At 65.4% G+C, this 61,844-nt stretch overlaps 6 protein-coding genes across 23 annotated transcripts in view; 4 read left to right on the top strand and 2 right to left on the bottom strand.

Annotated features, from left to right (window-relative positions):
* Positions 1–5,469, bottom strand: part of SEZ6L2 (seizure related 6 homolog like 2) — a 15,858-nt gene extending 10,389 nt beyond the window's left edge. Inside the window, 7 exon segments of the mRNA XM_065590965.1 lie at positions 4–167; positions 532–717; positions 1,342–1,534; positions 1,794–1,927; positions 2,107–2,419; positions 2,812–3,003; positions 5,145–5,469. Coding sequence (XP_065447037.1) covers positions 4–167; positions 532–717; positions 1,342–1,534; positions 1,794–1,927; positions 2,107–2,344 — 915 coding nt within the window. The 5' untranslated portion in view covers positions 2,345–2,419; positions 2,812–3,003; positions 5,145–5,469.
* A 6,254-nt stretch (positions 5,470–11,723) lies between these two features.
* On the top strand, positions 11,724–14,475 carry ASPHD1 (aspartate beta-hydroxylase domain containing 1). Its single transcript, XM_005315634.5, has 3 exons — positions 11,724–12,441; positions 12,628–12,741; positions 13,347–14,475. The coding sequence occupies exons 1-3, from the start codon at positions 11,751–11,753 to the stop codon at positions 13,454–13,456; spliced, it is 915 nt and encodes a 304-aa protein (XP_005315691.2). The 5' UTR covers positions 11,724–11,750; the 3' UTR covers positions 13,457–14,475.
* Positions 14,090–18,711, bottom strand: KCTD13 (potassium channel tetramerization domain containing 13). 4 transcript variants are annotated; one of them, XM_005290184.5, is made up of 7 exons: positions 18,555–18,711; positions 17,617–17,878; positions 17,309–17,478; positions 17,060–17,149; positions 16,844–16,896; positions 16,323–16,518; positions 14,090–15,777 (listed from the first exon to the last, which is right to left on the bottom strand). In XM_005290184.5, the coding sequence occupies exons 2-7, from the start codon at positions 17,870–17,872 to the stop codon at positions 15,538–15,540; spliced, it is 1,005 nt and encodes a 334-aa protein (XP_005290241.1). In that variant the 5' UTR covers positions 17,873–17,878; positions 18,555–18,711; the 3' UTR covers positions 14,090–15,537. The 4 variants fall into 4 exon arrangements, with proteins under 4 accessions (XP_005290241.1, XP_042703561.1, XP_008174873.1 ...); XM_042847627.2 differs by lacking the exon at positions 18,555–18,711 and adding an exon at positions 18,270–18,293; XM_008176651.4 differs by lacking the exon at positions 18,555–18,711 and adding an exon at positions 18,035–18,263.
* A 5,894-nt stretch (positions 18,712–24,605) lies between these two features.
* LOC122173326 (uncharacterized) lies at positions 24,606–29,195 on the top strand. Its single transcript, XM_065591103.1, has 4 exons — positions 24,606–24,897; positions 26,887–27,582; positions 28,512–28,544; positions 28,832–29,195. Exons 1-4 carry the CDS (start codon positions 24,768–24,770, stop codon positions 28,879–28,881), a joined length of 909 nt encoding a protein of 302 aa, XP_065447175.1. The 5' UTR covers positions 24,606–24,767; the 3' UTR covers positions 28,882–29,195.
* A 3,473-nt stretch (positions 29,196–32,668) lies between these two features.
* On the top strand, positions 32,669–37,458 carry TMEM219 (transmembrane protein 219). Of its 8 annotated transcripts, none has more exons than XM_065591105.1 (6): positions 32,669–33,052; positions 34,164–34,330; positions 34,557–34,788; positions 35,356–35,473; positions 35,556–35,670; positions 37,130–37,458. In XM_065591105.1, the coding sequence occupies exons 1-6, from the start codon at positions 33,040–33,042 to the stop codon at positions 37,232–37,234; spliced, it is 750 nt and encodes a 249-aa protein (XP_065447177.1). In that variant the 5' UTR covers positions 32,669–33,039; the 3' UTR covers positions 37,235–37,458. The 8 variants fall into 8 exon arrangements, with proteins under 8 accessions (XP_065447177.1, XP_065447183.1, XP_065447176.1 ...); XM_065591111.1 differs by having other exon boundaries at positions 32,674–33,052; positions 37,033–37,458; XM_065591104.1 differs by lacking the exon at positions 37,130–37,458 and adding an exon at positions 36,165–36,560 and having other exon boundaries at positions 32,810–33,052.
* A 6,285-nt stretch (positions 37,459–43,743) lies between these two features.
* Positions 43,744–59,485, top strand: TAOK2 (TAO kinase 2). Of its 8 annotated transcripts, XR_010600331.1 has the most exons (18): positions 43,751–44,707; positions 45,798–45,969; positions 46,423–46,494; positions 46,941–47,042; positions 47,118–47,163; positions 47,249–47,345; positions 47,904–48,017; positions 49,429–49,520; positions 49,592–49,685; positions 50,205–50,286; positions 50,388–50,558; positions 50,799–51,011; positions 51,334–51,462; positions 53,535–53,771; positions 53,873–54,001; positions 54,108–54,311; positions 54,839–56,897; positions 56,988–59,485. XR_010600331.1 is itself a non-coding variant. In XM_065591094.1 (17 exons), the coding sequence occupies exons 2-17, from the start codon at positions 45,838–45,840 to the stop codon at positions 56,603–56,605; spliced, it is 3,681 nt and encodes a 1,226-aa protein (XP_065447166.1). In that variant the 5' UTR covers positions 43,751–44,707; positions 45,798–45,837; the 3' UTR covers positions 56,606–59,485. The 8 variants fall into 8 exon arrangements, 7 of the variants coding, with proteins under 7 accessions (XP_065447168.1, XP_065447166.1, XP_065447167.1 ...); XM_065591094.1 differs by having other exon boundaries at positions 54,839–59,485; XM_065591095.1 differs by having other exon boundaries at positions 43,753–44,707; positions 50,391–50,558; positions 54,839–59,485.
* Positions 59,486–61,844: the final 2,359 nt, after the last annotated feature.

The raw sequence follows: 61,844 nt of genomic DNA, 5'->3' as shown, positions 1-61,844 counted from the left end.
GTCATTGTCCTCGTCCAGCGCCAGGCGCTCGAAGTGCAGGTGGAGCCGCTGCCCGTCCGGTGCCTCCAGGAGCCAGCGGCAGGTCAGGTTGGCGCCGCGTCCTCCCGGCCCCTCGGGGGCCACAATGCGCCCGTGGGAGGCGTTTCGCACGGCCCCCCCGCAGGCCGCTGAGGGGAGGAGCAGGGAGTGAGGGACAGAGACGGGGCCCCCCTTGCACCCCAATTTCACCCCCCACAGGGCCTTCCCTTCCCCCCGGCTCCCAGCCCCCTTCCTGCACCCCGTGCCCCTCGGCCCCCCCACGCCCAGACCCCGCCCCTCCCCCGGCGGGGTTCACCCCTGCAAACCCCCCCCGCCCAGCCCCCTGCCCCCGCCCCGGCGGGGTTCACCCCTGCAGGCCCCCCCCCGCCCAGCCCCCCGCCCCTGCCCCGGCGGGGTTCACCCCTGCAGGCCCCCCAGCCCCCCGCCCCTGCCCCGGCGGGGTTCACCCCTGCAGGCCCCCCAGCCCCCCGCCCCTGCCCCGGCGGGGCTCACCCCCACAGGCCGGGCTGGCCCCGCTCCAGCGGGGGCGGCTGACGTTGAGGCAGACCAGCGTCTCCTCCCCCCGCAGGCGGAAGCCCGGCTCGCACTTAAAGGTGGCGGCGCCGCCCGGGTGCAGGTCGGTGACGCTCACGTCCCCGTTCTCTGGCCGGCCGGGGAAGCCGCAGCTCAGCAGAAAGGCTGGGGAGGGAGAGACACGGGTGAGGAGAAGAAAACCATTTCCGTCTGGAGGGAGGACAAAAACCGAAATAAAATAACTGTCTGGGGGACAAAAAAAATTTTGTTTTACTCTGGAGCTGCCTATTAAAGGGGAACTCCCCAGCTGCTTGGCGTCTTAAAGGGATGGTGCCGTTGGAGGGGAAGAGGAACATTTGTTGCATTTGGCCCCCGTTAAAGGGACGGTGGGAGTCATCTCCCTGTTTGCTCTTAAAGGGACACCACGATTCGCTCCTCCCCTTTAAGGGAACATACATTTGTTCCTCCTCCCCTCCCTCTCTTAAAGGGACGGGGGACTTGCACCGGAGGACGGTGGGACTCACCTGCGTCTGCCTCTTTGCTGGGAGGAGTCATCCCCTTTAAGACGAGGGGGGTCTTTCAACCATTCGCTTCTTAAAGGGGCGGCAGCCAATGTAGACCCCCACCCCCTTGCTCAAGGGGCAGAGGAAACGATCCAATGCCCACCCCTTAAAGGGGCAGGGAAGCATCTACTCCCCCTCTTAAAGGGGAGAGGGCAAATGTCCGCTCCCACTGTTAAAGGGGTGGTGGAAACAGTCCCCTCCACCCCTTAAAGGGGCGGTCCCTTACCCTGGTAGTGGAACTTGAAGACGCTGGGGGGGGTGGCGTGGTAGCTCTGGAAGTGAATCAGCACCTGATTGGTCGGGCTGCGGATCACCTGACCCTCCACCATCAGGGACTCGTTGGCCAGGACGGCCGGCGTCTCGCCGCCCAGCCCCTCCACGGTGAGGGAGTCGTCCTTGGACAGGTTCAGGGTCTGCACCTGGGGGGGAGCAGGGTCAGAACCAGGATCCCGATGCCACCTGGAGCCCCCCTCACCCCCAACGTCCCCCAACCGCCTCCTGCCCCAACCTCCCCAGCCCAGCCCCCCGGACTGGCCCCTCCTGCCCCCCAATTGTCTCCCTCCAGTCCAGCCCCCACCAGTCCCTTCCCCCCATCCTGCCCTCCCACAGCCCTGGCCCAGCCCCCCAACATCACTTCCCGCCAAACTCCCAGCCCCCTCTCCTCCCTGCGACCCTTACCTGCACCTCAACCCCGTAGCCCATGTAGACTCGGATGCTGTAGGTACAGTCCAGCCCCCCGTCGAACGCGGCCCCCACGTAGTCCGGGGACTCCACGTAACCCTCCACCTCCGAGATGTTGTTATTGCAAAGGACTATGGGAAGGGGAAACTAAGTCAGATAAACCTGGATTTTTTTCCCCCACCCCCCGAGCCAGCCAATCCCTGCCCTCGGGCTGGAGCCGGCTCCCCCAAGAGCGGAAAAGCCCCTGCTCCATCCACTGCCCCACCCCAGCCAGTCCCTGAAGCCCCTTGAGGACCAGGGCCCCCCTCACCAGGCGCGTGCACCGTGGTGATGGTCGTCGTAGTGATGAGCGTTGTCGTGGTTTCCTCATCGCCCTCTGGGACGTAGGTTGTCATGGCGACATGGCCCCCTTCATCGCCCCCTGCGGGAGGGGGCAGCAGGCGCAGGGGGGCAGCGGTGGAGCCCGGGGGGGTGGTGAGGAAGCCGGGGCCCCCCGGGGTGGTGGGCTGGGGGGGCAGCACCACCGTGTGTGAGCGGCGAGGCCGCATCCGTGCCGAGGACCCTGGGGTCCAGGCGCTGGGGGGGCGACAGCGAGGCTGGGGGTCGCGGGGCTGAGAGGCTGCCTGGGGGGAGAGGGGGGCAGGCAGTGAGAGCGGCCCAGCCCCCCCAACTAGCCCCCAGCCCCCCCATCTCCCCCAAGCCCCCACCGAACCCCTCCATCGCTCCTGAGCCCCCACCCTTCTCCCCGGCCCACCTCACCCATCTACCCCTCTCCCCAGCCCCCCATCTCACCCAGCCCCCCCCCGTCCCATGTATGTGCCCCTCCCCGCACTATTTCCACCCCCAACCTCCTGCTCCTCCCCCATTGATCCCACCCACCTTCCCCAGCCCCCCACCCATTCCCCGAGAGCCTCTCCCACCCCCCCTCTTCCCTACTCCCACCCCCCACAGAACAGCCCCCACCCCAGTGAGTATCACCCTCCCAGTCCCCCCACACACAGCGGGGCGGGCTCACCGGGGAGGGGCTCGGCCTGCCCCAGAAACTCCTTCTTCAGCAGGACGCCCTGCAGCAGCTCAGACAGACCCTCGGGGACCCCAGGGGGCGGCGTGGAGCCCCCCAGGGCTGAGCCACTGCCCGGGCCCCCCAGCGAGGAGGCCTCCAGCTGTGGGGAGGGGGTCACAGGCGACACATCCTTCAGCGGCAGCCCTGCGAGGAGCGAGGGGTTAAACAGAGAGAGACACCCCAGCCCTGCCGGTGCCCCTCACTCCCAACCCGCAGCCCCCCACCAGCCCAGCCCTGCCCCCCACCAGCCCTGCCAGTGCCCCTCACTCCCGACCCCGCAGCCCCCCACCAGCCCAGCCCTGCCCCCCACCAGCCCTGCTGTGCCCCTCACTCCCGACCCGCAGCCCCTGCCAGCCCAGCCTTGGGCCCCAGAGGCTGCAGGTCGGGAGTGAGGGGCACCGGCAGAGCTGGGAGGGGACTGGGCTGGCGGGGGCTGCGGGTCGGGAGTGAGGGGCACCGGCAGAGCTGGGAGGGACTGGGCTGGCGGGGGCTGCGGGTCGGGAGTGAGGGGCACCGGCAGAGCTGGGAGGGACTGGGCTGGCGGGGGCTGCGGGTCGGGAGTGAGGGGCACCGGCAGAGCTGGGAGGGACTGGGCTGGCGGGGGCTGCGGGTCGGGAGTGAGGGGCACCGGCAGAGCTGGGGGGGGGCAGGGCTGGGCTGGCGGGGGCTGCGGGTCGGGAGTGAGGGGCACCGGCAGAGCTGGGGGGGGGCTGGGCTGGCAGGGGCTGCGGGTCGGGGAGTGAGGGGCACCGGCAGAGCTGGGAGGGACTGGGCTGGCGGGGGCTGCGGGTCGGGAGTGAGGGGCACCGGCAGAGCTGGGGGGGGCAGGGCTGGGCTGGCAGGGGCTGCGGGTTGGGAGTGAGGGGCACCGGCAGAGCTGGGGGAGGCAGGGCTGGGCTAGCAGGGGCTGCGGGTCGGGAGTGAGGGGCAACCGGCAGAGCTGGGAGGGGCTGGGCTGGCAGGGGCTGCGGGTCGGGAGTGAGGGGCACCGGCAGAGCTGGGGGGGGGACAGGGCTGGGCTAGCAGGGGCTGTGGGTCGGGAGTGAGGGGCACCGGCAGAGCTGGGAGGGGCTGGGCTGGGCTGGCAGGGGCTGCGGGTCGGGAGTGAGGGGCACCGGCAGAGCTGGGAGGGGCTGGGCTGGCAGGGGCTGCGGGTCGGGAGTGAGGGGCACCGGCAGAGCGGGTGGGGGCAGGGCTGGGCTAGCAGGGGCTGCGGGTCGGGAGTGAGGGGCACCGGCAGAGCTGGGGGGGGCAGGGCTGGGCTGGCAGGGGCTGCGGGTCGGGAGTGAGGGGCACTGTTGTGTCTCCCATGTGCGGCTGGGCTGCGTGACGAGCGCGGCTGTGACAGACGCGGCCCGCGGGCGGCAGGCGGGTGACAGGCCTGGGCAGCTGCTGGCCAGACGCTAATTGCTCTGAACATGGCACATTAGCGGAACGGGATCCCTGCCCAGCCCCAGCGCCTGACACGGCCCAGCCCCTGCCCCCGATGGGAGCCGGCGCCCCCTGGAGGGGAACTGCCCCTGCCCCATCCTCGCCCCCCCCGAGCCAGCCAGGCCCTGCCCCTGCCCCTACCCCATCCCCGCCCCCAGCCAGGCCCTGCCCCTGCCCCATCCCCGCCCCCAGCCAGGCCCTGCCCCTGCCCCTGCCCCATCCCTGCCCCCAGCCAGGCCCTGCCCCGGGGCGGGTGGGAGCCGGCGCCCCCCAGAGGGAACAGGCCCGAGGTGTCCAGGAAGGAGAGTCCTGGATCCAGTGGAAATTGCTCAGGAATTAGGAGGGAAAATTGAGGCCCGGACACCTGGGTTCCTGCCCCACGTCTGGGGGCAACAACAGAACACCCCCGACTCGGCCCTGCCCTGTCCCCAGCACCCCCATCCTGCGCCCTGACCCCCAGAATCCCCATTCCCTGGCGCCCTGCAGCAAAATGGGGTGCGCTGCTTGGGGGGTGCTGGGGGGGCCCTGATGGCTCTATGCCTAGTTGGGAGTCTGGCACCCCCCAATTATTGTGAGTCACACATTCATTACCCCTCGCTACTCCCTTTGCCTTCCCCTCCCAGTCCCCCTATACCCGCCCCCCACGGCACCCCGCTATTTCCATCCCCTCTGCACCCCCAAACCAGCGCCCCCCTTTGCAATCTCCACGCGCCCCCTGCTCCCCCCCCCCCGCCCTGCGCACAAAGAGCAGGTTGCATTTTCCACCGGGCCGTCCCCTCCCCCCCTCTCTTTCTGCAACCCCAAATCTCTGCATCTCTCCCTCCCGGCCCCCCCCCCCTCGGCACCCCCCTTACCTCGGAGCAGAGGGGCCGAGCCCACCAGCAGCAGAAACCAGGACGCGACCCGCCCGGAGCAGCCCATGGTGGGTTTCTTCAGACCTGCGAATACCTTTTCTGGCGCTTTCCTTCCCGGCGGGGGGCGGGCGCTGCAGCCAGTGCTGGGGAGCGGAGCGGAGCGGGGCTCGGCGAGGCGAACGCCCCCGGCTGCCGGCCAGACACCTGCGCCTCTGCGAGGCAAAGCGCGACCGGCTCGGGCTGGGGGGGGGTTTGCTGCAAACTACCCCCAGCAGCTCCCTTCCCCGGTGCCTTGTGCTGCACAACCAGAACCTCCCCCCCCCGCAGTACACAGCGCTGCCCCCCCAACACACAGCGCCCCCAACACACAGCGCCGACCCCCCCAACACACAGCGCCGACCCCCCCGCGCGCAGCACACAGCGCCCCCAACACACAGCGCTGCCCCCCCCGCAGCACACAGCGCCCCCAACACACAGCGCTGCCCCCCCCGCAGCACACAGCGCCCCAACACACAGCGCTGCCCCCCCCCGCAGCACACAGCGCCCCCCAACACACAGCGCTGCCCCCCCCCGCAGCACACAGCGCCCCCAACACACAGCGCCCCCCCCCCCCCCCCGCAGGAGGACAGATTCCCAAGCCTCTGCTATTTGGCAGGACCCATCCCGCTCTGGCTGTTATCCGGGCAATCGCTGCCGCATGTCCCTGCAAGCCAGAGGCACCAGGTAGCCAAGATTTCCGCTCCTTACCTGCACCCCCCCCCCCGCCCAGGGGTGTCACTTTGCAATGGAACCCCCTGGGTCCTTCGGGCTCAGGTCCCAGCTTCACTCTGCTCTGCGTCCCTTCGGCGCCGCAGCCCGCTGGAGTCCCCTGCCCGCTTCACAGCAGAAATGCCTCGGTGCTGGGCGCCAGCCGCCTCCGTCTTCTGAATGCAAACCCCAATGCAGGCCCCCCCACCCAGTCAGCTACAGACAGTGCAGCAGAAACGCCACTTTTCCGCCCGGTGCCATGCGGGAGAAACCTCTCAGGCCTTTGGCGAGGTCTCTGCAATCACGACCTAGAGCCGTTTCCCTGCCGCTGCAATGCCGTAGGAAACACTAGTGCGACTGTCGCACCAGGCCGGGCGCTTCGCTTTCGGCCCTGCCGAGGGCAATCCATGCCGCTGTCTCCCTGGTGGGCTCCCCCCGAATCAGGACCCCCGTCGGTTCCGAGTGCAAAGCCCAGCCTTGCCACGGGGCTGCAGGAACCTGCCCCCCAGCACAGGACCCGATCTGCAGCCCCCTCACGTCCCCCGTCTGGTCTCCCCAGCCCCATCTGCCCCCCGTCCCACACACCAAGGCCAGACCATGTGCACCAGGGGCCCTGTGATCCTCCAAAAGTGAGGACCACAGCAGGGGGAGCCCAGTGAGATCCCCCAAATTCAGCCCCCCCAAGACTGACCCTCTCAAATCCCCGCCTGCCCCCCCAGCACTGACCCGCTCTGTCTGATGGGGTGAACGGGGACGTTCTGCGGGGGGCCCCGGGGTACGTGACTGGAGCAGTGAGGTGGCCAGGCCCCGGCAGCCCTGAGCCAATCGTCCTCTCTCCAGCGGTTGCCGGCCGAGCTCAGGACTTGCTCTTCTGTGCCAGGCATCAAACCATTCATGGCCCAGATACTCAACCATCCTTTAGCTCCTAACTCCCACTGGCCTTGGGACCAGCCATATTCACCTAACTCTTAGCTGGTGGGACCGTCTGCTCATGGGTTTGGGGTGACTCCTGATCTCAGTGCTCGTGTTCGGAAATGGGGGGCGGATAGGACCCGGGCCCGCCACACACAGGTTTGCACTGAACACAGCTCACATTCACACACACACCCCAGGGCCGTCCTGAGGGTCTAGTTTTGTAGCATTTCGCCGGACAATAACAAGGTTTATTTTTAAGATTGTTTTTCTTTCAAATTAATTTGCCAAGTGGCCCGAAATGAGGGATTTTCAGCACGACTTTGTATCTATTTCCACGTTCCCGGTCACAAGAAACGGGGGAGGGGGTCAGACAAAACCGATTTGAGATTCCAAACGCGAACGCCTTATCAAAATGGGCCCGGCCCCCGGTCCGATAACCGGACATCAGATGGTAATATCGTCTCAGGCGGCACGTTTCTCCCTATGTGTGGCGGGCGCGCCAGCGATTCTCACGGGAAGTGGGTCTGCGTTGGGACTGGGGTGGGCGCGGTGAAATCGAGTAGGTGCTGAGCAAAATCGAATCCTTCCGCGCAGTTCAGCGCAGACGCGGCGACGTGGGTGGAGGAAATCTGCCCTTGGCCCAGCTCCGGCTGCCTCAGGAAGTGGAGCATCCCGAGAGAAAATGGAAGCAGTACCTGCCGCTGTGCCGGTGCAGTGCTCGTAGTGTAGACGTAACCAATGACCTTAGTTTTCTGCCTCGTGTTCTTCTGCCGTCGGCTTTCCCCTCCAGTGCCGCAAACGTACCTCGCCCGCCGCCCTCTGCACGTGCCCGCTTGGCCCGCCTGGCTGCGGGGCAGTTACGTGGCTGGCCATGGGGGGATTTTACCGCAGGCTCTCGCAGGGGAACGTCGGGGCTAATGCTGCACAAGCGCCCACCAAGAACTGGGGGCTGGACCCGCAGCCGAAAGGCTCAACCCACCCAGCGAGGGGATGTTGGCAGCAGGTTTGTGCTCACCACAACACGGCGCCCTCACCGGACGTCTGGGGCACCAGGGGCAAGCCGATCCGTTGCTCCCCCACCCCCGGAAGTTCACCTCGACCTGAGCAATTGGTAACGCCCAGTTTTCGGTTATTATTCAGGGCATTTTCCAGCTGGTAAATACCAGAAATAACCATATTTCTTACCATTCTGATTGGCTCATATGCCGAGAGCAGACTGTCATTTGAATAGTAGGCATCTTCTAACGGTGCTAAATTCACTTCACTTCTCCATTCCTTTTCCCATTGACATGGGGCTAGAGGTGCCTAGAATTCTTCGTCACTCCTGGGCCATGGCCCGGGTCTGTAGGTCTGGGAGTTCTCTTCTCTTCAAAATCGGGATGCGACATTACAGCATTCAAATGGATTTTAAGAAGAAAAACAGAATTTCTTTTCTGTATCATTGGAAAAGTGCTAAGCACAATCCTAGCAATGCTGGGCTTGTCCACAGGGACACCCAGGTAGGGTGACTAGATGAGAGGAAGAAAATATCGGGACACCGGGGAGGGGGTCGCCGGCGGAGCAAAAAAAAAACCTGAGTGCTGCCGGCAGAGGGGAAAAAAAACGTCAGTGGAGCAAAATATTGAGACAAATTGTATCCCGACCAGAGATCAGTCAGGACGCGGGACAAACACCGAAAAATCGGGATGGTCCCTATTTTATCAGGACGTCTGGTCACCCTACACCAGGAAAAGTAATCGGAAATAGCTAAAGGTGTGACTTGGAAGTGGATGAGTTAAACTGGATTAAACCCTATGTAAACATCTTAATTCAAACCCTAAGCGGCCTTAATTCAGTGTAAGACCACATTAAGAGTCAAGGCCATTCTGGGAGGTTCTGTACCGTGTCGCTGCCAGATGGAGACAAATTTGAGTGTAGACATGCACAAATAGGTGGACGCAAGGTGACAAATGTCAACCTGACCTTGTCACGTAGACCAAGCCCGATTGAAAGCATCCACACAGGTGTGGTTTACTTCATCCGCTTTAGTTAATTCGGATTCACTTTCATGGCTATCCCCATGTAGACAAGTCCTCGGAGTAGTTTGACAATGAACAATAACCATGTGGAACAGTCCCAGAAGTAATGGCAAAATGCGTCCATTGGGTGACTTGCACGAGTAACAATCGGAAACCATAGTCCATAGTTTGAGAAGCCGAACAGAAATCAACCAAATCCATTGACACCAAGAATAACGATCTCCAGTTTTTACCAAGGCCTTTTCCTGCGCAGGTCACAGAGCGTGGTGTAAAGGAAGTGGATGCCATGATCCCGTTTTTCCGATGGGGAGACATGCTGTCCGTTATGCAGGACGGTCTCGGGTTTCTCTTAGAGCAGTGCTTCTCAGCCTTCATTTGTTTCTGGCCCTTAACAAATTTCGAATGGAGATGCAGGGCCCTTTGGAAAACATAGACCAGTCCGGGGGGTCCAGGTTGGGAGAGACCTACCCCCAAAGACTTCCTGAGCAGATCTTTGAGAAGAACTGGCCAGCCTGAGCCTTGCTCGGTTTGTCCCCTCCCTGTTAACAGCCGATCCCTGATTTCCAGGCTGACGGCGTCTGGCTCCGTCCACCGTCGGATCCCATTCGACCATCGTCTGCCAAAGCAACGGGCCCATGAGCAAACTGAATCCATTTTGCATTTGAAGGCCTTCATGTGGATTTCTTTGTGGGCTTGTTAACATTTACTGGAGATCTTAATATACGTCCTATTATTTATTAGCACAATTAGCTTCAGCACGAGGGTACGAATTCGTTATCGTTCTGATTGGTTGGGATGAAATCATTCCGTGACCGAATCTCCTGCTTTAGGCCATATTTAGGCAACTCTCATGTTATGTTAAATCTCACTGTATTCCTTATTTCTGTCCCAATATTCCGGGAGGCCGCCTTGTTTACGTGCCGACCTTCGGGTTCGTTGTCTCCCGCAGTTACGGGTCACAATCACTGTGATTTGGGTTGGTTTCCTCAGCACATTGTGGCTGCTACGTAGTCCTGGACGCCGTGCCAGTATTGTCATTCATTACTGGGAGTTTATTAGGCATTATTTGTTATTAGCTGTATTAGCACGAAGTCCGTTATCCTGCAAGTGGGGCTTCTATTAGGAATAGTTATTAGCAAAATTAATCATGTCATTTATTCATTATCAAGGTCAGGAAACTGAAAGGAACTTTGCTGGGGCAGATCTCTGCCAGTGCCCTGCTGGAGGGCAGGGATGTATGTAGCTCTGTGAAGGTAGTCATTGCTTCGGTACGGACCGGCCCTGTATGGACCGGCCACCAACAGACCCCGTCGGTGCCGTCTGGCCCTGTTGGTCTGCGTTCACCGTTCCTACGTGACGCGGAGAGCTGGGCCATCCACAGCGTAGCTACGAGGCCGTTCACTGTTGACACTTGACGCCCATGACTCGGGGTGCAGGAGTCGCTGTGAGGGGTCCGCGGATGTTCACAGCGGGTACGTCTGGTGGGCAATGAATGGACGGCTGGATAGTTACCAATGGGAACAGGACACGGGGCCCCGCTTTGCAGGCGCTACAGACCCCCGGTGGGGCAGGGAACATCTGGACTAGACCAGCCCCGCCGGGAGAGACCCCGGTCCGAGCCCCTCGGCCGCGCCCCACTGGGAGAGACCCCAGTCCGATCCCCAGTGGGAGAGTCCCTGGTCCAAGTCCCACTGGGAGAGCCCCTCGGCCGCGCCCCGCCGGGAGAGACTCCGGTCCAAGCCCCACTGGGAGAGACCCCGGTCTGAGCCCTTCGGCCGCGCCCAGCTGGGGGAGACCCCGGTCCGAGCCCCTCGGCTATACCCCGCTGGGGGAGACCCCGGTCCAAGCCCCTTGGCCGCACCCCGCTGGGGGAGACCCCGGTCCGAGCCCCACTGGGAGAGACCCCGGTCCGAGCCCCTCGGCTGCGCCCCGCTGGGGGAGCCCTTCGGCCATGCCCTGCTGGGGGAGACCCCGGTCTGAGCCCCTCGGCCGTGCCTCGCTGGGGGAGACCCCGGTCTGAGCCCCACTGGGAGAGACCCCGGTCCGAGCCCCGCGGCTGTACCCCGCTGGGGGAGACCCCGGTCCGCGCCCCCCCGGGGACTGTGCTGGCCCGGGAGCCCGGACCTGTCCTGATCCCGTGTGCGTCTCCTCAGCTGGGCCTCCGGGATCTCCATCCTCCCGGCCACCGGCTGGGTCCCCACGTCCTCTCTCCGGCCCTCTGCAGAACACACTCCATCTCCCCTCCCCTCGTTAAACCAGCAGCACCCAGGGAAACTGAGTCCCACCCCCTCTGCCTGCAACCATTGAACCCCCCCGAAAACAAGAACCCCCCCCCACTTCCTCACAACCCCAGATCCAGGCTCCCGAGTCCCAGCTGTTCGGGGGGGGGGGGCAGGATGGGTCACTGCCCCCATCAGACCCAAACCTCCAGAGACGGCGGGGGGAGGGGGGGCGCGGCCCCGGGGGGGGGACTTAGGGCGGGGGGGGGGCGCGGCCCCGCTGTTTGCGTCACTCCGTGCGGGGGGGGCGGGGGGAGGATCCGGCCGGAGCCGAAGCGGGTCCAGCAGCGGCAGCAGCATCCTCCGGGCGGCCGGGAGCGGGGCACTGCGGGGGGGGGGGCACTGCGCGGGGGGAGGGGGCGCGGAGGTGGGGGAGGGGCACTGAGCACGGGGAGGGGCAGAGGAGGGGGCAGGGGGCACGGAGGAAGGGGGAGGGGCAGGGGGCACTGAGGTGGGGAGGGGCACTGAGCACGGGGAGGGGCAGGGGGCACTGCGAGGGGGGAGGGGCAGAGGAGGGGGCAGGGGGCACGGAGGAAGGGGAGGGGCAGGGGCACTGGGCAGGGGGCACAGGGGAAGGGGGAGGGGCAGGGGGCACTGAGGAGGGGGGAGGGGCAGTGGGGAGAGGGGCAGCGAAGGGGCCAGGGGCGATGGCGTGCCCCGGGGCGCTGGACGGGTTTTTCTCCACCCTGCTGCCGGCCGCCCCCCCTTGGCGCCCCGGCCCCGAGCCGGCACTGGCGCTGCTGGCCTGGCTGGCCCTGCTCTTCGTCTGGTACTGCTACCGGGTGGGCAGCGAGCGGGTGCCGGCGGGGCCGCCGCCGGGCGGGGGGCGCCCAGCCCCGAGCCTGCCCCCGGGGGCCGGGCGGCTGCACCGGAGCCTGCGGGCCTATGCCCAGCGGTACTCGTGGGCGGGCATGGGACGGGTGCGCAAGGCCCTGCGGGAGGAGCTGCGACCCGGGCGCCCGGCCATCCAGAGCCCCCGTGTCTTCCACCTGCCCGAGCTGCCCTCGGCCCCCTGCTTCCCGCGGGATGCCCAGCGGCACGACGCCGAGCTGCTGGAGCGCGCCTGCCCCGCCATCCTGCGGGAGTACCAGGGCGTGGCCGGGGGCGCCGCCCGAGGCTGGACGCCCGGCCCCTGCCAGCGCTTCTACCTCTACCGCCGGGGCATGTGTCAGCCGCAGCACTGCCGGGCCTGCCCCCGCACCTACCGCACCCTGGCCGCCCTGCGCACCTTCGTCAGCGCCAACCGCTTCGGCAACGCCTGCTTCAGCGTCCTGCAGCCAGGCACCATCCTGCCCGGGCGCTACGGGCCCACCAACGTCCGCCTGCGTTGCCACCTGGGTACGGGAACGGGGCGCGGGGCCCACCCCCTCCAGGGGGCACCAGGGTGCGGGGAACGGAGTGCGGGGCCCTTCCCCTGCAGGGGGCACTGGCTCTGATCCAGCCCCAAGGTGGCGCCTGGCTGGCTCAGGGGGTGTGGAACTGACCCGGGGCCTTTCCCCTCCAATCAACCTGTTCCCACTGCAGGGCTGACGGTGCCCCCAGGCTGTGAGCTGGTGGTGGGGGGCGAGCCCCAGTGCTGGTCCGAGGGACACTGCCTCCTGCTGGACGACTCCTTCCTGCACACGACCGCGCATAATGGTGAGGGGCACCAGCACAGCTGGGGGGCCCAGGGCTGGGGGGAGTCCAGGGCTGGGCTGGCAGGGGCCGCGGGTCGGGAGTGAGGGGCACCGGCAGAGCTGGGGGGGGCAGGGCTGGGCTAGCAGGGGCCGCGGGTCGGGAGTGAGGGGCACCGGCAGAGCTGGGGGGGCAGGGCTGGGCTAGCAGGGGCCGCGGGTCGGGAGTGAGGGGCACCGGCAGAGCTAGGGGGGCAGGGCTGGGCTAGCAGGGGCCGCGGGTCGGGAGTGAGGGGCACCGGCAGAGCTGGGGAGGCAGGGCTGGGCTAGCAGGGGCCGCGGGTCGGGAGTGAGGGGCACCGGCAGAGCTGGGGGGGCAGGGCTGGGCTAGCAGGGGCCGCGGGTCGGGAGTGAGGGGCACCGGCAGAGCTGGGGGGGGCAGGGCTGGGCTGGCAGGGGCCGCGGGTCGGGAGTGAGGGGCACCGGCAGAGCTGAGGGGCACGGCTGGGCTAGCAGGGGCCGCGGGTCGGGAGTGAGGGGCACCGGCAGAGCTGGGCGGGGGCAGGGCTGGGCTAGCAGGGGCCGCGGGTCGGGAGTGAGGGGCACCTCTGAGCCCAGCATCTTTCCCAGGTCCCCCCGAGGACGGGCCCCTCGTGCTGTTCATCGTGGATCTGTGGCACCCCAACGTGGCCGGGGCCGAGCGCCAGGCCCTGGATTACATCTTTGCCCCTGGCCCCTAGGAGCTGGGCCAGCCTGTGGCGCTGGTGACGGGTCGGTGCCCAGGACGGACAGACCATGCTGGAGCCAGCCCCACTGAACTTCCTCTGGGGGCCACCGGCTCCCATCCAGCCCCAGGGCCCCGAAGTCTCCCGCCCCGCTGTGTATGGCTTCCTTGGCCCTGTGTTGTTTGGACCCGAACTCTCTGCAAAGCCCCCAGCCCTTCATTAAAACATTCAGCACCTGCGGTGTCAGCACTTAGCACGGCTGTGTCTGGGGCCAGGCACTGCCCAGACCCCCGCCTGCCCCCCGAGAGGTCAGGGCCCCATCACCCAGAGATGGAGCCCAGGATGGGCCCAAGGGGGGCTGGTTCAGCGCTGGGACTGGCCTGGGGGATGGGACTTGGGGCCTTTCCCCTCTAGGGGGCGTCGGTTCCCACCCGGCCCCAGGGCATGGACTGGTGCGGGGGGGTGGGGGATGGGATACAGGATCTCTCCCCTCTAGGGGGCGCCGGTTCCCAGCCCGCCCCAGGGCAAGGACTGGTGCAGGGGGGTGGGGGATGGGATCTGGGGCCTCTCCCCTCTAGGGGGCGCTAGTTCTCACCCGGCCCTAGGGCCCCCCCAGTGGTGGTGGCAGGACTGGGCCAGGAGACAATGTTTCCCAGGAATCTTTATTACAATAATTTAATAGAAAAGCAAAAACCCCGTTAAAATAAATTATACAAACATGACAATAACAGGTAGGGAGGGCGGCGGTATGCGGGGTGGGGGGGAGGATGGGGCCCCCAGCCTCTCCCCATTTGCCCCATTGTATTTTCTGTGGGCTTTGGAACATCCCAATTTATTTGGGATGGGGGTTGGAGCATCCCACTGTATTTTGTAAGGGAAGGGGACTGGAACATCTTTAACAAGGAAGTTGGAATGTCCCATTTTATTTTGAGGGGTGGGGCTTGGAACACCCCATTGTATTATTTGGAGTAAGGTTGGAATATCCCATTGTAGTTTGTAGGGGGAGGAGATTGGAAGGTACCAATTTATATTGGGTGATTGAGCAAAATGTTATTGCGGGGGATCGGTACCTCCCATTTTATTGGGAGGCTGGAAGGGGAATGGAGCATTCCACTGTATTTGGCCAGGGGCAGAGGAGCAGAGTGGTGCATTCCATTGTATTTTGTGGGGAAAGGGAGGGGCCCAGTAGGTTGGCGTGTACCATGTCTTTTAGCCAATGCAGGTAAGAAGCATCCTGTATTTTTTTGGGGAAAAGGTAAATTTCATGTATGTGGTAAGGACAGTAGCGGGGTTGTACCATGTATTACGTGGAGAGCAGAGTAGGAAGGTTAGGGTTGGGCCATGTCATGTGTAGAAAAGAGGTGTGAAGTCTGGTGGGTTGGAACATACCATGAGTTTGACAAGGAAAGGAGAGTATCGAGGCTGGTAAGTGGGGGTCACTCCCTCACCCCCAGAAGCAAGGGAGGGAGGGTGGGACAGGCAGCAAAACTCTCACTGCCAGAACTCCCCACAGCGCCCCCTGCTGGGCAAGGCTGGGCTAGAGTAGCCAGGAGCTCCCCCCACCCCACAGCGCCCCCTGCTGGGCAAGGCTGGGCTGGCAGCTCCCCACTCAACCACCCCCCCTAACCACACAATAAGCCAGCACTGGCCTCCCTGCTGTCTCCCGCCCCCGGCGGGCAGTGGGTGACTGATCCCGGCCTGACCTGCAGTGCCGGGCCGGGTTAGAGCTACAGCTGTGGCACAGGTATCTATCCAGGATGGAGCAGGATGGGGGACAGACCAGGTATTCCACACACCCACAAAAGCAAAGGAATTAGGCTCGTTAAACATGGGTGTTGGTGCCTAGGTAATTAATTAAGAAGCAGGAGGGGTCTCCGAGGAGCCCCCTCCCATGTCCCTCTCCCCTGCGCAGTCCAGGGCGTTACCCAGGTTTCTACTGCAGGGGAGTCAAATCTGAGAAGAAAGGGGTCAGAGGCCACAAGGCAGAGAGATCCCAAAGAGTGGAGAGGGGTCAAGGTCAGAGAGGCAGCGGGGGTGTGGCAGAGAGGCAGGGCGCCCCACCCCCGCCGTTTGGCACCTGGACGGGGCCGTGGGGCTCAGTCCTTGAAGACGGCTTGGTGGCCGTGGGGACGCTCGTCGTGCATGATGTGGCGCCGGACATGGATGCGCCGGACGCGGTGCTCCCGCCCATCCTCCTCGTCAGCCCGGTGGGGGCCGCCCCCTCCTCCGGCTGCCCCGCCCGTCGCTTCCAGGAGCGCCTTGTCGGGGACCCGCGGGGTCTCGTAGATCAGAATGTTCAGGGTCTCCTCGAAGATCCGGGCCTCGGGGAACTCCACCTGTGGGGGTCAGAGGTCAGGCTGGTTACAAGCCACTCCCCCCACAGCCTCAAAGAATCCCACCAGCAAGTGCCCATGTGGCCTTGGAAGCTACCAAGCACGGAGGTGGGGAGGGGGAGAGAAAAGTCACATGTTGTCTTGGAATATACCTAGTATAATGGACTACCCATGGAAAATACCAAGAAAAACCACAGATGGGGGGAACCAGCTGGTGGCATTGGACATGGCCTAGGACCATACCAAGTGAGAGTATGATGCAGGGGGGGGTACCCACATGGTGTTGGACCATATCAAGTGCTCATGTGACTGGAGAAGAGGGGACTGCTCTGATGGCATCGGATCATACCAAATATGAAGGTGACAAGGGGTACTGGATCATACCAAGAGTCCATGTGACAGCAGAGAGAGGGGGGCCACCCACACTGCCTCGGAACATACCATGTGCTAACATTATAAGAGAGATTCACGTATATCCTTGGAATAGACCAATGTGCTGCGGGGCAATTTTCTCATGGAACGTACTAAGTGCGAGGGCCCAGGGGTACCTTGGTCTGCTTCTTCTCGGTGGCGTAGACGATGGAGGTGCAGCAGACCTCGGCAATTTTGCGGCCCTGCCCATAGAAGGACCAGCAGCAGATCTCGTCCCCCAGCACGTCCTTGATGAAGAGGACCCGCCCGTTGAAGCGCAGCGCCAGCTTGTCAAACAGCTCAATGTTCTTCAGCAGGTTATCATCCGAGTTACTGCGGAGAAGAGACCTCGTGGATGGGGAGGGCTCCCAGGTCCTCCAGCCCAGCAGGGGGTGGTCTGGGCAATGGGGCAGGAGCACTGGCTCTAGGGGAGCTCCTGGCTACTTCAGCCCCGGCCCCTCCCAGCAGGGGGTGCTGTGAGGAGGGGGAGGGGCACGGGCTAGGGGGAGCTCCCAACAACTCCAGACCCGGCCTCTCCCAGCAGGGGGTGCTGTGAGGAGGGGGAGGGGCACGGGCTGGGGGGAACTCACTTCTACTCCAGCCCCAGCCTCTCCCAGCAGGGGGTGCTGCAGGGAGCAGGTCAGGAGCGTTGGATTACCTGGTATACGAATACTTGTTGTTACTTCTGTTATGCAACAATTTCACCACTGGCTGGAAAAAAACCGAGAGACAGGAAATGAGGCTGGATTCATACAAGTCGCTCAGCGTAACTTCGTGCCAAAGGGGAGGGAGAAGGCTGGGAGGTGTCAGCACAGAGGGTGATCCTGGGGGGGCTGGAAAGACCAATAAGGGAGGCCCTGCCCGCCTCTCTCACCTTGGAGCAGCTGGAGATGATCTGCTGCTCCTCCTTGGGGGATGTCACCATGGGAATGAGACACAGAGGATCATAGGCATCGCTCTTTTGCTAGGACGAAGAGATCAGCAAGGTCACTGCAGCCTCCTGTGACCCATGACTCCCTTAGTGACCCCATCCCCATGGCATAGCCTTGCCCCCAGGTATCCCTACGCCCACAGCAGGAGAATCCCAGAGCCCTCAGTGACCCCACCCCCACTGGGTCCCTACCTGCAGAGCGAGCTGGCAGTCCTCCACCAGGCCCTGGATGAGGTAGTACCGTGCCTCGGACAGCACCTCCTCCAGCTCCCGCTGCGACTCCGGGAGCGAGACAGAGCCATCCCGCAGGTAGTTGAGGATGGTGCCGAAGTGACGCCCGCTGCGGTCGATCAGGATCCAGCCTGAAGAGAGGAAGAGATAAAAGGATGTAGGGCCTCTCCCAGCAGAGGGGGGCTGGAGCCCTGGGTATGGAGGGAGCTCCCGGCTACTCCAGCCTCGGCCTCTCCCATCAGGGGTGCTGCAGAGAGCAGGGCAGGTACCTTCGCTGTCAGTGAGCACTTCCATTCTCCCGCTGAACATGGCCTTGAGCATGGTGTCCTGCTTGGTGAGGGTCTGCACCGTGGTGTAGTGCAGGGATCCCCCCACGTTCAACTTCACATACTTGCTGCTGGGATTCAAGGGCTTTAGGTCAAAGGTCACACCCACCGCTCCCCCCGTAGGCTGATGCTGCATGGGCACCACAGGGGCACAGGCCTCGGGGGCTGGGAGCGGGGCCGTCGTGGCCTCGGCCGACATCTCCACCTGCAGCAGGGAGGGGCGGGAAAAGCAGAAGGGGATGAATCGGGATCCTCTCCCCATATCCGGGCCCCCCTCCCCACTTAGGCTCCCTGTGTCCAGCTTGGCTCACTTGACATTTGCCCCCGACCCCAGTTAGGCCACGTCTACACTAGCACTTACGTCACTCAAGGGTGTGAAAAGACACCCCCTCCACCCCAGCGACGTAAGTTGTGTCAGCACAAACGCTTGTGTGCCCAGCGCTACAGCAGCAGCAGACTCTCGCCCCGACACAGGTACAGCTGTTTTGATTACGTCGCCGGGCGAGCTCTCACGCGTCTCCGGCGTAACGCAGCCCCACGCGCGCTCCCAGTGCAGCTGTGCTGCTGGAAGACTGTAAGTGTAGACATGGCCTTACCTGGGTGTACACCCCTCCCCCCGCAGAATCAGCCCCTCTGGTCAGGGGCTGACCCCTAGCCCTAGGAGATCGCCGCCCTTTGACCCCCACCCCCACTCTCTGGCCATGGGCCCGCCCTTTGACCCGCCCCCCCTACCCACAGCCACGCCCTTTGACCCCCTCTGCCCACGGCCCCGCCCCTCCCTTCGACACACAACCCCGCCCCCTCTTCGCCCCTTGACCCCTCTGGCCAGAGCACTGCCCCCTCCCTGCCCTTTGACCCCTGGCTCGCGCCGCCGCTCTCACCTGCCCTGCCCGCCCCGTGCGGGGGGTGGGGCGAGGCCCGGCCCCTCCCTGCTCCCCCCACCCAGCTCCCAGCGCCGCCCGCCAGGCCAGTTCCCCGCCGCACTGAGCCAGAGAGACCCGCACCGCGCATGCGCGCCGGGCCTGGCATGTTCATCCGGGTACCCGTCCTCGCCCCGCCCCCTGGAAGGAGGGTCCATTGACTCGCATGCGCAGAGGGAAGACAGGACTGCGGCAAAGGAAGCGTTTCCGAGTCGGCGCATGCGCAGAACAATTAACTGGGCGGTTACGGAAAGGAGGGGGGAGGTCTCCGGCCGTGAAGGTCCTCCGGCCGCGCATGTGCAGAACGCAAACCTAGGCGGCTGAAGCAAGGGAGCGCGCGCATGCGCATAGCATCATCAGGCCGTCGAGAGAATGGTGCGCATGCTCATAACATAGGGGAGAAGGCGGGGAAACCGTATCAGCGGGCGCATGCGCATAACGCAAGTGGGCTGCTACTCTTGGAAAGCGGCCAGAGTCCCGTAAGGCGCATGCGCATTCTGTTCTCAGCAGTCCGCGAACGTTAGGACCGTTGGCCACGTGTAGCGCGCGCTTTTCAAATGCGGTCGAGGCTGGGGGCAGGATGGGCGAGGGAACAAAATGGCGGCCAAAGGCTCATGCTGGGGGGAAGGCAGGCAGCTCCCAGTGCCCCTCCGTCAGGGTGACCCCAGCCCCAGGCCGGCCGCCACCACACGCTGACCCGGCCTGGGGCAGAGAGAGAGAGAGACGCCGGCCCGGCCCGGGGCAGAGAGAGAGAGAGACGCCGGCCCGGCCCGGGGCAGAGAGAGAGAGAGACGCCGGCCCGGGGCAGAGAGAGAGAGACACCGGCCGGGGGCAGAGAGAGAGAGACACCGGCCGGGGGCAGAGAGAGAGAGACGCCGGCCCGGCCCGGGGCAGAGAGAGAGAGACGCCGGCCCGGCCCAGGGCAGAGAGAGAGAGACGCCGGCCCGGCCCGGGGCAGAGAGAGAGAGAGAGAGACGCCGGCCCGGCCCGGGGCAGAGAGAGAGAGAGACGCCGGCCCGGCCCGGGGCAGAGAGAGAGAGAGACGCCGGCCCAGCCCGGGGCAGAGAGAGAGAGACCCCGGCCCGGCCCGGGGCAGAGAGAGAGAGACCCCGGCCCGGCCCGGGGCAGAGAGAGAGAGAGAGACCCCGGCCCGGCCCGGGGCAGAGAGAGAGAGAGAGACGCCGGCCCGGCCCGGCCCAGGGCAGAGAGAGAGAGACGCCGGCCCGGCCCGGGGCAGAGAGAGAGAGAGAGAGACGCCGGCCCGGCCCAGGGCAGAGAGAGAGAGACGCCGGCCCGGCCCGGGGCAGAGAGAGAGAGACGCCGGCCCGGCCCGGCCCAGGGCAGAGAGAGAGAGACCCCGGCCCGGGGCAGAGAGAGAGAGAGAGACCCCGGCCTGGGGCAGAGAGAGAGAGAGAGACCCCGGCCCGGGGCAGAGAGAGAGAGAGAGACCCCGGCCCGGCCCGGGGCAGAGAGAGAGAGAGAGACCCCGGCCCGGCCCAGGGCAGAGAGAGAGAGAGAGACGCTGGCCCGGCCCGGCCCAGGGCAGAGAGAGAGAGAGAGACCCCGGCCCGGGGCAGAGAGAGAGAGAGAGACCCCGGCCCGGGGCAGAGAGAGAGAGAGAGAGACGCCGGCCCGGCCCGGGGCAGAGAGAGAGAGAGAGACGCCGGCCCGGCCCGGGGCAGAGAGAGAGAGACGCCGGCCCGGCCCGGGGCAGAGAGAGATGCTGGCCCAAGGGAGAGAGACGCTGGCCTGGCCCGGCCCGGTCCGGGGGAGAGAGATGCTGGCCTGAGGGAGAGAGACCCAGAGGACAGACACTGAAGGAAGAGACGGTGCTAAGCCCACCGCTGCCAAGGGAAGAGATGCTGCCCGGCACCGCCGCCATCCTCCTGTGTCCAGTCATGGGGGGAGACACCAACAGGGCATTATGGCCCTGCCAGTCAGGGTAGAGATGTCAGCCCAGCGGCACTATCAATAACTTCCCTGCCCATTGAGGAAATAGATGCCAACTGGGTGTCAGTGCCCGTGCCCAGCAAGGAGAGGGATGCCAGCCAGCTGCCATCAGCAGCTCCTACATCCAGCGAGGGGAGAGATGCCAGCCCACCACCATCTTCAGTGACCAATCAGGGGCAGATGCCAACATGGTATCATCTCTGTTGCCCAATGAGAGGACAGAGGCTAAACACAGTGCTATCCTGGGCGACCAACTAGAGGATAGATGTGGTACTGCCCTGGTGGCCCAATAAGAGGACAGATGCTAACACACTGCCATTCTGGGTGACCAGTCAGGACAGACGCCAATGTAGAGTTGCCATTGTCAGTCGGCCTCTGTTCCAAGTGCTCAAGACAGAAAGAGACACTGACCGAGGGAAGACACACCAGTGCTGAGCTGCTCCAGGCACCTTTTGAGGAGATGGATCACAACACCAAGATATCCCACCTAGTTACTGAGGTAACAGATGCCAACCCAGTGGCATCCTGGGCCAGTCAAGGGACAGACGCCATAATGGTACCACCACCACCATCCTGGGCAACCAGTAAGGGGGGATGTCCATTGATCAATGGGAGGAGCGACACGAAGCCAATGTCATCCTGGGTGAGCAGTCAGGGGAAGACAATAATATGGTGCAACCTCAGTTGCCCAATTAGAGGGCAGAGGCTAACACAGAACAATCCGTGACAGATGCCAACATTGTTGCCGGCACAGAGGGCCCGAGGGGGCAACAGCGGTGTTCGTTGCCCGGTGTGCTTCGCGCCAATGAACACACCAGGGTGGAGAAGCAGACAAAATTTATTCAAGAGCTCTGAATAGGCACTAGGAGACCAGCATGTCTCAAATCAAGTGCACTGAGACAAGCAGTTTTTCCCTTTTTATTCTTTTCTTTCCCTTTCCTACCTCCACCCCTTCCTCCCCCTTCCTCCCTCTGCAGTAGTTACATTAAGCAGTAGCAATTACATTTAAGCAGTTAGGTCATCTTGGCGGCTATAAGTCTAGCTCGTTAGTAACTCTTCTTTGAACCGTTATCTTGTCCTTTTCCCTTTGATCTGTTATCTTGCCTCTCAGCCAGAAGCATGCAGGCCTTATTACTCCTGCTTCCCAGCTGCTGGCCTATGAGGTTAGTAAAGTTTAACATGCAGGGGCTTTGGTTCACTTTGGCCTAGTGCGGGGGGGGCTTTATCGACTCTAGTGGTCTTTCACCCCCCCCCGAGTTACCTAGGGTGATGCCTAGTGACACCAACAACATGGTACTGCCCTGGTCAGCCAATGAGAGGACAGACGCCAAGACAGTGCTGTTCTGGGCAGCCAATCAGGGGCAGATGCCAGCAGGGTACCGCCCGGTCGCCCAATGAGAGGACAGATGCCAACACAGTGCTGTCCTGGGCCTGGTCGCGCGAGGTGGTGGTGGTGGTGGTGGTGGTGGTGGTGGTGGTGGTGGACGCTGTGGCGGCTCCCCAGGGCGAGCAGTCAGGGGCAGGCGCCGGTGGACGGCGATTGGTTGTGCGAGGAGGCGGCGGGGCCCCGGGCGAGCAGTCGGGGGCAGGCGCCGGTGGACAGAGCCAGGTTGCGTGAGGCGGCGGCGGGGCCCTGGGCAAGCAGTCGGGGGCAGGCGCCGGTGGACGGAGCCGGGTTGCGAGGAGGTGGCGGCGGCCGCTGCGGCGGGGCCCCGGGCGAGCAGTCGGGGGCAGGCGCCGGTGGACGGAGCCGGGTTGCGTGAGGCGGCGGCGGGGCCCCGGGCAAGCAGTTGGGGGCAGGCGCCGGTGGACGGAGCCAGGTTGCGAGGAGGCGGCGGCGGGGCCCCGGGCGAGCAGTCGGGGGCAGGCGCCGGTGGACGGAGCCGGGTTGCGTGAGGCGGCGGCGGGGCCCCGGGCAAGCAGTCGGGGGCAGGCGCCGGTGGACGGAGCCGGGTTGCGAGGAGGCGGCGGCGGGGCCCCGGGCGAGCAGTCGGGGGCAGGCGCCGGTGGACGGAGCCGGGTTGCGAGGAGGCGGCGGCGGGGCCCCGGGCGAGCAGTCGGGGGCAGGCGCCGGTGGACGGGGCCGGGTTGCGAGGAGGCGGCGGCGGCCGCTGCGGCGGGGCCCCGGGCGAGCAGTCGGGGGCAGGTGCCGGTGGACGGAGCCCGGTCGTGCGAGGAGGCGGCGGCGGGGCCCTGGGCGAGCAGTCGGGGGCAGGCGCCAGTGGACGGAGCCGGGTTGCGAGGAGGCGGCGGCGGGGCCCCGGGCGAGCAGTCGGGGGCAGGCGCCAGTGGACGGCGATTGGTTGTGCGAGGAGGCAGCGGCGGGGCCCCGGGCGAGCAGTCGGGGGCAGGCGCCAGTGGACGGAGCCGGGTTGCGAGGAGGCGGCGGCGGGGCCCCGGGCGAGCAGTCGGGGGCAGGCGCCGGTGGACGGGGCCGGGTTGCGAGGAGGCGGCGGCGGCCGCTGCGGCGGGGCCCCGGGCGAGCAGTCGGGGGCAGGTGCCGGTGGACGGAGCCCGGTCGTGCGAGGAGGCGGCGGCGGGGCCCTGGGCGAGCAGTCGGGGGCAGGCGCCAGTGGACGGAGCCGGGTTGCGAGGAGGCGGCGGCGGGGCCCCGGGCGAGCAGTCGGGGGCAGGCGCCAGTGGACGGCGATTGGTTGTGCGAGGAGGCAGCGGCGGGGCCCCGGGCGAGCAGTCGGGGGCAGGCGCCAGTGGACGGAGCCGGGTTGCGAGGAGGCGGCGGCGGGGCCCCGGGCGAGCAGTCGGGGGCAGGCGCCAGTGGACGGAGCCGGGTTGCGAGGAGGCGGCGGCGGGGCCCCGGGCGAGCAGTCGGGGGCAGGCGCCAGTGGACGGAGCCCGGTCGTGCGAGGAGGCGGCGGCGGGGCCCCAGGTGAGCAGTCGGGGGCAGGCGCCGGTGGACGGAGCCCGGTCGTGCGAGGAGGCGGCGGGGCCCCGGGCGAGCAGTCGGGGGGGGGGGGGGATCGCTCAGTGGTTTGAGCATTGGGCTGCTAACCCCAGGGTTGGGAGTTCAATCCTTGAGGGGGCCATTTAGGGAGTGGGGGGCTGGACTAGAACCTCCTGAGGCCCCGCCCAGCCCCGCCCGTCTAGGAGCCCGCGGGCTCTGTGGGTCTCTGCTAACCATGTGCTTGAGGCGGGGAAAGGAGCGAGTCACGTGACCATATTGGTGCGGAGGGGCGGGGTCAAAGACTGGGCCGTGGGAGGACAATAAGGATCACATGACTTCGGGCTGCTCACGTGACGGAGGGTGGGCAGGCTGGGTTGGGCGGCCGGGTCACGTGGCTGGGGCCTGGCGCGGCGCCGGTGGTCATGTGACGCAGGGAGGGGGGTTCCGGGTTGGGGGAGGATCACGTGGCGGGGCCAGGGTGAATGTGCCGGGCGGGCGGCTGGGAGCGCGCGGGGCCTGGAGCGAGCGGCCTGCAGCGGGGCGGGGGGGCTGAGCTGGGCTGGGCTGAGGGGTGTCTGGGGCGCACAGGGAGTCGGGGGGCTGTGCTGGGGGGGCTGGAGGGCAGGGGGGGCTGGGGAGCAGGGGGCTGTGCTGTGGGTGTCTAGGAGCAGGGGGTCTGAGGAGCAAGGGGCTGTGCTGTGGGTGTCTAGGAGCAGGGGGGTCTGGGGAGCAAGGGGCTGTGCTGTGGGTGTCTAGGAGCAGGGGGGTCTGGGGAGCAAGGGGCTGTGCTGTGGGTGTCTAGGAGCAGGGGGTCTGGGGAGCAAGGGGCTGTGTTGGGGGGTCTAGGAGCAGGGGGTCTGGGGAGCAAGGGGCTGTGTTGGGGGGTCTAGGAGCAGGGGGTCTGAGGAGCAAGGGGCTGTGTTGGGGGGTCTAGGAGCAGGGGGTCTGGGGAGCAAGGGGCTGTGTTGGGGGGTCTAGGAGCAGGGGGTCTGAGGAGCAAGGGGCTGTGTTGGGGGGTCTAGGAGCAGGGGGTCTGGGGAGCAAGGGGCTCTGCTGGGGGTGTCTAGGAGCAGGGGGGTCTGGGGAGCAAGGGGCTGTGCTGGGGGTGTCTAGGGTGCACGGGGGGCAGGGTTGTATTAAGTTCCCTGCGAGAGGTAGTAGGGAGGGGGCTGTGTTGCGGGTGTCTGGGGGGCAGGGGGCTGTCCAGGGTCCCCCCGTGCTGGCAGAGGGGCGCTAGGGTCGGTCCGGGGTTGCCCAGGCTCTGTGGGGCAGGGGTCCCGTGGGGCAGTTCTGCGGCAGTGCAGGTGTGTGGGGCAAGGGCCATGCAGAAGGAGGAGCTGGGTATAGACGAGAACCGCGACCCCGAGCCAGAGCCGCGGCTGTTGGGGCTGAAGAAGGAGAAGTGCCGACCCGAGGGGCAGCTGCACAACCTCACCAACCGCATCCCAGCAGGTAACTCCACCGAGCCCCCGCCTGTATCCCCTGCTGAGCCCCTCAGAATTCCCTGCCGAGCCCCACATATCCCCCCACCTGTATCCCCTGCCGAGCCCCCCATAATTCCCTGCCGAGCCCCACATATCCCCCCGCCTGTATTCCCTGCCGAGCCCCCCATAATTCCCTGCCGAGCCCCACATATCCCCCCGCCTGTATCCCCTGCTGACCCCCCCAGAATTCCCTGCCGAGCCCCACATATCCCCCCGCCTGTATCCCCTGCTGAGCCCCTCAGAATTCCCTGCCGAGCCCCACATATCCCCCCACCTGTATCCCCTGCCGAGCCCCCCATAATTCCCTGCCGAGCCCCACATATCCCCCCACCTGTATCCCCTGCTGAGCCCCTCAGAATTCCCTGCCGAGCCCCACATATCCCCCCACCTGTATCCCCTGCTGAGCCCCCCATAATTCCCTGCCGAGCCCCACATATCCCCCCACCTGTATCCCCTGCCGAGCCCCCATAATTCCCTGCCGAGCCCCACATATCCCCCCGCCTGTATTCCCTGCCGAGCCCCCCATAATTCCCTGCCGAGCCCCACATATCCCCCCGCCTGTATCCCCTGCTGACCCCCCCAGAATTCCCTGCCGAGCCCCACATATCCCCCCGCCTGTATCCCCTGCCGAGCCCCCCATAATTCCCTGCCGAGCCCCACATATCCCCCCGCCTGTATCCCCTGCCGAGCCCCCCATAATTCCCTGCCGAGCCCCCCATAATTCCCTGCCGAGCCCCACATATCCCCCCGCCTGTATCCCCTGCCGAGCCCCCCATAATTCCCTGATGAGCCCCACATGTCCCCCCGCCTGTATCCCCTGCTGAGCCCCCCATAATTCCCTGCCGAGCCCCACATATTCCCTATGCCTGTATCCACTGCTGAGCCCCCATGTGCCCCAACTGTATCCACTGCCGAGCCCCCGCATCTTCCCCCTGCCAAGGCCCCCATATTCCCCCCACCTAAAGCCCCTGTTGAGCCCCCCGTATTCCTTCTGCCTGTATCCATGGCCGAGCCCCCCATATTCCTCTGCTGAGCCCCTGTGTGCCCCCTGCCCGTATCCGCACCGCCGAGGGCCCCGTGTGCCCCCTCCCTGTATCCTCCATCAAGGCTCCCCTTCCCCTTCCCTGTATCCACTCTCGTTCCTCCCCTCTAAGCCCCCCGTGTTCCCCCCACCTGTATCCCCTGTACTTGTCGAAAAAAGGGGCCCCCCATAGGGCGCTCATGTGCACTGGCCTTGCCCATCTCAGCAGGAGTAAGGGGTGCTCCCTGGAGGACGGGGGTACCATCCCGAGGACCAGGCACAGCAGGTGGGGGTATCCAGGATATCTTGGGGTGCAGGGAGGTGAGCCCAATCTGTTAAAGCGGACATGGTGGCTACAGAGATTTGGGGGCTGGCAGCCAGCTGCTTCTTTGGCTTCTGTAACCCTCCCCCTGCCAGCAGGCTGAACAGGCACCCAGCACAGAGCTAGGGGGCGCCCTGCCACGGTGAGGGGCGGGGCAGGGGGCGCACCAGGGCCCCGGGGGGCGGGAGGGATGGGCAGGTGGCACTGTGGAGAGCTGGTGGGAGGAAAGGGCAGGGGGCGCTGGGGGGGAGAGGAGGAAAGGGCAGGGGGCGCTGGGGGGGAGAGGAGGAAAGGGCAGGGGGCGCTGGGGGGGAGAGGAGGGACGGGATGGGGGGGAGATGGGGGGGAGGGACGGGCAGGGGGCGCTGGGGGGGGGTGGAGGGGCGCTCTCCCCTTCCCTCATGCCCCTCTCCTGCCAGCCCAGAGGCCTGTTCTGCTGAGCGCTGTCCAGGGCCCCAGAGGTGGGCACGTGGTAACGCCGGGAAGTGCCCCGTGCCCAGCCCCAGCCCGCGGCCTGGCCTCGTGTGGGAAGCTAGGGGACGGAGGGACAGGGGTTGTTCTCTGAAGCGGGGAGAACCCAGGCGTCCTGCTCACCCCGCGTCTGTTCCCCGCAGGCACCTGGGAGTCCAACGGCCACGGCCCGGAGGCTGCGGAGGGGGGCGCCCCCCTGAGCCCCTCCAACACCCTCAACATCCGCAACCTGCAGCTGTCAGAGCATGAGGCGGGGCCGCCCGCCACCCACCGCTACCCCCACCGCTACCACCCCCACCCCCGGCCCTTCCATGCCGCCCACCGCCGCAGCTACCGCCCCGGGGCCAAGGAGTGGGGGCCCAGTGCCAATGGGCACAGCCCCGGGGAGGGGCGGGGGGGCTGGGCCGGCCGCCGGCGCCCCTTCCCTGAGCCCCCCCGCAGCCCGGAGCGCACCGGCCCCGCCCCGCAGGATGCCGAGAAGGCGCCGGAGCCTTGGGCCCTGTTCCGCCCGCCGCCGGCGTTCCCCGTGGACAGCAGCCGCGCCCGCACCCTCCCCAAGATCAGCTACGCCAGCAAGCTGAAGGAGAACCTGGAGCGCCAGCCGGCCCGTGTGCCAGCCTCCGCCCTGCGCACCGCCGGCCCCCTGCCCAACGGCTCCCCCGCGCCGCCGGCCGAGCCCCAGCTGGGGGCCATCTTCCAGAACCAGTGGGGGCTGTCCTTCATCAACGAGCCGGGCGCCGGCCAGCAGCAAACGGCACCCACTGCAGGCCAGAGCAGGGACTGCTGGCAACAGATGAGCCACAAGGACTGGGAGGAGGCACGGGACTATCACGCGGAAGGTGAGGGCTGGGCTGGCAGGGGCTGCGGGTCGGGAGTGAGGGGCACCGGCAGGGCTGGGGGGCAGGGCTGGCCGGGGCTGCAGGTCGGGAGTGTGGGGCACCGGCAGAGCTGGGGGGGGGGGGGGCAGGGCTGGGCTGGTAGGGGGCTGTGGGTCGGGAGTGAGGGGCACCGGCAGAGCGGGGGGGGGCAGGGCTGGGCTGGTAGGGGGCTGCGGGTCGGGAGTGAGGGGCACCGGCAGAGCGGGGGGGGCAGGGCTGGGCTGGGCTGGCAGGGGCTGCGGGTCGGGAGTGAGGGGCACCGGCAGAGCAGGGGGGGGCAGGGCTGGGCTGGTAGGGGGCTGTGGGTCGGGAGTGAGGGGCACCGGCAGAGCGGGGGGGGCAGGGATGGGCTAGCAGGGGCTGCGGGTCGGGAGTGAGGGGCACCGGCAGAGCAGGGGGGGGCAGGGCTGGGCTGGTAGGGGGCTGTGGGTCGGGAGTGAGGGGCACTGGCAGTGCTGGGGGGGGGGCAGGGCTGGGCTAGCAGGGGCTGCGGGTCGGGAGTGAGGGGCACCGGCAGAGCGGGGGGGGCAGGGCTGGGCTGGTAGGGGGCTGTGGGTCGGGAGTGAGGGGCACTGGCAGTGCTGGGGGGGGGGGCAGGGCTGGGCTAGGCTAGCAGGGGGCTGTGGGTCGAGAGTGAGGGGCACCGGCAGAGCTCGGGGGGGGAGCAATCTACCTTTAGGCTTTCAAGAATCACTGAGTTGGGGGCACCGTGGTGACAGCGCGCCCCCTGGGTGCAGGGGAGGGCTGAAGTGTGTCGCTCTATGGTCTCAGTGTCTGTTTGAGGGTGAGGCGGGGGGCTGATCAGACTTGGGGGTGCCACCCCCTAGTGTCTGGAGGGCTCCTGGGTTTGACTCTTCTGGTCTAACCTCCCTCCCGTTCTGTCTCCCCAGCATGGGATCATATATGGAAGCTGCACAGTCAAGGTAAGGGGGTCCCTGGCGCCCCATGGCCAGTGCAGGGAGGTTCTGCGGGGGTCCCTGGCTGGGGGGATGCTCTGGCTAGTCTGCAGAACACCCAGTGGCCGGCAGTTCCACAGGCTTCTTCCCTGGGAGCTGCTCTGAATCTGCCGCTATTCCCCATCACCCCCTTCATGTCTGGGTTCGGAAATGGGAGAGCAGCGAAGGGGCCTGCACTGGTGGGGGGGCCCCAGGGGGAACCAGCCCGGACTCCTGGGTCCCTAACCCCATTTTCCGTTCTCCCTCTCCTTCAGCTCCCAGCAGAATCACCGTCTACGCTGACCCCCTGGATGGCAAGGGTTAAACGGGGGGCCTCCCGCGCTGTGAGCCAGGCAGGGCCGGGACTGGACCCCCCCACGAAGACTTGGCCTCAAGACTCACCCCAGCTGGGCGTGGCGCGGAGCCGGTGGGATCCATGGGGAGACGCAGCCCCGTGTCTATCCCCTGGCCCCTCGGTCCCAGGCCGTCCGTCCCTTGTGCGCAGCCCCCCCCCCCCCCCTTTTGCGGTTTGACAACGGTTTTAGTCTCCCTCTTCATCCCGGTTTTTTGTTCCATCCCCAGCGAGCTGTGGCTCGGGGCCGCTGCAGATTAAAGGCAAAATGAATTTATTTAAATTCACCCCCCTGTTTGTCTGGTTCTTCCCCCTCTGCGGCTGCCGGATCCTGCCACAATGCATGGTGGGAGCTGTCGCCAGCTTGGTCAGGACTGCGTATCCCATCATGCACTATGGCGTGTCCTAGGCTGGGTTCCCAGGACAGACTACATCTCCCATGATGGGTCAGGTGCAGACTGCAGGATCATGGGAGATACCATCTGACTGAGGAGACTGGGAGCTGGAGGGCCCGGACTACATCCCCCATAATGCATCCCTGTTTCCACCCATTGGCAGGGGAGGTAGTGCCTCAATGGAGCTAGTTCAGGTCTCCTGTTTCCGGAAGGCTCCCTGGTTGGACTACATCTCCCATGATGCATGCGGAGAGAGGAGGTGGTGCATTGTGGGAGGCCCTGGTGCCCTATGGGAATTGTGTAGACCTGGCTTGCTGGTTCCACGGCATAGTCCATGGTGCACAGGGCTCCCCTCTGAAGTGTATCATGGGAGATGTAGTATGACCAGCCAGGCAATGGGGTTCCTGGAACCACCTGTCCCATGGGGCGCTGGGTCTGGGGCAGGCCTGAGGCCAGGGCCCAGCTGCAGGCAGAGGGATGGGAAGGGAGAAGGCAGCAGCCCCTGGGGGGATGCATCGCGCAGAGGGGAGCCAGGAGATGGGGCAAGGAGTTGGGGTGATCACAGGGGGGTGCTGTGCTGGGGTGGTTAGGGGGGTACACGGGCAGGGTGATCACTGGGGTGGGTATGGGGGTGCACGGGCAGGGCTGAGTTTGGGGTGTAGTGATCATGGGGTGCGCTGGGGAGAGGGTGGGATGGGTTTGGGGCAGGGTGATCACTGGGACGGGTATGGGGTGAACTGGCAGGGCTGAGTTTGGGGTGGAGTGATCATGGGGTGCGCTGGGGAGAGGGTGGGATGGGTTTGGGGCAGGGTGATCGCTGGGGTGGGTATGGGGGTGCACGGGCAGGGTGATCACTGGGGTGGGTATGGGGGTGCACGGGCAGGGCTGAGTTTGGGGTGTAGTGATCATGGGGTGCGCTGGGGAGAGGGTGGGATGGGTTTGGGGCAGGGTGATCACTGGGACGGGTATGGGGTGAACTGGCAGGGCTGAGTTTGTTGTGGAGTGGGTGTGGGGTGCGCTGGGGAGAGGGGTTTGGGGCAGGGTGATCGCTGGGTGTGGGGTGCGCTGGGGAGAGGAGGGATGGGTTTGGGGCAGGGTGATCGCTGGGTGTGGGGTGCGCTGGGGAGAGGGGGGATGGGTTTGGGGCAGGGTGATCGCTGGGTGTGGGGTGCGCTGGGGAGAGGAGGGATGGGTTTGGGGCAGGGTGATCGCTAGGTGTGGGGTGCGCTGGGGAGGGGGGGGATGGGTTTGGGGCAGGGTGATCGCTAGGTGTGGGGTGCGCTGGGGAGAGGGGGGGATGGGTTTGGGGCAGGGTGATCGCTAGGTGTGGGGTGCGCTGGGGAGAGGGGGGATGGGTTTGGGGCAGGGTGATCGCTGGGTGTGGGGTGCGCTGGGGAGAGGGGGGATGGGTTTGGGGCAGGGTGATCGCTGGGTGTGGGGTGTGCTGGGGAGAGGGGGGATGGGTTTGGGGCAGGGTGATTGCTGGGTGTGGGGTGCGCTGGGGAGAGGGGGGATGGGTTTGGGGCAGGGTGATCGCTGGGGAGAGGGGGGGATGGGTTTGGGGCAGGGTGATCGCTGGGTGTGGGGTGCGCTGGGGAGAGGGGGGATGGGTTTGGGGCAGGGTGATCGCTAGGTGTGGGGTGCGCTGGGGAGAGGGGGGGATGGGTTTGGGGCAGGGTGATCGCTGGGTGTGGGGTGCGCTGGGAAGAGGGGGGATGGGTTTGGGGCAGGGTGATCGCTGGGTGTGGGGTGTGCTGGGGAGAGGGGGGATGGGTTTGGGGCAGGGTGATCGCTGGGTGTGGGGTGCGCTGGGGAGAGGGGGGGATGGGTTTGGGGCAGGGTGATCGCTGGGTGTGGGGCGCGCTGGGGAGAGGGGGGGATGGGTTTGGGGCAGGGTGATCGCTGGGTGTGAGGTGCGCTGGGGAGAGGGGGGGATGGGTTTGGGGCAGGGTGATCGCTGGGTGTGGGGTGTGCTGGGGAGAGGGGGGATGGGTTTGGGGCAGAGTGATCGCTGGGTGTGGGGTGCGCTGGGGAGAGGGGGGATGGGTTTGGGGCAGGGTGATCGCTGGGTGTGGGGTGCGCTGGGGAGAGGGGGGATGGGTTTGGGGCAGGGTGATCGCTGGGGACGGGGTGCGCTGGGGAGAGGGGGGATGGGTTTGGGGCAGGGTGATCGCTAGGTGTGGGGTGCGCTGGGGAGAGGGGGGATGGGTTTGGGGCAGGGTGATCGCTGGGGAGAGGGGGGATGGGTTTGGGGCAGGGTGATCGCTGGGGAGAGGGGGGATGGGTTTGGGGCAGGGTGATCGCTGGGTGTGGGGTGCGCTGGGGAGAGGGGGGATGGGTTTGGGGCAGGGTGATCGCTGGGTGTGGGGTGCGCTGGGGAGAGGGGGGGATGGGTTTGGGGCAGGGTGATCGCTGGGTGTGGGGTGCGCTGGGGAGAGGGGGGGATGGGTTTGGGGCAGGGTGATCGCTGGGTGTGGGGTGCGCTGGGGAGAGGGGGGATGGGTTTGGGGCAGAGTGATCGCTGGGGACGGGGTGCGCTGGGGAGAGGGGGGATGGGTTTGGGGCAGGGTGATCGCTGGGGAGAGGGGGGATGGGTTTGGGGCAGGGTGATCGCTGGGTGTGGGGTGTGCTGGGGAGAGGGGGGATGGGTTTGGGGCAGAGTGATCGCTGGGTGTGGGGTGCGCTGGGGAGAGGGGGGATGGGTTTGGGGCAGGGTGATCGCTGGGTGTGGGGTGCGCTGGGGAGAGGGGGGATGGGTTTGGGGCAGGGTGATCGCTGGGGACGGGGTGCGCTGGGGAGAGGGGGGATGGGTTTGGGGCAGGGTGATCGCTAGGTGTGGGGTGCGCTGGGGAGAGGGGGGATGGGTTTGGGGCAGGGTGATCGCTGGGGAGAGGGGGGATGGGTTTGGGGCAGGGTGATCGCTGGGGAGAGGGGGGATGGGTTTGGGGCAGGGTGATCGCTGGGTGTGGGGTGCGCTGGGGAGAGGGGGGATGGGTTTGGGGCAGGGTGATCGCTGGGTGTGGGGTGCGCTGGGGAGAGGGGGGGATGGGTTTGGGGCAGGGTGATCGCTGGGTGTGGGGTGCGCTGGGGAGAGGGGGGGATGGGTTTGGGGCAGGGTGATCGCTGGGTGTGGGGTGCGCTGGGGAGAGGGGGGATGGGTTTGGGGCAGAGTGATCGCTGGGGACGGGGGTGCGCTGGGGAGAGGGGGGATGGGTTTGGGGCAGGGTGATCGCTGGGGAGAGGGGGGATGGGTTTGGGGCAGGGTGATCGCTGGGTGTGGGGTGCGCTGGGGAGAGGGGGGGATGGGTTTGGGGCAGGGTGATCGCTGGGGACGGGGCGCACTGGCAGGGGGCGGGGTGGGGCCCAGCAGCTCTGCAAACAGCCCCCGGTTAAGGCCGCCAGTCCGGTCCTCGGGCCGCCTCCCACCGGAAGGGCATTTATTGCCCATTTCGAAAATGGTCGCCGTGGCGTCACCGTCTGTGCGCATGTGGAGGAGCCAACTTTACTGCGCCCTGAGTGGCTGGGTCGTAGGTCACGGCCAGGAAAAGCGCAAGCGCCTCCGCGCTGTGGTGACGTCGCGGTGCTGGGTGCTGTCGTAAAGGGCCGCGCCAGCAGAAGAGGAAATGAGTCCCCCGAGCCTCTTAAAGGGACCGCGCAGCCCCTAGCGGGGGAGGAGGTACCGCGCCTCTCACTGCCAACCCGCTCCGCGTGATCCCCGCAGTGCGCCCCCGCCCGTATGTTCCCCAGCTGTGCGTACTCCCTCCTCCAACCCCCCCCCTCCCGCCCGGGTGATCCCCGCAGTGTGCCCCCCCCCCCCCCACGCTTGCCGGATGTTCCCCAGTGTGCGCTCTCCCTAGATGTCCTGATTTTCTAGGCACAGGCCTGATATTCGGGGCTTTGTCTGATACCGGTACCTGTGTACCCCTCCCCCGGTCCCCATTGTTCACACTTCTCTCTGCCCCCCGAACCCCCCATCCCTTCCCACACGCCACTCAGCCTGTACACGCTCCCTTAGCTGTGGGATCCCCACTCATCCCCGTACACCCCCTCTAGGCATCTGGCTGCCCCACACCCCGCCGGCCGGCCCCCCCTGTCCTCCCCATTTATTTGTCCATCCCCTTCCATCCCTTTATCCCCATCCACCCCCTCTATCTATCCCCACACACCCCATCCATCTATCTATCCATCCCCATCCACCCCCTCTATCTATCCCCACACACCCCATCTATCTATCTATCCATCCATCTATCCATCCCCTTCCCCACCCCCTCTGTCCCTCTATCTATCCCCACACACCCCATCCATCTATCCATCTATCCCCATCCACCCCCTCTATCTATCCCCACACACCCCATCCACCCCCTCTATCTATCCCCATCCACCCCCTCTATCTATCCCCACACACACCCTTTATCTATCCCCACACACCCCATCCATCTATCTATCCCCACATACCCCATCCATCTATCTATCCCCACACACCCCATCCATCCATCTATCCATCCCCTTCCCCACCCCCTCTGTCCCTCTATCTATCCCCACACACCCCATCCATCCATCTATCCCCCCATCCACCCCCTCTATCTATCCCCACACACCCCATCCATCTATCTATCCATCCCCACCCATCCACTCTATCTATCCCCATCCACCCCCTCTATCCACCTGTCTGCCCCACACCCCGCCGTCCCGCCTGGCAGACACTCCACCCTGCCCCCTGCGCGGGTCGCCCTGGGTTCCCCTCCTCCCCTGCCCACACCAGCTCTTCCCACAGTCGCTGCCCCGCCCCCAGCTGTGCCCCCCACTCAGTGCTGGGAGGCGGGGGCGGGGTCCCTCTACTGAGCCCCCTGTGCCCCGCAGGCCTCGCCATGCTGAGCTGCCCCCTGCTGGGCTCCCTGCGCCTGTGCCTGGAGCGTCGCCCGCCCGTCGTCTGCTTCTGCCTCTGCCTCTTCTCATTGGCTGTCACCTTCACCGCCTTTGCCACCTACATCCAATCGCACGAGGTCAGGGATGCTGACGTCACCCAGGTCAGCACTGGGGGAGGAGACTTAAAGAGGGAGGGGGCATGAGGGAGGAGGCAGAAAGGGGCGGGGGGGAAAAATGGACAGAGGGTGGAATGGGATTGAGGAGGTGGCGGAGAGGAGTGGGGGACAGGGCAGGAGGGCAAAGGGGGGGTGAAGGAGGGGGCAGAGGGTGATGGAGGGGGACGGAGGGGGTGGGGAATGGGGGGTCACACTCTGATTCTCTCCCCAGGACTGGAACTCGTTCCTGGAGTCCCTGAGCCACCTGAGCTTCTGCACCGACAACGGGACGTGGGGGGGGGCAACAACTCCAGCCCCCACCCCCAGGGCTGCCCCGCTTTCACCCGGGGGCCCCCCGGCCCTCTCGGTCCTGGTGGGCCTAACCTTCAACCTCCCTGTGGGGGGGCAACCCAACACCACCCGCCTGGCCCTGACAGTCACCGGCCACCAGCTGGGACTTGGGGGTGAGTGGGGGCTGGCGTGTCCCCCCTGGGGGCATTCCCCTCCCCCCCCGCCCTGTCCCCCCGGGGGCATTCCCCCTAGAGTTGTTCCTCTCCCCCCCCCCCGTCCCCTGAGGCCATTCCCCCCGGAGTCGCTCCCCTCCCCCCACCGTGTCCCCCGGGGCCGTTCCCCCTCCCCCAGTGCCATGCCCCCGGAGTCGCTCCCCTCCCCCCACCGTGTCTCCTGGGGCTGTTCCCCTCCCCCCGTGCCATGCCCCCGGAGTCGCTCCCCTCCCCCCACCGTGTCCCCCGGGGCTGTTCCCCTCCCCCAGTGCCATGCCCCCGGAGTCGCTCCCCTCCCCCCACCGTGTCTCCTGGGGCTGTTCCCCTCCCCCAGTGCCATGCCCCCGGAGTCGCTCCCCTCCCCCCACCATGTCCCCCGGGGTCGTTCCCTTCCCCCTGCCATGCCCCCCGGGGCCATTCCCCCTGGAGTCGCTCCCCTCCCCCCTTCCGTGTCCCCTGAGGCTGTTCCCCTCCCCCCCGCCCTGCCCCCCGGGGCTGTTTACCTGCCACACTGACTCCCCCCAACAGGTCCGGAGCCCCAGCAGCCGATCCGCCTGGTGATCGTCACCCCGTGGCCCCCCGGCCCCGGCCCCCAGGGCAGCTGCCTGAGCCTGGCAGGCCCCCCCTCCCTGCTGCCCCGGACCAGGTGAGCCAGGTGGGGTGGGGCAGGGTGGGGTTGCGGAGCCTGCTGCAGGAACCCCTCACTCCTCCGTGTGCTCTGGTTGCAGGGCGCCGCCCCGCTGCATTGTGGGGGATCTGGATGCCCAGCCCCAGGAGGAGCCGGGGTCCTGCTACCAACCTGGCTACCAGCCCGACCCCACCCTGGCCACCATGCTGAGCCTGGTAAGGGGCGGGGCCGTCCCGGGGGCGGGGCGACGGGGGGGGTCACCCCGTGGGGGGCGGGGCTGTCCAGGGGGGCAGGGCGACGGAGGGGGGTTACCCTGCGGGGGGTGGGGCTGTCCAGGGGGGCAGGGCGATGGAGGGGGTCACCCCGCGGGGGGCAGGGCGATGGAGAGGGTCACTCTGCAGGGGGCGGAGCCGTCCTGGGGGGCGGGGCGACAGAGGGGGTTACCCCGCGCGGGGCTGAGCCGTCCCGGGAGGCGGGGCGACGGAGGGGGTTACCCCGTGGGGGGGCTGAGCCGTCCCGGGAGGCGGGGCGACGGAGGGGGTTACCCCGTGGGGGGCGGAGCCATCCCAGGGGGCGGGGCGATGGATGGGGGGGTCACCCCGCAGAGTGTGCAGGTGTGAGCTCACTAGGGGCAGCAGGCAGGGCTGGGGCAGGGGATGCCATGGAGGAAGGGGGCAGCCCCACTCACCGCATCTGTCGCTCCCCACAGGAGGATCGCCGCCTGTGCAGCCAGCGCCTCCTGCTGGCCGGCCTGACCGTGCTGTGCCTCTGCGCCCTGCTGCTGTGCATGGCTGGCCTGTGCCTGCCGCCCCCCCCCCCACACTAGGGGGCGGCTCCCAGCCCCCCTCTGACCTCCCCTCCCCTCGGGGAGCTGGGTGGGACCCACGTACCCTGGCCCGGGCGCTCCCAGGGTGGCAGACCCCTGCCCGGGGAGAGGCATGGGGGCGCCTGTCTGGGGCCAATAAATGGGTTATGCTGAGCCTGTGTGCCTGGGTCTGTGGGGCTGGGAGGACATGGGAGGTGGCATGTGGGGCCCTGGAATGGCAGGGACTGGGAGGACTCAGGGGGCGGGCCCCGCACGGGGGGGGGTTGGGAGGACACGGGGTGAGACCCAACATGGGGGGGGGGGGGTTTGGGAGGACACAGGGGGTGGGGCCCGACATGGGGGGGGGTTGGGAGGGGGTTGGGAGGACACGGGGGGGGGTTGGGAGGACACAGGGGGTGCGGGCCCCGCACCGGGGGGGGGGGGCGCGGGATGGGAGGATCCTGTGACATTATGAGTGTGATCTAATATCTCATTGGAAGGTGACAGGGCCAGAAAGAGTTAATTACCTCCCAGACTGACCTGACCCAGGGCCCAGCTGTAGCGACTGGTTCAGAAGGTCTGTTCATGAGCAGAGCTGGGAAATGCAGCCGGGGCTGTTAGAGGTAGACGGGAGCTGGGTGCTCAGGGCTTGTGGGGTCAGCAAACAAGTTTTGTCTATCGCTAGAGCTTTGATTCAAAGATCAAAACAGGAATATTAACATTTATGATGGTACTTGAGGGAAATAGTATTATTGTCTCTGTCTCTTTGAAGGTTGTGGTAACCTGGATCTGAACTGTTTAATGGATAAATGACCGTGTTTTAATTGCCAGGATGTTTGGAAGGAGAATTAAGCCTATTGTTTTCTCAGGCCGAAAGGCTGCTGGAAATGTATAAGACCCTGGGACACGATCCTGCTTCATCTCAGATCTGCTTTGGGTTTCAAGAGGGGGAAACCTTAAGCCACAAGGATTGAGATTCCCCAGTTACTGACTGGAGCCACCCTGAATATGGACATTGGACTATAACCTCTGGACTATTTCTAAAAGGACTTTTGGCAACGACAAGCTCATCTCTGCTGTGTCTGAACCTCAAGAATTGAATTCAAGTCTGTCTGTATATTGATCTTTTAACCAACACACTCTCGCTTTTCTTTTTTAATACGTTTTAGCTTAGTTAATAAGAATTGACTATAGTGTGTATTTTGGGTCAGATCTAAGTTATAATTGGACCTGGGTATGTGGCTGATCCTTTGGGGTTGGAAGAACCTTTTCTTTTATATGATGAGATCAGATTGTCAGTAATATCATCATATCTGACGTGTGTCTGGACTGAGGCCGGACGCTGGGCACTTTAAGGGAACTGCGTTGGTTGGACTCTGAGTAACCAGTAAGGTAATACAGAGGCTGGTTGGTAAATCTAAGTATTAGAATATCCACCAGCGTTTGGGGTTTGGCTGCCCCGTTCTGTTTGCAGTTCACCCTGATTGAGTGACCTCAGCTGGCTCCCACGGGCAGCACCGTCACAGCCCTGCATGGGGGGGAGGGGTTGGGAGGACCCGGGGAGCGGGGCCTGACCTGGGGGGTGGGTTGGGAGGACCCGGGGAGCTGGGCCTGACCCGGGGGGCGGGTTGGGAGGACCCGGGGAGCTGGGCCTGACCCGGGGGGCGGGTTGGGAGGACACTCAGTTTATTCCACTGAATGCAGTATGTATGATTACCTGCCCTGTGGGTGGGTGGCGTATGCGTGCATTCGGTGCAAGGAGCTCCTGGCCCTCAGAGACCATGTACGGACTTTGGAGGCCAGGGTAGCGGAACTGGAGGAGCTAAGGGAGGCAGAGAGGTATGTTGATGAGGCTTTCCGGGACACTGTAGAATTGTCCCACCTCTGGTCAGACAGCCCCTGCGCTGTTGAGGAGGATGAAAGGCCCAGGGAAGCAGAGCAGTTAACGGGAGCATAGGGAAACCTTCCCATAGTTGGATCCCTCCTTCCAGACGGTGCTGGGGTTACCTCTCGCACTGAGGTTACCTCTCCGGGAGAGGGAACTCCAGTCACTAGGAAAAGGCAGGTATTAGTAATGGGAGATTCGATCATTAGAAACTAAGGCCTTGGCTACAATGGCACTTCACAGCGCAGACTTGTGTAGTGCTGGGGAGGAGCCGGTGGTCGTGGTACATGTAGGTACCAATGTCATAGGGAAGGGTAGGAGAGATGTCCTGGAGGCCAAATTTAGGCTGCTAGGGAAGAGACTGAAATCCAGGACCTCTATGGTGGCATTCTCAGAAATGCTCCCAGTTCCACGTGCAGGGCCAGGCAGAGCTTCAGAGTCTCAATGCGTGAATGAGACGATGGTGGAGAGAGGAGGGGTTTACATTCATTAGGAACTGGGGAAACTTTTGGGATGGAGGAGCCTATACAGGAGAGATGGGCTCCACCTAACCAAAGTGGAACCAGACTGCTGGCACTGAACATTACAAAGGTTGCAGAGCAGTTTTTAAACTAGGAGATGGGGGAAAGCCGACTGCTGCAGAGGAGCATGTGGCTCGGACAGAGACTTCTCTTAGGGGAGAGTCTAATGATAGAGAATCTCCAGGTTCTAGTCAGGAGCAGAGGATGGAAGAGGATAATATAAGGGCCAGAACAGACGAGAAACATTCATATAAAAAAGAATCCGACACACCAGAAAAGAGCAGACAAACAGTGACAAGTTTTTAAAGTGCTTGTACACAAATGCTAGAAGTCTAAATAATAAGATGGGTGAACTAGAGTGGCTCGTGATAAAGGAGGATATTGATATAATAGGCATCACAGAAACCTGGTGGACTGAGGACAATCAATGGGACACAATCATTCCGGGTACAAAATATATCGGAAGGACAGAACAGGTCGTGCGGGGTGGGAGTGGCACTATATGTGAAAGAAAATGTACAATCAAATGAAGTAAAAATCTTAAGTGAATCCACATGTTCCATAGACTCTCTATGGATAGAAATTTCATGCTCTAATAAGAATATAACATTAGATATCTATTATCGACCACCTGACCAGGACGGTGATAGTGATGATGAAATACTAAGAGAGATTAGAGAGGCTATCAAAATTAAGAACTTAATAATAGTGGGGGATTTCAATTATCCCCATATTGACTGGGAACATGTCACTTCAAGACAAAATGCAGAGATAAAATTTCTTGATACTTTAAATGACTGCTTCTTGGAGCAGCTGGTACGGGAACCCACAAGGGGAGAGGCAACTCTAGATTTAGTCCTGAGTGGAGCGCAGGAGCTGGTCCAAGAGGTAACTATAGCAGGATCGCTTGGAAATAGTGACCATAATATAATAACATTCAACATCCCTGTGGTGGGAAGAACAGTTCAACACTGTGGCATTTAATTTCAAAAGGGATAACTAGGCAAAAATGAGGGGGTTAGTTAAACAGAAATTAAAAGGTAAAGTGACTAGAGTGAAATCCCTGCAAGCTGCATGGGTGCTTTTTAAAGACACCATAATAGAGGCCCAACTTCATTGTAGACCCCAAATTAAGAAACACAGTAAAAGAACTAAAAAAGAGCCACCGTGACTTAACAACCATGTAAAGGAAGCAGTGAGAGATAAAAAGACTTCCTTCAAAAAGTGGAAGTCAAATCCTAGTGAGGCAAATAGAAAGGAGCATAAACACTGCCAAATTAAGGGCAAGAATGTAATAAGAAAAGCCAAAGAGGAGTTTGAAGAACGGCTAGCCAAAAACTCCAAAGGTAATAACAAAATGTTTTTTAAGTACATCAGAAGCAGGAAGCCTGCTAAACAACCAGTGGGGCCCCTTGATGATCGAGATACAAAGGGAGCGCTTAAAGACGATAAAGTCATTGCGGAGAAACTAAATGGATTCTTTGCTTCAGTCTTCACGACTGAGGATGTTAGGGAGATTCCCAAACCTGAGCCGGCCTTTGTAGGTGACAAATCTGAGGAACTGTCATGGATTGAAGTGTCACTAGAGGAGGTTTTGGAATTAATTGATAAACGTAACAGTAACAAGTCACCGGGACCAGATGGCATTCACCCAAGAGTTCTGAAAGAACTCAAATGTGAAGTTGCAGAACTATTAACTATGGTTTGCAACCTGTCCTTTAAATCGGCTTCTGTACCCAACGACTGGAAGATAACTAATGTAACGCCAATATTTAAAAAGGGCTCTAGAGGTGATCCCGGCAATTACAGACCGGTAAGTCTAACGTCTGTACCAGGCAAATCAGTCAAAACAATAGTAAAGAATAAAATTGTCAGACACATAGAAAAACAAACTGTTGAGCAATAGTCAACATGGTTTCTGTAAAGGGAAATCGTGTCTTACTAATCTATTAGAGTTCTTTGAAAGGGTCAACAAACGTGGACAAGGGGGATCCAGTGGACATAGTGTACTTAGATTTCCAGAAAGCCTTTGACAAGGTCCCTCACCAAAGGCTTTTACGTAAATTAAGCTGTCATGGGATAAAAGGGAAGGTCCTTTCATGGATTGAGAACTGGTTAAAAGACAGGGAACAAAGGGTAGGAATTAATGGTAAATTCTCAGAATGGAGAGGGGTAACTAGTGGTGTTCCCCAAGGGTCAGTCCTCGGACCGATCCTATTCAACTTATTCATAAATGATCTGGAGAAAGGGGTAAAAGTGAGGTGGCAAAGTGTGCAGATGATACTAAACTGCTCAAGATAGTTAAGACCAAAGCAGACTGTGAAGAACTTTAAAAAGATCTCACAAAACTAAATGATCGGGCAACAAAATGGCAAATGACATTTAACGTGGATAAATGTAAAGTCATGCACATTGGGAAAAATAACCCCAACTATACATACAATATGATGGGAGCTAATTTAGCTACAACAAGTCAGGAAAGAGATCTTGGAGTCATCGTGGATAGTTCTCTGAAGATGTTCATGCACTGTGCAGAGGCGGTCAAAAAAGCAAACAGGATGTTAGGGATCATTAAAAAGGGGATAGAGAATAAGACGGAGAATATCTTATTGCTCTTATATAAATCGATGGTACGCCCACATCTCAAATACTGCGTACAGATGTGGTCTCCTCATCTCAAAAAAGATATACTGGCACGGGAATAGGTTCAGAAACGGGCAACTAAAATGATGAGGGGTTTGGAACGGGTCCCATATGAGGAGAGATTAAAGAGGCTAGGACTCTTCAGCTTGGAAAAGAGGAGACTAAGGGGGGATATGATAGAGGTCTATAAAATCATGAGTGATGTGGAGAAAGTGGATAAGGAAAAGTTATTTACTTATTTCCATAACACAAGAACTAGGGGTCACCAAATGAAATTAATGGGCAGCAGGTTTAAAACAAATAAAAGGAAGTTCTTCTTCACGCAGCGCACAGTCAACTTGTGGAACTCCTTGCCTGAGGAGGTTGTGACGGCTAGGACTATAACAGCGTTTAAAAGAGAACTGGATAAATTCATGGAGGTTAAGTCCATTAATGGCTATTATCCAGGACGGGTAAGGAATGGTGTCCCTAGCCTCTGTTTGTCAGAGGGTGGAGATGGATGGCAGGAGAGAGATCACTTGATCATTGCTGTTAGGTTCACTCCCTCTGGGGCACCTGGCATTGGCCACTGTCTGAAGAAGTGAGGTTCTTACCCACGAAAGCCTTCTGCTCCAACACTTCTGCTAGTCTTAAAGGTGCCACAGGCCCCTCTGTTGCTTTTTGTCGGTAGACAGGACACTGGGCTGGATGGACCTTTGGTCTGACCCCCTACGGCCTTTCTTATGTTCTTATGGGGGGGCGGGGGAAGGATCCGGGGGGGCGGGGCCCGACCCGGGAGGGCGGGGGTGGTGGGAGGATCCGGGGGGGCGGGGCCCGACACGGAGGGCGGGGGGATGGAGGACGGGGGGGGGGGCGGGGCCCGACCCGGGAGGCGGGGGGGTGGGAGGATCCGGGGGGGCGGGGCCCGACCCGGGAGGGCGGGGGGGTGGAGGATCCGGGGGGGCGGGGCCCGACACGGAGGGCGGGGGGATGGGAGGACGCGGGGGGTGGGAGGACGGGGGGGGGCGGGGGATGGGAGGACGCGTGGGGGGCCGGGGCCCGACACGGGATGGGAGGGGGATGGGGAGGACGCGGGGGGGGGCGGGGCCCGACCCGGGAGGGCGGGGGGTGGGAGGATCCGGGGGGCGGGGCCCGACACGGGAGGGCGGGGGGATGGGAGGACGCGGGGGGTGGGAGGACGGGGGGGGGGCGGGGGGGTGGGAGGACGGGGGGGGGGCGGGGCCCGACACGGAGGGAGGGGGATGGGAGGACGCGGGGGGGGGCGGGGCCCGACCCGGGAGGGCGGGGGGGTGGGAGGATCCGGGGGGGCGGGGCCCGACACGGGAGGGCGGGGGGATGGGAGGACGCGGGGGGGGGGCGGGGCCGGACACGGGAGGGCGGGGGGATGGGAGGACGCGGGGGGGGGCGGGGGCCGGACACGGGAGGGGCGGGGGGATGGGAGGACGCGGGGGGGGGCGGGGGGATGGGAGGATCCGGGGGGGCGGGGCCCGACCCGGGAGGGCGGGGGTGGGAGGACCCGGGGGCGGGGCCCGACCCGGGAGGGCGGGGGGATGGGAGGACGCGGGGGGGGCGGGGCCCGACCCGGGAGGGCGGGGGGGTGGAGGACCCGGGGGGCGGGGCCCGACCCGGGAGGGCGGGGGGATGGGAGGACGCGGGGGGGGCGGGGCCCCGACCCGGGAGGGCGGGGGGATGGGAGGACCCGGGGGGCGGGGCCCGACCCGGGAGGGGGGAGGACCCGGGGGGCGGGCCTGACAGAGGGGTGGGGAGGATACCGGGGGTGGGACAGGACACGGGGGCTCCGGGCAGACCCTAGCCCCGCCCCCTCGCTGCACTCGGCTGCGGCAGTTTAACGGCCACTCTAGCTCCTGTCCCCATTTTCCCGCCTTTCCCCCTCCCCCCGGCCTTTCTGCGCAAGCGCGGCCCCAAACCTGCCCTGGTAACAGCGGGCGGAGACGTTGCTCGCGGGCCACGCCCCCTCCACGGGCCCCGCGCCAATCACAATGCGCTTTCCGTCAAAGGCCGCCAAGCCCGCCTGGCTCCCTTAGCCACGCCCACCCGGAACTACCGCAGCCTCCCCCCAGAGCCGTTACTTGAGCCGGTTCATCCCTGCCCCGCCCCTGGGCCTCGTCCAATCCGGTGTCACTGCTCCTTACACCACGCCCCTGCCAATTGGTCCCACGGCCTTTACAACTCTCCAATCAGAAACTCGTCCCCCCTGTAACTAGCGCAGCCTCCTGCGGCACCTCCTTTTGCGCATGCGTACTGTCCCCTGTCGCGCGCCTACTTTGAGCCCTCTCCCCCATGGCGGATTTTGCCTTTCCACTACGCATGCGCCACGCTTTTCCCCGATTGCAGCCCCCATTACGCGTGCGTCACTCCTCCAACGGCCCTGTACGCGCAAATTCCCTCCGTGACAGTTTGGCGCATGCGCCCCTTTACTTCCTGCGCACTCCCAGGCTGGCGCATGCGTCCTACTCTCCCGTGGGGTCCCGGGGGAGCCCCTCCTACCGCGCATGCGCGCCCCGGGCCCGCTGCCTGGTTCCGGTTTGGCTCTGCCTTGGGCGCCATCTTGGATTTGGGGAGAAGCAGCCGAGCGGGCGGGAGGAGGGGCGGGCGGCCGAGGCGGGCGCGGCGGAGGAGAGCGGGGAGGGGGGCCGGACCGAGCCAGGCCCCCCACCCCCCGGAGCCCATAGGGGCCCCTGGAGCGCCCCCGCCCCCTATAGAGCCCCCTATAGATCCCCCGCCCCTATAGATCCCCTATAGACCTCCCCTAGAGCCCCCGCCCCTATAGAGCCCCCTATAGATCCCCCGCCCCTATAGAGCCCCCTATAGACCTCCCCTAGAGCGCCCCCGCCCCCTATAGACCCCGCGGCCCATAGAGCCCCCTTCCCGAGAGCGATCCCCTGCCTGTGTAGGACCCTATCGATATTTATTCCCCCCCCCCCCGCTCCTGTAGAGTCTCACTCCCCTATTTCCCCTGGTCCCCCCCCACCGAGCCCCCATTTAACCCCGGTCCCTGTCAGGCTCCTGCCCCCCCGTAGGATCCATACCCTGAGAGGGGGGAGGCTCCTGCACCCTCCAAAAGGACTCCCCACCTCCCACAGGATCCACATCTGGGGGGAAGGGGGGCTGGACACCTCCAAGCCCCCCACCCCCTGTAGGGTGCATAGACCCCCGTGAAGGGGGGAGGGGGCTGAGGAGCCCCTACAGACTCCGCTTCCCCCCATAAACAGCAGCAGTGAGGGGAGCTGGGTTTAGACCCCATAGGACCCCCCCATCCCTATAGAGTCCAGCACGTGCCCCCCTGTGTGGGGTTGGAGGAGGCCGCTGGGGGTGCTGCCCCCCACCTCAATACTCTGGAGCTGGAGCCACAAGGGAGAAAGCGCCGCCAACTGCTGGTGAGACACCCCCACATCTCGGAGGACATGGGGGAGTGGGGCTGGGGCAGCAGGGTCAGGCTGGGCAGTGGGGTCATGGGGAAGGGCTGGGGGGCAGCGGGGTTGGGTGGGGAGAAAGACGGAGGGAGGGAGGTCATGGGGGGGCGGGGGGCTTGGGTTGGGGGTCATGCGGACAAAGGGCCAGGTTGGAGGCTGAGGTGCAAGGGTGGGAGCTGCAGGCTGCTACGTCTTTGAGGATGCTACTGGCAGGGATGGGCTGGTCCAGCATGGGGCAGTGGCGGCGTGGGGGGGCAGGGTTGTGCTGGCCTAGCGCAGGGCAGTGGGGCTATGGGGTGGGGGGCAGGGGCGGACTGGGAGGATGGACTGGCCCGGCACAGGGCAGTGGGGTGGGGGGCAGGGGCAGGGACAGGCTCTCAGGCCGAGGTGGGCTCTCTGTGCCTTTCCCTGCTATGCCGTGGGTCTGCCCCACAGAGGAAGGGGCTGGGGCTGATGAGAGGGGGGATGGGACACGGGGCCGTTCTGTTCTGGAGCCAGGGACAGAACCCAGGCGTCCTGGCTCTGGGGGGCTGGGAAGGGCCATGCTGACGGGGGGTCACTGGAGCCGTGGCTGAGCGCTGGGGGGAAAGTAGGGAACAATGGCCGGATTTCCCCTGCGCCCACATCGGCCCCTGCCTCCTTTCAGCCCCAGGCTCAGCCCGGCTCCCCATTCCCTGCCCCCCCGGGGCCAGCCCCGGGTCAGAGCCAGCACCCCCCAGAGGGGCAGGGCCCCACGTCCCATTCCCTGAGCCGGCCTAGCATCTGTTTTTGGAGGGCTGGGCGTGACCCCCTCCCAACCTGTGTGACTCCAGACATGAGCCCCCGTCAGTTCTGTTCCCATCCCCTCAGTCCCTGGCCCGTCACACGGTGGGGTCGGGAACTCAGGGAAACAAGTGCCGCCCCCAGCCTGACACCCCAAACCTGTCAGGCAGCTGCAGTCTGTCTGGAGTGTGGCTAGGTTGTTGGGGGGAGGAGGGGGGCTAGGAGCCAGGACTCCTTGGGTCTCTCGGAGGGGAGCGGGGGGCTGGGGTGACATGTGGCGTATCCCTTGCAGGAGGGGAGCGGGGCGCCAGGGCAGCCCCCCCGCCACGGCCATGCCGTCCAACGCCCGGGCCGGCAGCCTCAAGGACCCCGAGGTGGCCGAGCTCTTCTTCAAGGACGACCCCGAGAAGCTGTTTGTGGATCTGCGGGAGATCGGCCATGGCAGCTTTGGGGCCGTCTACTTCGTGAGTGGCTACGGGCCCTGCCCCTCGGGCTGCCCGGGCTTCCCTGGCCCTATTCCCGCCCTGCCCCATCACTGCTCCTGACACTGCCCCCTTCCCTGACCCCGCCCCCTCAGTGCTTCTGACACTGCCCCCTTCCCTGACCCCGCCCCTCACTGCTCCTGGTACCGCCCCCTTCCCTGACCCCGCCCCCTCACTGCTCCTGGTACCGCCCCCTTCCCTGACCCCTTACCGCTCCTGGCACTGGCCCCTTCCCTGGCCCCGCCCCCTCACCACTCCTGACTCCACCCCCTTCCCTGCCCCTTCCTCTTTTCTGCGCCCCTGCTCCTCCCCTCCCCCCCCCCCGCCTCTGTTCTCCATGGGGTCCCTCCCCTCACCCCAGGCTGGCTGCTGGGAGGATCTCTCCCCTGTGGGGCTCCCCCTGGCCTGCCCGCTCTGACCCCCTCTGCTCGACAGGCACGTGACATGCGCAACAATGAGGTGGTGGCCATCAAGAAGATGTCGTACAGCGGGAAGCAATCCAATGAGGTGAGCGCCCAGCTCTTGAGGGGGGGATAGAACCAAGGAGCCCTGGCTCCCAGCCCTTCCCCCGTTCTGACCCCCCGCCCGAGCTGGGATAGAACCCAGGCGTCCGGGCTCCCAGCCCCCCGCCCGAGCTGGGATAGAACCCAGGCGTCCGGGCTCCCAGCCCCCCGCCCGAGCTGGGATAGAACCCAGGCGTCCGGGCTCCCAGCCCCCCGCCTGAGCTGGGATAGAACCCAGGCGTCCAGGCTCCCAGTACCCCCTCCCCCTGAGCTGGGATAGAACCCAGGCGTCCAGGCTCCCAGCCCCCCCTCCCGAGCTGGGATAGAACCCAGGCGTCCGGGCTGCCAGCCCCTCCTCCCCCCGAGCTGGGCTAGGCCCCGGCGTCCGGGCGCCCCCGAGCTGGGCAGAACCCTGGCATCCGGGCGCCCCTAGCGCGTGTGCTCTCTCAGAAATGGCAGGACATCATTAAGGAGGTGAAGTTCCTGCAGAAGCTGCGACACCCCAACACCATCGAGTACAAGGGCTGCTACCTGCGGGAGCACACGGCCTGGGTGAGTGGGGCGGGGCGGGGGGGGGGCGGGGTGTCACGCGCCCCCCCCACGCTCATCCCTCTTGTCCCCCCACAGCTGGTGATGGAGTACTGCCTGGGCTCCGCCTCTGACCTGCTGGAGGGTGAGTGCCGGGGCGCGGGGCTGTGTGGGGGTGTGGGGGGCTGGACCCCAGCGGAGGCTGCTCTGACCCCTCCCTCTGCCCCCAGTGCACAAGAAGCCGCTGCAGGAGGTGGAGATCGCGGCCATCACGCACGGGGCGCTGCAGGGGCTGGCGTACCTGCACTGCCACAACATGATCCACAGGTACCCCCCCGTCCCCCCCCCCGTCTGCCCCCCGTCCGTCCCCCCCCGGCCTCCCCGGCTTACCTGCACTGCCACAACATGATCCACAGGTACCCCCCCCCGCCCCCCCCTCCGGCCCCCCTGCACTGCCACAACATGATCCACAGGTACCCCCCCTTGTCTGCCCCCCCCCCCCCCGGCCCTACTGCACTGCCACAACATGATCCACAGGTCCTCCCCTCCCCCCCCCACCCCGGCCTGCCCTGTCCCGTCCCATATCCCCCCCCCCCCGACTCTTCCTCCCCCGCCCCGTCTGCCCCCACCTCTTCCTCCCCATCCCCCTGGTTGGTCCCCGTCTCTTCCCATCCCACCCCTGCCTCAATACCCCCGGTCCGTCCCTGTTGCCTCCCACCGCTGTGGTTGGCTCCCTCCTGCCCCCCAGTCTGTCCCTGTTCCCCCCTCCAGGGCTGGGTGTCCAGGTGCTGAGTTCTCGCTCCAGGCGGGGAGGCATCCATGGGGCTCTCCCCAGGCGGGGGGGGTTGTCCGAGCTCTGAGCTCTCTCTCTCCCCGTCCCTGCAGGGACGTGAAGGCTGGGAACATCCTGCTGACGGAGCCGGGGCAGGTGAAACTCGGGGACTTTGGCTCAGCGTCGATCATCGCCCCCGCCAACTCCTTCGTGGGCACGCCGTACTGGTGAGGGGCCAGGCCTGGGGGGGGGCGTAGGGCCCGGAGAGCTCACCCCGTCCCAACTCCTTCGTGGGCACGCCGTACTGGTGAGGGGCCAGGCCTGGGGGGGGGGGGCGTAGGGCCCGGAGAGCTCACCCCGTCCCAACTCCTTCGTGGGCACGCCGTACTGGTGAGGGGCCAGGCCTGAGCAGGGGGGTGGCCCGGAGAGCTCACCCCGTCCCAACTCCTTCGTGGGCACGCCGCACTGGTGAAGGGCCAGGGCTGGAGGGAGCTGGGGGGGGCCCGGGAGCTCACCCTCACCAACTCCTTCATGGGCACGCCGTACCGGTGAGGGTCCGGTGCTGGGGGGAGCTGGGGGGGGCCCGGGAGCTCACCCCACCAACTCCTTCATGGGCACACCGTACTGGTGAGGGGCCAGGCCTGGGGGGGGGGGGGGGGAACCGGAGAGCTCACCCTGTCCCAACTCCTTCGTGGGCACGCCGTAACTGGTGAGGGGCCAGGCCTGGGGGGGGGGGGGGGGGGAACCGGAGAGCTCACCCTGTCCCAACTCCTTCGTGGGCACGCCGTACTGGTGAGGGGCCAGGCCTGGGGGGGGGGGGGGGGAACCGGAGAGCTCACCCTGTCCCAACTCCTTCGTGGGCACGCCGTACTGGTGAGGGGCCAGGCCTGGGGGGGTTGGGGCCCGGAGAGCTCACCCCGTCCCAACTCCTTCGTGGGCACGCCGTACTGGTGAGGGGCGAGGCCTGGGGGGGGGCGTAGGGCCCGGAGAGCTCACCCCGTCCCAACTCCTTCGTGGGCACGCCGTACTGGTGAGGGGCCAGGGCTGGGGGGGGCCCGGAGAGCTCACCCCGTCCCAACTCCTTCGTGGGCACGCCGTACTGGTGAGGGGCCAGGCCTGAGCAGGGGGGGGGCCCGGAGAGCTCACCCCGTCCCAACTCCTTCGTGGGCACGCCGTACTGGTGAAGGGCCAGGGCTGGAGGGAGCTGGGGGGGGCCCGGGAGCTCACCCTCACCAACTTCTTCATGGGCACGCCGTACCGGTGAGGGTCCGGTGCTGGGGGGAGCTGGGGGGGGGCCCGGGAGCTCACCCCACCAACTCCTTCATGGGCACACCGTACTGGTGAGGGGCCAGGCCTGGGGGGGGGGGCGTAGGGCCCGGAGAACTCACCCCGTCCCAACTCCTTCGTGGGCACACTGTACTGGTGAGGGTCCGGTGCTGGGGGGAGCTGGGGGGGGCCGGAGCTCACCCCACCAACTTCTTCGTGGGCACGCCGTACTGGTGAGGGGCCGGTGCTGGGGGGAGCTGGGGGGGGGGCCCGGGAGCTCACCCTGTCCCAACTCCTTCATGGGCACGCTGTACCGGTGAGGGGCCGGGTCTGGGGAGGCCCGGGAGCTCACCCTGTCTCTGTCTGCCCCAGGATGGCCCCTGAGGTGATCCTGGCCATGGACGAGGGGCAGTACGACGGGAAGGTGGACGTCTGGTCGCTCGGCATCACCTGCATTGAGCTGGGTAGGTGGGGGGTGGGCGGCGCCGGGGGGGGCAGTGGGGGGCCAGCTGCTGACGCGTGTCTCTCCCCCCAGCGGAGCGCAAGCCTCCCCTCTTCAACATGAATGCAATGAGTGCCTTATACCACATCGCCCAGAATGAGTCCCCCGTGCTGCAGTCCAGCCACTGGTGAGTCCCCCCCCTGGCTGCGGGCAGGGGCGGCGCCAGCTCAGCAAGTGCGTGCCTGGGGCGGGAAGCCGCGGGGGCGGCCTGCCGGTGGCTGGGAGGGCGGCATGTCTGCGGGAGCTCCACCACTTCCATGGCCTTGGCGGCAATTAGGCGGCGGGGACGCCGCTGGCGCGGCACCGGTGGACCTCCCGCAGGTCCACCGCCGAAAGCCACCCGCCTGCCGTGCTTGGGGTGGCAAAAAACACAGAGCCGCCCCTGGCTGCGGGCACCCCAGCGAAGGGCACCTGGGTTCTCTCCCAGCCCTGGGAGGGGAGTGGGGGCTGGTGGGTTAGAGCAGGGGGGCTGGGAGCCAGGACTCCTGGGTTCTCGCCTGGCTCTGGGAGGGTAGTGGGGTCCCATGGTTAGAGCGCGGGTGGGGCCAGGACTCCTGGGTTCGCTCCCTGATGGTGAATTGCCCTCCCCTGGGGTTAGCCAGCTTGTCCCAGCTGGCTCACTCTGCTTCTGCTCCCCCCCCCGCAGGTCCGAATATTTCCGGAACTTCGTGGACTCCTGCCTGCAGAAAATCCCCCAAGACCGGCCCACCTCGGACGTGCTGCTCAAGGTAACCCCCGGCCAGGCTCCCCGGGTGGCTGGCTGGGAGGATGGAGGGGTCCTTGGGGTCCCTGGGGCAGCGTCCCTCACTGACCCCGCCCCGTGCCCCAGCAGCACCGGTTCCTCCTGCGGGAGCGGCCCCAGACGGTGATCATGGACCTGATCCAGCGCACCAAGGACGCCGTGCGGGAGCTGGACAACCTGCAGTACCGCAAGATGAAGAAAATCCTCTTCCAGGAGGCGCAGAACGGCCCCAACGCCGAGGCGCCCGACGAGGAGGAGGTGAGAGCCCAGGGGTCCCCGTGTGCCCCGCTCTGTCCCCCCGAGGGCCCATCGCACTGGGCCGGGGGTCCCCAAATAACCACCCCTGAGGGGCTGTGTCCCAGCACCGGGTGAGGGGTCCACGTGTGCCCAGCCCCCCCCACCCCAGAGGGTCCGTGTCCCAGCATCAGGCGAGGGGTCCCCGTGTACCCAGCCACCCCACCCCAGCGGGGGCTGCATTGTCTCTGGTCCCTCCCCCAGGAGGTGGAGCAGTTCGGGCACCGGACGGGCACCGTTAACAGCATGGAGAGCAGCCACTCGGTGCCCAGCATGTCCATCAGCGCCAGCAGTCAGAGCAGCAGCGTCAACAGCCTGGCGGACGCCTCCGACGAGGACGAGGGAGCCGAGATCGCCATGATGCAGGAGGGGGAGCACACGGTCACTTCCAACAGCTCCGTCATCCACCGCCTGCCGGTACCGCGCGGGGAGTCTGGACTGGGGTCTAGCCCCGGCGCGGGAGGCGGGGAGGGGAGCGGGGCGTCCCGGAGTCCCAGCCCCGGTGCTGGGAGGGGGGAACGTCCTGCAGTCTCAGACCTCCAGGGGGCTCTGCAACACACCCTCATCCCCCCCACCTAGACACTTGAGTAACACCGAGGGGAAACTGAGGCACACACATTATTCAGAGAAAACGTTAAGAACATTCCCACTTTGTGAGTCTGGTGGTTAGAGCGGGGGAGGGGCGGGGCGAGAGTCAGCACTCCTGGGTCCCATCCCCTCTCTCTCCATCGCCCCCCAGGGCCACGATAACCTGTACGACGACCCGTACCAGCCGGAGATGGAGCCCCAGAGCTCCTCATCGGCTGCCCGGCGCCGTGCGTACTGCCGCAACCGGGACCATTTCGCCACCATCCGCACGGCCTCACTGGTAAGGGGCAGGAGTGGGCTGAGAGGGGGTGCTGGGGGTGCTGTGCTGGGGTGGGGCGGGTACGGTCCCCATATGGGAAGAGCCAGGGGGCCCCACGAAGGTAGAGTGAGGTTAGCAGGTGGGGCTAGTGGGCTGGCTGGGGGCAGAGGTCTGGGTGGGGCCAGGAGATGGGCCGGGGTTTATGGGCAGCGGCAGGGGCTGACTGGGTGAGGTTGCTGGGCCAGGTCACTGGGAGTCAGGGGGTGGGCTGGATGGGGTGAGGGGGCAGGCAGGGTGGGGTTGCTGGGTGCAGTCAGTGGGTGGGCAGGACTGGGTTAGGGTACAGGCTGGGCAGGGTCAGTGGGTGGGTGGGGTTCCTGAGTGGGGTCACTGGGTGGGGTCAGGGTTTGGGCTGGGTGGGATCAGGGTAGGGGGTGGGCGGGGTCAGTGAGTGGGCAGGGTAAGGGTTTGGGCTGGGCAGGGTCAGGGTTTAGGCTGGGTGGGGTTGCTGGGCAGGGTCAGGATTTGGGGTGGTGGGGTCAATGTGTGGGTGGGGTCAGGGTTCAGGCTGGGTGGGGTCGCTGGGCAGGGTCAGGATTTGGGGTGGTGGGGTCAATGTGTGGGTGGGGTCAGGGTTCAGGTTGGGCGGGGTCGCTGGGCGGGGTCAGGGTTCGGGCAGGCTCAGGGTTCGGGCTGGGCGGGGTCAGGATTGGGACAGGGTCAGGGTTTGGGCAGCACCGGGGTCGCTGGGCGGAGTCAGGATTCGGCCGGGGTCGCTGGGCGGGGTCAGGGTTCGGGGGACTGGGCAGGGTCAGGGTTCGGGCTGGGTGGGGTCGCTGGGCGGGGTCAGGGTTCGGGCGGCGCCGGGGTCGCTGGGCGGGGTCAGGGTTCGGGCGGCGCCGGGGTCGCTGGGCGGGGTCAGGGTTCGGGCGGCGCCGGGGTCGCTGGGCGGGGTCAGGGTTCGGGCGGCGCCGGGGTCGCTGGGCGGGGTCAGGGTTCGGGCTGGCCGGGGTCGCTGAGCGGGGTCAGGGTTCGGGCGGCGCCGGGGTCGCTGGGCGGGGTCAGGGTTCGGGCTGGGCGGGGTCAGGGTTCGGGCGGCGCCGGGGTCGCTGGGCGGGGTCAGGGTTCGGGCGGCACTGGGGTCTCTGGGCGGGGTCAGGGCTCGGGCTGGGTGGGGTCAGGGTTTGGGCGGCGCCGGGGTCGCTGGGCGGGGTCAGGGTTCGGGCGGCGCCGGGGTCGCTGGGCGGGGTCAGGGTTCGGGCGGCGCCGGGGTCGCTGGGCGGGGTCAGGGTTCGGGCTGGCCGGGGTCGCTGGGCGGGGTCAGGGTTCGGGCTGGCCGGGGTCGCTGAGCGGGGTCAGGGTTCGGGCGGCGCCGGGGTCGCTGGGCGGGGTCAGGGTTCGGGCTGGGCGGGGTCAGGGTTCGGGCGGCGCCGGGGTCGCTGGGCGGGGTCAGGGTTCGGGCGGCACTGGGGTCTCTGGGCGGGGTCAGGGCTCGGGCTGGGTGGGGTCAGGGTTTGGGCAGCGCCGGGGTCGCTGCCCGGGGTCAGGGTTCGGGCGGCGCCGGGGTCGCTGGGCGGGGTCAGGGTTCGGGCGGCGCCGGGGTCGCTGGGCGGGGTCAGGGTTCGGGCGGCGCCGGGGTCGCTGGGCGGGGTCAGGGTTCGGGCTGGCCGGGGTCGCTGGGCGGGGTCAGGGTTCGGGCTGGCCGGGGTCGCTGAGCGGGGTCAGGGTTCGGGCGGCGCCGGGGTCGCTGGGCGGGGTCAGGGTTCGGGCTGGGCGGGGTCAGGGTTCGGGCGGCGCCGGGGTCGCTGGGCGGGGTCAGGGTTCGGGCGGCACTGGGGTCTCTGGGCGGGGTCAGGGCTCGGGCTGGGTGGGGTCAGGGTTTGGGCAGCGCCGGGGTCGCTGCCCGGGGTCAGGGTTCGGGCGGCGCCGGGGTCGCTGGGCGGGGTCAGGGTTCGGGCGGCACTGGGGTCTCTGGGCCAGTTCGGGCTGGGCGGGGTCAGGGCTCGGGCGGCGCCGGGGTCGCTGGGCGGGGTCAGGGTTCGGGGTGGCCCCTGCTCGCCGGCTGGCCCTGCTCAGAGCTCCGCCCCCCCCAGGTGACCCGGCAGATCCAGGAGCACGAGCAGGACTCGGCGCTGCGGGAGCAGATGAGCGGCTACAAGCGCATGCGGCGTCAGCACCAGAAGCAGCTCATGGCGCTGGAGAACAAGCTGAAGGCGGAGCTGGACGAGCACCAGCTGCGCCTCGACAAGGAGCTGGAGGCCCATCGCAGCAGCTTCAGCGCCGAGGCCGAGAAGCTGGCCAAGAAGCACCAGGCCATCTTCGAGAAGGAGGTGGGGCTGGCCGGGCCGGGGTGGGGGGCGCTGCGCCGGGGGGGGGCTGCGCTGGGGGGGGGCTGGCGGGGAGCCGCTCACCCCCGCTCCCTGCCCCGCAGGCCAAGGCGGCGCTGGCCGAGGAGAAGAAGTTCCAGCAGCACATCCTGGGCCAGCAGAAGAAGGAGCTCAGTGGCCTGTTGGAGTCCCAGAAACGCCAGTACAAGCTGCGCAAGGAACAGCTCAAGGAGGTGACGAGGGAGGGGCCCCGGGGGGCGGGGTGGCTGGGAACAGAACCCAGGTGTCCGGGCTCCCGGCCCCCCCCGCCCCGGCTCTAAGCACTCCCCTCCCGCGCAGGAGCTGCAGGAGAACCAGAGCACCCCCAAGCGGGAGAAGCAGGAGTGGCTGCTGCGGCAGAAGGAGAACATGCAGCACTACCAGGCCGAGGAGGAGGCCAACCTGCTGCGGCGGCAGCGCCAGTACCTGGAGCTCCAGTGCCGCCAGTACAAGCGCAAGATGCTGCTGGCCCGCCACAACCTGGACCAGGACCTGCTGCGCGAGGTGGGGGCTGGGCGCGGCTCAGGGGGAGGAGCCTGTGAGGGGGAGGGGCTGGGCGCTGCTCAGGGGGAGGAGTCTGTGAGGGGAGGGGGCTGGGCGCTGCTCAGGGGCAGGAGTCTGTGAGGGGGAGGGGCTGGGCGCGGCTCAGGGGGAGGAGCCTGTGAGGGGGAGGGGCTGGGCGCTGCTCAGGGGGAGCAGTCTGAGGGGGAGGGGCTGGGCGCTGCTCAGTGGGAGGAGTCTGTGAGGAGGAGGGGCTGGGCGCTGCTCAGGGGGAGGAGCCTGTGAGGGGACAGGGGCACGGCTCAGGGGGAGGAGCCTGTGAGCGGAACAGGGCAGGGCCGGGCACTGCTTACGGGGAGGAGCCCATGGGGGCAGGGTGGGGCTATGCTCAGGGGGAGGGGCTTGTGACAGCCCAGGACTCTAGTGGGGGGGGGTAGGCAGCGGCTTCGCGTGGGGGCCTGTCTGGCCGCGGGGCTTGGGGCGGGGCGGCTGGGCCGGGCGTGACGCTGATGCTGACCCCGGCCCCGCAGGACCTGAACAAGAAGCAGACGCAGAAGGACCTGGAGTGCGCCATGCTGCTGCGGCAGCACGAGTCGACGCAGGAGCTGGAGTTCCGGCACCTGCACACGGTGCAGCGCACCCGCACCGAGCTCACCCGCCTGCAGCACCAGACCGAGCTCAGCAACCAGCTGGAGTACAACAAGCGCCGCGAGCAGGAGCTGCGCCAGAAGCACGCCATGGAGGTCCGCCAGCAGCCCAAGAGCCTCAAAGTAGGTGCCGCCCGGGTGCCCCGCCCGCGCAGCCTGGGGGGCCCGCAGCCGGACGGACAGGAGGCCGGGCTTCTAGAGCCGGACGGACAGGAGGCCTGGCCTCTAGAGCTGGCCCTGGGGGGCCTCGAGCCGGACGGGCAGGATAGCTGGGGTTTAGAGCCAGACGGCGAGGAGGCAGGAGTTCTAGAGCACAAGAGCCTGGTGGTTCTAGAGCCGGACGGTGCAGAGGCCTCGGTTCTAGACCGGGAGAACCTGGGGGTTCTAGAGCCAGATGAAGATGATGATGTGGTTCTAGAGCGGGAGAGCCTGGGGGCTCTGGAACCAGACGGCAAGGAGGCTGAGGTTCTAGAGCGGGAGAGCCTGGGGCTTCTCGAGCCAGGCCTCGTGGCCCTGGGGGTTCTCAAGCCGGATGGCCAGGAGGCTGATGTTCTAGACCTGGAAGCTCTGGAGCCGGACGGGCAGGAGGCATCCCTAGATGCTGTCCTGGGGGTGCTAGAGCCGTCCGCTCCCTGCCATTTCCCCGGTGTGCTGCCCCTGATCCCGGAGGAGGGGGAGGGGCTGCGGGGCCCAGCCGACGGCTGCCCTGCCCCCGAGGACCCCTATGTGGAGCTGCGGCGCGGCCGAGAGGAGGGGGCCAGGCCAGCACCCGCCCCCCTGGCCCCCCTGCTGCCCCACGCCGTGTGTGCGGGGCTGGCACTGCTGGTGGCCGCCTACCCCAGCGGGCCAGCGCTGCTGCTGCTGCTGGCGGCGCTGTGGGCCCAGGGCTCGGGCGGCGGGGCCCAGGCAGTGCTGCTGGCTCTGGAGGGGGCGCTGGTGGGGCTGGGCGTCTCCTACGCCCTGCTCCACTCGCTCTTCCTGCTCTCGGGTGCCTCCTTCCTGGCCCTGGCCAAGGGCGCGGGGGCGCTGGGCGTGCTGGGGCTGAGTGCCAGCCGGGGCCGGCTCTACGTGCCCGTTATCCTGCTGGCCTCCCACCTGCTGGCCTCGCCCTGGCTCTTCCTGCCGCTCTACCTGCTGATGGCGCTGGCCCGGGGCGCCCTGCGGGGGCTGCCCTGCCGCGCCCGGCGCCTCTGGCTGCGCGTCCTGCTGGGCCTGCCCCTGCCCGCCTTCCGTGCCCTGCAGGGCCTTGGGCTGGTCACCGAGGGCGGCCTCTTCCGCCTCTTCCCCAAGACCAACAAGGGCAACTTCCGCAGCCGGCTGCCCGTGCCCGCCCCCCACCCTGCCCGCCTGCCTGCCCCGCCCGCCTGGCCCCGCCGCGCCCTAGCCCTGCTGGCCCACCCTGTGCGTTCCCTCAACCGCCGCCTGCTGCAGCTGGCGCGGGAGCTGAGCGCCCGCCTGCCCCCAGCCGCCCTCCACCACCTCAAGGGCCTGCGGGTGCTGCGGGAGGAGCGGCCCAGCCGCATCCCCCGGCTGGCGGGCAGGGGGCGCCGCAGGACTAGCCCCATGGCCCGGGGGGGCCGGGCTGCCTCCGGGGGGGCACGCCGCAGCGCCCCCGGGGACCCCCGCGCAGCCCGGCGGCCCTGGAGGTGAGGGCACCAGCCCCCCCACACCTGTTCTGGGCTTGGGAACCAGCCACGCCCCCGTGCCGCCCAGTGATTGGCTGGGGTGAGCCACAGCCCTGCGACAGCGTGAACAGGCCGCGCCCCTCTCTCTGGTTGGGTGGGGGGCCGTGAGGGAGGGTCTCCATCTGAATGCGGGGGTGGGGCAGCTCGGGCCTCTCCAAAACCCACAGCAGGAGGTCCCGTGCTACTGGGCTTCTCCGGGCATCCCCTGCCAGAGCACCCCCATGGCCCAGCAGGGGGAGATGTGACCCCGAAGGCAGGTGACCCCATGGCACAGCAGGGGGGGGACGTGACCCCGAAGGCAGGTGACCCCATGGCACAGCAGGGAGAGGACGTGACCCCGAAGGCAGGTGACCCCATGGCACAGCAGGGGGGAGACGTGACCCCGAAGGCAGGTGACCCCATGGCCCAGCAGGGGGAGATGTGACCCCGAAGGCAGGTGACCCCATGGCACAGCAGGGAGAGGACGTGACCCCGAAGGCAGGTGACCCCATGGCCCAGCAGGGGGAGATGTGACCTCGAAGGCAGGTGACCCCATGGCACAGCAGGGAGAGGACGTGACCCCAAAGGCAGGTGACCCCATAGCCCAGCATGGGGGATGTGACCCCAGTATCTTGTGGGACTGTGGTTTGCCAAGGGGACTGAACCCCACTCTGGTTGCTGTGTGTAGGGGGCAGCGCTGGGGGGTACAGCTGCAGTGTCTGCTCTGGAGGAAAGAATCACCTACCCCTGCCCCCCAGGAGCTGGGGGGGGTGCAGTGGGGAGGCCCTGGAGGGAGGGGCAGCAGTTGGGTGGTTGCAGGGGGGGACTGGGGGGGAGGTGACCCTTTTACTGAGGGGTGCTGCTATCGGGGCCAGCGGCTTGTCTGTCTCTGAGTCGGGGCCCCAGCCCCCCGCAAACGCTATCCAACCCCCTGGGGGAGGGGCTCCAGTCTCAGCTAGTCCCAGGCCCCACAACACTATCCGCCCCCTCAGAAATGGGGGGGGCTCCCATCCGGCCGCAGGCGCTGGGGGAAGGTGCGTTTCTGCTCCCAGCTCCAAGGGGCGGCCCCAGGTGATTCTTTCCCCGGTGACGGCTTTGATTTCATTTCCCATCTCTGTAACCCCCACTCCCCTCGGGGAGACGAGAACGTATTTATTTGCAGATGCCTTTACGTTTTGTGTGTGTACATTTTTTTTTATGTAAGTGATCAAACATTATTTTTTGTTTGTTTTGGGCTAAATCTGTGATATTTCTTTTTTTATTTGACTGAAAACAGGAGAAATAAAATAAAAATAATCACAGATTTCCCAAAAATGGGAGAGTCGAAATATTCTTTTGTGTTAAATTAATTTCTTATCAATTGATTGGGGGAAGGTGAGACCTTTACTTTCCTTCCCGTGGGTTTTGGCAACTCCTGGGTAACACGGATTTCGTTTGCTGCAGCTTTAGAAAATCTCATCGGTATTTTGGTTGGAGCCTTTATTTATCGCATTGGGAGGAGTGAGTTTGGAATGAGTTTTCTTCCTGTTTGAGGGCCAATTATGAATATTTTATATTTGCTCCAGTTTATGAAATTTGGGATTTTTTTTTTCTCTTTCTTTAGTATATTTAGTCTGATTTATCTACTCCTCTTTCTGAGGCAAATTGTTTTTTGTCCTTGTTAGAATTTAATTTCCCTCCTGCCCTTAGTGAATTTAGAAATCCCCCGACCCCACTCAGTAAATTCAGGGATTTTCTTTGTTTCCCCCTGTTTGGGGCAGAAATCGCGGATTTTTATTCTTTTTACCCTGTTCTTGCTGAATCTGGTTTTTGAAGTTTGTTCCATTTGGGGGAAAGTTGCATTTCACCAGCATGTGTTTTTAAATCTCATTTGTCCAAGTTTTGATCCATCACTTTAATATTTCAGGGGGTTATTTTCTCCTATTTTTAGTACAGCTGTTGAAAGCCGGGGGGGGGGGGGGTCATTTCTTTTAGATCATCTAGTCTGACCTCCTGTATGTCCGAGGAAAGCAAATTTCAGCCATCCCAGTGCCCTGTTTCAGAAAAGGCTGTTGTTTGTTTTCTAGTTCAACTAGGAATGAATTCAGGGCAGCTTGACGGAGCTCAGACAAGATGCTCACAAGATTCATCTTTTCCTTCCCCCGTTTTGTATTTGGTATTTTATTGCTTGGTTTTGTTGAGGTATTTTCCCTGGCGCTCTCCAGCCTTTTACAAATTGTCATTTTTTTATTTAGTTTCCCCCAGTTTTGGTCCATGTTATTTATTTTTATTTGCCCGTTTTCTACAAGATCGATGGGTTTGTATTTGATTGGCTGCTTTGGTAGCCCAGTTTCTGGTCCATGTAAAAATAGGACCAGGATTGGCCCATATTGGAGCAATGATCGAACCCTGACAATGTTACTGAGCGTGACCAAACCTTGGAAGAATTGGATTTCACCAATTTGGGGCGGATTTCTCCCAGTTCTGGGCCCCAGGTGGGTGACATCTAACCATTTGTAGTTGATTTTTATCAGTTTGTGGGCAAACAGTTGGTGAAAGGCGGCTCTCTCTTCCTTTTCGGCTGATTTCTGTCCGGTTCTGAGCAGGGAATTGGTGCCGTGGGATATTTTAGCCGATCTGGGAATGGGGGTGGCTTTTCCCCTGGGGTTGGCCCACGGTGTCCGTGGGTGGCGCCTGCCCCAGCTGTTTGAGGGGCTAGGTCCGCTGGCTCCCGTTTTTGGTGACTGTGTTTGCCCCCACCCCGCCTGTGTGTCCTCCATACATTCATTGTTTTACATTTTGCCTTCCTCTGTATTTGGTTTGACACATGCTTCTTTTGGCTCCTTTCCACCTTCAATAAAAGACGGCCCCTTGCAGGGCGCCCGGACCTGACGAGCATCTGGTCGTTACTGGGAGCTGAAACGCACCTCTTTTCCCCCTCCCCCCCCCCCCCGGCCCTGGGTAACCTGGGCACAGGACACGCCCCCCTCACACAGCTCCTAGGCAGGGCAAAGGTCACAAGCCCCAGCCCTTGGATGATGGGGGCAGGTCGTTGGGGGGGGGTCACAGGTAGGTCAAAGGTCACAAACCCTGGCCCTGGGATGATGGGGGCAAGTTGTGGGGGGGTTCCACAGGCAGGTCAAAGGTCACATGTCCCAGCCATGGGATGATGGGGGCAGGTTGTGGAGGTCGGACAGGTCAAAGGTCATGTGCTGCATGATGGGGGCAGGTCATGGGGGTCACAGGCAGGGCAAACGTCAGCGAGCCCCAGGCATGCCATAGGCAATGGCCCCCCCACCCCCGAACGCAGCAGCACATGTGGGTCTCAGCCCTTGTGGTCAAGGCAGGGCAAAGGTCACCGCCCCATAAATGGAGGGCAGAGGTCGCCTGTTCTCGTGCCTCTACCCCCAGCCGGCCGGGGGGTGTCCTGTGGGGGCGCAGGGTGCGGCCCCGCCCGCCCCCGGTGTGCCTGTCCTCGCTAACGTGTGCTCCTGTCTCTCTCCTCCCGTCCCTGTCCCGTCGCCCCCGGCCCCGCCCCGCGGCCCCGCCCCCAGTCCAAGGAGCTGCAGATCAAGAAGCAGTTCCAGGACACGTGTAAGATCCAGACGCGGCAGTACAAGGCCCTGCGCAACCACCTGCTGGAGACCACGGCCAAGAGCGAGCACAAGGGCATCCTCAAGCGCCTCAAGGACGAGCAGACCGCGCAAGCTGGCCATCCTGGCGGAGCAGTACGACCACAGCATCAACGAGATGCTCTCCACGCAGGCCGTAGGTCGCCGGGCGGCCCGGGCCTCTTCCCGGCCCGAGCCCTGGTCCCCGCCCCGAGCCCTGCTCCCTGGTCCCCTGCCTCCCGGCTCCCGGGCCTCTTCCCGAGCCCTGCTCCCTGGTCCCCCTGCCTCCCGCCTCCCCAGGGCCTGCTCCCCGACCCCCGCCCCGAGCCCTGCTCCCTGCTCCCCTGCCTCCCGGCTCCCCAGGCCTCTTCCCGGCCCGAGCCCTGCTCCCTGGTCCCCTGCCTCCCGCTTCCCGGGCCTCTTCCCGGCCCGAGCCCTGCTCCCTGGTCCCCTGCCTCCCGGCTCCCCAGGCCTCTTCCCGGCCCCCGCCCTGAGCCCTGGTCCCCTGCTTCCCGAGCCCTGGTCCCCTGCCTCCCGGCTCCCCGGGCCTGCTCCCCGGCCCCCGCCCCGAGCCCTGCTCCCTGGTCCCCTGCCTCCCGGCTCCCCGGGCCTGCTTCCCGGCCCCCCGCCCCGAGCCCTGGTCCCCTGCTTCCCGAGCCCTGGTCCCCTGCCTCCCGGCTCCCCGGGCCTGCTCCCCGGCCCCCGCCCCGAGCCCTGCTCCCTGGTCCCCTGCCTCCCGGCTCCCCGGGCCTGCTCCCCGGCCCCCCGCCCCGAGCCCTGCTTCCTGGTCCCCTGCCTCCCGCCTCCCCGGGCCTGCTTCCCGGCCCGAGCCCTGCTCCCTGGTCCCCTGCCTCCCGCTTCCTGGCCCCCGCCCCGAGCCCTGCTCCCTGGTCCCCTGCCTCCCGGCTCCCCAGGCCTCTTCCCAGTCCCCACCCTGAGCCCTGGTCCCCTGCTTCCCGGCACCCCGGGCCTGCTCCTCGGCCCCCGCCCCGAGACCTGGTCCCCTGCTTCCCGGCTCCCCAGGCCAGCTCCCCGCCCCGAGCCCTGCTTCCCTGCTCCCCAGCCAGCTGGCTCCTGCTTCGCTCCCTCCTTCCCTGCCCCTAGAGGGGAGAGTCCCGGCCCCCTGCGGCGCAGGATTAGGAAGAAGCGTGTTCCCACAGAGGAGGCCTGAACCCAAGTGTCCTGGCCAAATATCTGCTCTGCAGTTTTCACGCTTGCTCCTCGTACCCACCCACCCCCAGTGCACCCGAGGGGATCTGGACTTCCCCTTCACTTCCTGTCCCAAACTGTGAGGGTGCTGGGACGCTGCGAGTCAGCGCAAGGGGCTCCCATGTACCCAGCCCCCCCGCCTCAGGGGGGCTGTGTGTCCAGCCCCCTCCACCCCGGCGAGGGCTCCTGGCCATCTCCGTGTCGCCCCCTAGCTGCGGCTGGACGAGACGCAGGAGGCCGAGTACCAGGTGCTGCGGATGCAGCTGCAGCAGGAGCTGGAACTGCTCAACGCCTACCAGAGCAAGATCAAGATCCACACGGAGGCGCAGCACGAGCGGGAGATCAAGGAGCTGGAGCAGCGCGTGTCCATCCGCCGGGCCCTGTTGGAGCAGAGGGTACGGCCCCGGGTGGGACCCAGGCGTCCGG

The sequence above is a fragment of the Chrysemys picta genome, chromosome 4 (assembly GCF_011386835.1).
Source record: "Chrysemys picta bellii isolate R12L10 chromosome 4, ASM1138683v2, whole genome shotgun sequence".
Lineage (NCBI taxonomy): Eukaryota > Metazoa > Chordata > Testudines > Emydidae > Chrysemys > Chrysemys picta.
This window is presented reverse-complemented; position numbering and strand designations above follow the sequence as displayed.

What these genes read in the sequence shown, in the direction of transcription:
- LOC122173326 (XM_065591103.1), top strand. Translation starts at nt 24,768, where the DNA reads ATGCAGAAGGAGGAGCTGGGTATAGACGAGAACCGCGACCCCGAGCCA. An exon ending in CACCAACCGCATCCCAGCAG is followed by an intron (nt 24,898 to 26,886) that starts GTAACTCCACCG and finishes TGTTCCCCGCAG; the next exon opens with GCACCTGGGAGTCCAACGGC. An exon ending in ATGGAAGCTGCACAGTCAAG is followed by an intron (nt 28,545 to 28,831) that starts GTAAGGGGGTCC and finishes CCTCTCCTTCAG; the next exon opens with CTCCCAGCAGAATCACCGTC.
- TAOK2 (XM_065591094.1), top strand. Translation starts at nt 45,838, where the DNA reads ATGCCGTCCAACGCCCGGGCCGGCAGCCTCAAGGACCCCGAGGTGGCC. An exon ending in TGCGGGAGCACACGGCCTGG is followed by an intron (nt 47,043 to 47,117) that starts GTGAGTGGGGCG and finishes GTCCCCCCACAG; the next exon opens with CTGGTGATGGAGTACTGCCT. An exon ending in TGCCACAACATGATCCACAG is followed by an intron (nt 47,346 to 47,903) that starts GTACCCCCCCGT and finishes CCGTCCCTGCAG; the next exon opens with GGACGTGAAGGCTGGGAACA.
- ASPHD1 (XM_005315634.5), top strand. Translation starts at nt 11,751, where the DNA reads ATGGCGTGCCCCGGGGCGCTGGACGGGTTTTTCTCCACCCTGCTGCCG. An exon ending in CCGCCTGCGTTGCCACCTGG is followed by an intron (nt 12,442 to 12,627) that starts GTACGGGAACGG and finishes TTCCCACTGCAG; the next exon opens with GGCTGACGGTGCCCCCAGGC. An exon ending in GCACACGACCGCGCATAATG is followed by an intron (nt 12,742 to 13,346) that starts GTGAGGGGCACC and finishes CATCTTTCCCAG; the next exon opens with GTCCCCCCGAGGACGGGCCC.
- TMEM219 (XM_065591104.1), top strand. An exon ending in CCACCAGCTGGGACTTGGGG is followed by an intron (nt 34,789 to 35,355) that starts GTGAGTGGGGGC and finishes TCCCCCCAACAG; the next exon opens with GTCCGGAGCCCCAGCAGCCG. An exon ending in TGGCCACCATGCTGAGCCTG is followed by an intron (nt 35,671 to 36,164) that starts GTAAGGGGCGGG and finishes CGCTCCCCACAG; the next exon opens with GAGGATCGCCGCCTGTGCAG.
- KCTD13 (XM_065591102.1), bottom strand. Translation starts at nt 17,935, where the DNA reads ATGGGGAGAGGATCCCGATTCATCCCCTTCTGCTTTTCCCGCCCCTCC. An exon ending in AGTGCTCACTGACAGCGAAG is followed by an intron (nt 17,479 to 17,616) that starts GTACCTGCCCTG and finishes TCCTCTCTTCAG; the next exon opens with GCTGGATCCTGATCGACCGC. An exon ending in CCGAGAAGAAGCAGACCAAG is followed by an intron (nt 15,778 to 16,322) that starts GTACCCCTGGGC and finishes TGACCCCCACAG; the next exon opens with GTGGAGTTCCCCGAGGCCCG.